General features: G+C 41.6%; 1 pseudogene; it reads right to left on the bottom strand.

The window, feature by feature from the left end:
* Positions 1 to 45,436: 45,436 nt before the first annotated feature.
* Positions 45,437 to 45,623, bottom strand: LOC110591717 (annotated as a pseudogene).
* Between the last annotated feature and the right edge of the window lie 26,466 nt (positions 45,624 to 72,089).

The following is a 72,089-nucleotide window of genomic DNA, read 5'->3' as shown; positions in this document are numbered from 1 at the left end:
ATTTGGGGGCATTTGGGAAGACACTGTATGAAAGAACGGGCTCTGGATTTTAATAGCTTTACGGATGGGGAGCTCTTTCAGTGTAATTGCCTTTCCAAAGCTTCTGCCCTCTGACATGTGTACCATCAGTCTATGGTCAGCCACGTCTTCTTCTGGTCCTCATCACAGTCCCGGAATGTAGACAGAACAGAGTTATTAACTCTATTTTGTAGATAACAAAATTGAACCTAAGCTAGTCTGCACAAGTTGAGAGGCAATGAGGTGGTTCACAGCACTGACCCTGGAAACAGCCTGCCTAGGTTTGAATCCCAGCTCCACACTTCTCATCTGTGATCTCTGACTTGTTTCTTTCTTACTAAAAAATATTTTTCTTGGGGAGCCTGGGTGGCTAAGTCGGTTAAGTGACCAACTCTTGACTTCAACTCAGGTTATGGTTTCAGTATAGTGAGGTTGAGCCCCATGTCAGGCTCTGTGCTGGGCATGGAGCCTGCTTAAGAGTCTCTCTCTCCCTCTTCCTCTGCCCATCCCTGCTCACGCTTGCACTTGTGTGTGTGCACGCACTTTCTCTCTCTAAAAAAAAAATTCTCTATTATAGTTGACATGTAATATTAAATTAGTTTCAGGTGAACAACATAATGATTGAATGATTATGAAATATTCATCATGATAAGTGTATTACAATATTATTGACTACATTCCATATGTTTTATTTTTCATCCCTGTGACTTATTTAATTTTTAATTGGAAGTTCATAGATCTTAATCTTCACCCCTTCACCCATTCTGCTCATTCCTTCACCCCTCTTCTCTTTGGCAACCACTAGTTTGTTCTCTGTATTTATAAATCTGTTTCTATCTTTATTGTTTTTATTGTTTATTTATTTGTTTTGTTTTTTAGATTCACATATAAAGGAAATCATATAGTATTTCTCTTTCTCTGTCTGGCTCATTTTATTTAACATAATACACCCTCTAGGTCCACCCACGTTGTCAGAAATGGCAAGACCTCATTCTTCTTTATGGCTGAGTAGAAGTCCAGTGTGTGTGTGTGTGTGTGTGTGACATCTTCTTTACCCATTCATCTATTGATGGACACTTGGGTTGCTTCCATATCTTGGCTATTGCTATTGTAGATATGGGCTTGTTTCTTAACCTCATCACACCATAGTGTCCTTATGTAGAAATCAGAGCAAATAATAGTTCCCATCTTATAGAATTGTTGTGAGACACTGACACGTGTCAAATACTTAGAATGTTGCCTGAACTATAAAAACTATTGTAGAAGGGTTTGCTACTATTATTATCATTATCAAGGCCATGCAGCAAATTGATGACTGATGTAAAATGATAATTTGGATCTGTAGTCTCTTTATCCAGTGTTTTCTCTATCTCAAAGTCTTCTTGCTATTTGAACAAGAAGAATCAATTATGGATCCACCAGCATTGCTGGAAAAAGCAGAACCCCTGACACCATCCCTTATCTAAACATCACCATCTAATAAAAATATCAGGCAAGCCACAGAAGCGGCAGTAGATTTTCTAGTAATCATATTTTAAAAAGCAAAAGGAAACAGAACTAATTTTGATAATGTATTTTATTTAGTCCAACATATCCAAAATATTAGTATTTCAATTTGTAACCAATAAAAAATTAATGATATATTTACACTTTTTTTCCATGGTAAGTCTGAGAAGTCCAGGGTGTACTCATACAGCACATAGATTAGCCACATTTCAAGTGCTCCATATCCACACCTGATTTGTGTCTACCGTATTGGGAGAGTACAGGTGTTCTAAACACAGCCAAGGGCTTTTTTTTTTTTGGTTGCTGGATACTCCTATTATTTCAGACTGTGTCCTGGAGATGGCAAACCAGAGTAGTGAAAGACTTCCTGAATTTTACTTGCAGGACACTCAATCATCTCCTTGCTTGCTTCTATCCTAACTTCATCAAAATAAGCCAATTATATATTTTTAAAACTGTGAGTTCAGTAATTATCTTTTCATTCTTGATTTAACTTGAGTATGGCTTTCAATAAATCATGCCATAACATTCCAGATGCTACCCTCCGGGCAACTCATGAGAGCACACACAACCTCTGGGAACCCCAAGCTCCCACCCAGAGGAAGCCTTGAGTGGCCTTCTGTGATCAGGCTGCCTTGCCATCTCTTTCCATGGCAAACACAGAGCCGCCTGCCATGACTCTGCTGGAGATGACCTCATATCACCTGCCAATGCCTCTTGAGCAAGCTGGCATCACCCCTCCTCTGCCATCCCCGAACTGGGGAATGGAATGGAGGCTGAGAACAATGAGTGACTTGTTTGAAGCCAGGCAGCAATTTGTCACCGCGGAAGGGACACAAGCTGTCAGACCCCTTGGGTGGCCTCTAAAATGCTCTGCAGTGCAAGCATTGCCTATTCCCAGTGCTTTAATAAGATTAGCATCCAGGAGGATGATAACTAAATTCTCACCATGCTTGGTGCCTTACTTAACTGATTTCACCTTCACAGGGGCTCTCTGAGGCTGTTACTTTTATTACCTCCACTTTGCAGATGAGGAAACTGAGGCACAGAGACTGCATGGCTTGCCCAAGGTCACAGATGTAAGAGGCAGAAAGGAGTCAAACTCAGTCTGACCCTGAGCTCCTCACCTCACCACAGTGCACCTTTTAACTTGGGTTGACCCACCAGCATTTTCAGGGAATAGAGGCTCCTTCTCTGTCCTCAGTACCTAGAAGTGTGCAGGACACTTACTAGGTGCTCAATAATTGTCCGTTGATTGACTGACTGTCACCTATTTGCTGCTGGTAATGTCTCACCGTAGCTCTAGAACACAATTCAGGCCGATGGTTGCTCCACTTGGCACCTTTTATCCTGCACTTGAACTGAATTTGACTTCATGCCTTGCCTCCTGGGTTGCACTTGACTTATCTGTGGCCTCTCTGTAAATGATCTGAGTCCTGCTTTAAAAAGCCAGAGATGCATTCACTTGCAACTCAGGTACAAGATAAGCCTAATCTTGGTGTAAGCACCACTGAGTCCCCTTTTCCTACCTGCTGAATGATGAGACTATGCCAGAGGATCTCAAAGGAGTACTAAGCTTTCCACCCCTTCCCTCTCAGCAGGTGGCAATTGAAAGGCTGAGGGTTGGAAGTGGACATAGGGTATAGGCTGATACCTATATGCCAGGATTTCTGTGTGCAAGAAAATGTGCACTGTGTCAGCCTTCAGTGCAGGGAGGAGAGCAGGCATGAGCTACCCATCCACAGGCCTTTAAAATCAAGCCTGGAAGTAGCAGGTTCCCATTTTCCTTCCTTTTCTCACCCCAGACCTAATACAGGTCTGCTTAACTCCAGGATCTATTCTGTCCATTTTGTTTCCATCCTGGCTGATGGCTACAGGCTATCTTGAGAGAAATCATCTTGTGCTCCCTTTCCACTCACTCACCAGCGCTTCATTTTCTGCATCTGAATGCTGGGCATAGTGATCACCAAGGGCTTCCTTGAATGGAGGAGGGTGTTAAAAGGTGCAGCCTTGGGCGCCTGGGTGGCTCAGTTGGTTAAGCGACTGCCTTCGGCTCAGGTCATGATCCTGGAGTCCCGGGATCGAGTCCCGCATCGGGCTCCCTGCTCGACAGGGAGTCTGCTTCTCCCTCTGGCCCTCCCCCCCTCATGCTCTCTGTCTCTCATTCTCTCTCTCAAATAAATAAATAAAATCTTTAAAAAAAAAAAAAAGGTGCAGCCTTGGGGCACCTTGGTGGCTCAGTTGGTTGAGTGTCTGACTCTTGGTTTTGGCTCAGGTCATGGTCTCATGAGTTGTGGGATTGAGCCCCACTTCAGGTTCCCCAGTCAACGGGCACTCTGCTTGAGATTATCTCCTTCTGCCCCCGCCCCCAACTTGTGCTCATGTGCCTACACGCACTCTCTCTCTCAAATAAATAAATCTTTTTAAAAAATGGTGCAGCCTTGGGAGGGAATGCAGGAAGTCCCTTGTTGTTTGGAAAACTGTAGCCTGGTTGCTCTATATCTCTCCCCATGCAGGTTGAGACTCCTGTCCCAGCAGGTGCACTCCAGGTCTAGCGTATCCTGCTTTTGGTAGGAATAAGGAGACCCGAGAGAGAAGGCCTTGGACTTTGTGGGAAGAAGCCAGAGAGCTGGGCTGTGTGTAGGGAAGGGATGCAGGGCCAGCTAAACGTAGGTCCATGTATAGGTTTTTTCCCTGAAGTTTGATATCTTTGGATTCTTAAATGGGGACGTTTCCGTGATACCACAGGAGAATGTTTGGCCAATTTTCCCTCTCTGTCACTCTGTATTTCTCTCACACACACATACCCATACACACGTATCACATCAAGCCCCAGATCTGAGGTCTTCAAAAAGAACATGAGGAATATTATTCAGCCATGAAAAAGAAGGAAATCCTGCCATGTGCAACAATGCAGATGGATCTTGAGGGCATTATGCTAACTGAGTAAAGTCAGACAAAGAAAGACAAATACTGTATAGGATCACTTATATGTGGAATCTAAAAAAAAAAAAAAAATCAAACTCATAGAAACAGGGAGTAGAAAAATGGTTGCCAGGGGCTGGGGAGTAGGAAGTTAGGGAGAGGTTCTTTAAAAGGTACAAACTTTCAACTATCAGATGAATAAGTTTTGAGGATCCAATATAAAACAGGGTGACTATAGTTGATAATGCTGTATTATATAACTGAAATTTGTTAAGAGAGTAGAACATAAATGTTCTCATAATAAATAAATAAATAAATAAATAAAGTGCTGATATGTTAATTAACCAAGTGGTGGGAATCTTTTCACCATGTATATGTACGTTAAATCTCCACAACAGGGGCACCTGGGTGGCTCAGTCGTTAAGTGTCTGCCTTCAGCTCAGGTCATGAGCCCAGGGTCCTGGGATCGAGCCCCACATCGGGCTCCATGCTCCGCAGGAAGCTTGCTTCTCTCTTTCTCTCTCCCCCTGCTCGTGTTCCTGCTCTCACTATCTCTCTCTCGGTCAAATAAATAAATAAAATCTTTAAAAAAAAAAAATCTCCACAACATACACTTTAAATATCTTACAATTTTATTTGTCAACGATACCTCAATAAGCTGGAAAAAATAAAGGGCATGAGGGAAAACCTCTCAGCGGATTTAATATCACAATTCCAAACTTGATTAAACAAAGCCATCTGGAAACTCTATATCTCTCAAAGGTTGTTATTCTTTAACTTCCTCAAAAGCAGGGGTTAGTGGTGCTAAATGCAGAATGACATTTAGCTAACTGAGTAACAGCAACCCTGGGGATCAAAGGCCTTAGTGGAACAGCCAACTTTTATCCCAAGCATTAGCAGTTCCGTGGTTTGTGGGACATGGAGAGCTTTGGCTTGCCAGGTGCTACCAGCCCTTCTGGGGACATCCTGGTTGATCAGTATACAGACTTCACACAAGTCCCTCCTTCACCACAGCCTGACAGTTCAATCTTTCACAGGGCTTCAGAGCTTTCATCGTCCCCCCACAGAGATAACAGAAATCAGGAGACTCAGTCACATTCCAGACGAGAGAGACAAAGCACAAGTCCCTCTAACAGGTTGTGGTGGGCTGGAGATGGAGGCAGGCCTGCTGAGGGGGTTGGGGTGAGGACCACCTACCACAGGTGGGGAAGCCAGGGCTGGGCTCCTGGAGAAGGTGACCCAGACTGAGTCTGGAAGGATGAGTAGGTATTAGTCAAGGCATCCCTAGCAAAGCAGACAGCCAAGTGTGTGGATGTGGTCAGTGTTGCTGGAGGGTCCAGTAGGACCCCCTTGGCAGGAGATAAGCTGCAACCCTAGGAAGCTGGTCATGGAAAGTCTTGTGTGCTGTGATCGGCTGCTTGAACTCCATCCTGCTGGAAATGAAGCATCAATAGAGCATTTTAACTAAGGCAATAATATGGACAAATAAGAGTAATAGCTAACATTTACTGAATGAATACTTTTTGTCTTGTCAAGTGTTGTCCTAAGTACTTCTCATATATGTATTAACTCATTTAATCCTATAGCAGCCCTCTAGGGCACATACTAATGTTATTCCCTCTTCACACCGAGGAAGTAGAGGTATGGAGTGCCCACACAGTCACATGGCTCCTAAGTTATGGAGCTAGGATTCAAACCTAGGAAGTTTGGTTCTTGAGCCCACTCTCTTAGCCACACTGCTATTACTTATCTTACAGTCATTTCTTTTCAAAAGGGATTTTAGGAGATTTATAATAAAACTACACCTATACAGAGTAAGCAAATTCACAATGAGATTGAAAATGAAAGAGAAAACAGATATTGAAAAGCAAGGACGTGTTTACAAGAGTCAGGCTGGGTAACCACGCAGCTTGAGCCCTAACCTCCATCTGAGCTCTCTGAAGAGAGAAATGCAAAACATGGCAGGACGCAACTCTCTATCTCCTTGCTGGGTGAGGGTGAGCATATATATTCATCTAGAGAGACACACTGCTTCCTTGGACTGAATTCGAGAAGGAAATTTGTTGTTTAATCCCTGACATAAAGTGTGATATAAGATACCAAGTGTCTTAGTTTTCTGGGACTGCTGTAACAAATTCATTGCAAATTTGTGGCTTAAAACAACAGAGATTTATTTTCTCACAGTTCTGGAGGCTAGAAGTCCAAAATCAGGGTGTTGACAGGGTTGGCGCCTTCTGGAGGGTCTGCAGGAGAATCCTCTCTTCTAGCAACTGGTGGCTGCTGCCAATCCTTGGCGTTCCTTGGATGCACCACTCCAATCTCTGCTTCTGTCTTCCATGGCCTTCTCCCTGTGCTTGCAGACTCCCTCTCCTTTCTCTTGTAAGGACACTACTCATCCAGGATGATCTCATCTCGAAACCCTTAACTTAATTACATCCGCAAAGGCCCTATTTCCAAGTAAGGTCACATTCACAGGTACCAGGGATAGGACTTGAACATACCATTTTGGGGGGAAACTCTTTAATTCACTATACAAAGCACTCAACAGCAATTTTGCAAAATAATTAGAAGGTTTTTTTTTTTGTTTTTTTTTAATGGCGGTTTCTCACAGTGATAAAAGCCAAGGATTGAGTTTTGATTGCAATTCAGTCCACTCAAAATAGGTAGCTCCATTTAATTGGGCCACCAAGGGGGTTTATCTGTCTTTCTGAAAGTGTCCCTGAATAGAATGTCTTGTGAGTTACATGTCTTTGGTGCAGAGAACTTCACTGTGGATGAACTCAGGTGATAAACAGGATTCTCAGTGTAAAGCAAAGTTTTGGGCCAGAGCCTATTTGTAGAAAGTAAAGAAGTTCCTAACTAGGAGCATACATGAAGAATCACCAGGAAGATTTTGCAAAATACATGTGCCCCAATCCCACCCAAAGCAAATAATTCAGAATCTCTATCGTCCTTTCTCTTATGCTGACTTTTTAATGGGAATCTCGGTTTGTGATGGAGTAGTTGGGACAACCTGTTCCAGGCTGCAGCTGGTTTACTTTCAGTCTAATGACGTGGGTGGGGGGCATGTGTGCTTTACATACTTTACTTTGTTGTTGTGTTAAAATACACATAACATAAAATTCACCATTTTATAGTGTATAATTCAGTGGCATTTAAAACATTCAATATTGTGCAACCATTGCCACTATCTAGTTCCAGAACATTTTCAACATTCCAAAGGGAAACCCAGTACTCATTAAGAAGTCACTCCTCATTCCTCCCTACTCCCAGGCCCTGGCAACCACTGATCTGCTTTTGGTCCCTGGATTCCCTATCTGGGTCACTTTGTATAAATGGAATCATACAGTATGTGGCCTTTTGTGTTTGATGTCTTTTGCTTAACATGATTTCATTGTTCATCCAAATGATAGCCTGCATCAGTGCTTCATTCCTTTTTATGGCTGAATAATACTCCATTGTATGGAAATACTATATTTTGTTTGTCCATTCAGCGGTTGATAAACTTTCAGGTTGTTTCTACCTTTTGGCTACTGTATATAGTTACAAAGATTTGTTCACAAGTTTTTGTTGGCATGCCTTTTTTAACTCTTTTTTACATACTTTTTAAGGTAGATTTATTAATATCTTATTTTACAGATGAAGAAATTAGGCCTTAGAAACCTTACTTTTTCCGGTCACGTATCTAGTAAGCCACAGAGGTGGAATATAAATGCTGGTTTCTGTCTCCATATTCTGGGCTCGCTCTACTGCACGTGAGCTGATCCTGAGAAGTCAGACCTGTGGTCCCCTGTGGTCACCTTGGAATTACACTTCCTTACTCTCTGCCACCAACTTTGAAGAACTCCTTTTCAGGCACCTGAGACATGTTATGTCTGATGTGTACTTGTTCTCTCTTTGATGTCTCCATCCCAGAAGAGCAGCCAGGTCTTGAATTTATCAAGGGAGGAGATTTGTGTAAACAGCTCCTTGGACATGTTATTAGAAAGGATTACCGGAAGTATAGTTATTCTTTTAAAATGTGTAAATAAACACCCTGAATTGCTATTATGATAGAGTTCCTCCCTCATCATGATAAATGTACCTTATCCTCCTGGAATCAGCTCTTCATTATGCTTGTCAGTGTGGATGTAGGATTTATAGGTGTTCACTTTCATAATCAGTCAAACATTAATGACAAAAGAAGACATTGGAGTTACTGTCATGTTGAGACTTGAGGAAAATGATGGGAAATGATGGGAAAAGGAAGGAAATGTGAAACCTCTCAAGAAAGAGCCAATGGGAAAGGATTTTTGAGGTGCCTAACATTTATTGGAAGCGAAGAGAGAAAACACGGTCCCTGCTGAAAAGTGAGAGTTTCCTTGTGATCTGACAAGGGCCAGCAAAGTTGGGGGCCAAGGCTGGAGTCATCCATGATGCTTCGGTCTTAACTGCAGGAACAGGAGCTTGGGGTTTTGGTATACCTCCAGGAGGAAAGTTCCCAGGTGGATTGAGGGAAGTTGTGTTTGAATCCCTGCCAGAAAAATTCCAATATTCTCAAGAACCAAGTAGCCATTTAAGGCTTGAGAGGGTGTGGACCAGAATAAGTCAGACTTGGTTGTTGTTTGCCAAAGAGTTTGTTCAGCTGCAATATTGCTACAGGAAAAAAAAAAAATCCCAAAACAGTGGCTTAAAATGAGAACATTGATTATTTCTCCTAGTTTCTGTGGGTCAAGAGCTGGGGGACAACTCAGCTAAGTGGTTCTGGCTCAGGGTCTGTCATGCAGGAATGGTCAGTCAGCTCCCATTGGAACTGGAGTGGGAGATAAGGTGCTGGAGCAGCTGTGGCCTTGGCCAGTATCTTTTTCATCAGGTGGTCTCAAGGCTTTTCTATGGGGTCACACCATTTGGACTGGTTTGTGCTTTCCCACTGCATGGCAGCCTTAGACTTCCTACATGGTAGCTCAGGGTCCCAAACTGAGTATTTTAAGAGAGATAGCAAGCCTGGTGGAAGCTGTATCACTTTCTATGACCTAGCTTTGGAAGGTCACATAGCATCACATTCACCACACTCCTGACCCCCTCCCAGAACACCCTCTAGATGCTTTCATTTCTTTGTGTCCCTCCCCCAATCATATTTTGAAAAGAAAGAATTTAATTTTATTATACTGTAAATTGTTTAAGACGCTGCCTCTGAGAAGCCCTGAGTTTCTCATAATCACCAAGTGATTATGAGGCACTCACAAAGGAAAAGCACTGTTTTTGTTTGTTTGTCTGCCTACATATTACTGTAGGCAGAAAATGAGTGCTGTAGAGGAAATCTTACTTAGCTAACTGCTATTTTTTTCCTACAACTTAAATTAAGGATGGTAGGAAAGAAACAGGTAACATGCTTTCCTTAATTAATTGCAGTGAATATTGCTTACCATTTTCAGTATTGTTTTTTAAAATGATAACTTGCCCCAAATTAGCTACTCTTGGCAATACTGTATCAACTGTTATAGCTCATTTTTCCCATATTCAAGTAATTCTTCATTAGAAGAACTTAATTAGAAGTTCAGTAATACATAGTAGAACATATGTGTGTATTATATATATAATGTATATATAAAATATAATTTTTTCCTTCTGACAGTTATATGATACATTATGTTCTTTTTTCATTATTTTTAAAAAAATAAATTAAATTTTTAGAGCAGTTTTAGATTCACAGCAAAACTGAGCAGGGAGGACAGAGGGTTGTCATATACCCCTTGCCTCCACACATGCATAGCCTCTCCACATCAAGATCTCCCACCAAAGTGGTACGTTTGTTACAATCAGTGAATCTACACTGATACATCATTATCACCCGAAGTCCATAGTTTACATTAGAGTTCACTCTTGATGTACATTCATTCTATGGCTTTAAACAAATGTATAATGATATGTACCCACCTTTATAGTATCATACAGAATGGTTTCACTGATCTCGAATTTCTCTGTGCTCTCTGCCATCCTCCCTGGCAACCACTGATTTTTTTAACTATCCCCAAAGTTTTGCCTTTTTCAGAATGTTGTTTAGTTGGAATCATACAGTATGTAGCTTCTTTCAGATTGGCTTTTTATCACTTAATAATACACATTTAAGGCTATTCCATGTCTTTTCATGGCTCGATAGTCCATTTTTTTTTCTAGTGCTAAATAATATCCCTATTGTTTGGATGTACTACAGTCTATTTATCCATTCACCACTGAAGGACATCTTGGATGTTTCCAAGTTTTGTCAATTATGAATAAAGCTGCTATAAACATCAATGTGCAGGTTTTTGTGTGGACATAAGTTTTCAACTCTTTTGGGTAAATACCAAAGTGTCTTCCACCAAACACCAAACTGTCTTCAACGTGGCTGTACCATTTTGCATTCCCACCAGCAGTGAATGAGAGTTCCTGTTGCTCCACATCTTCACCCATATTTGATGTTGTTAATGTTCCAGATTTTGGGCTTTTTTTTTTTTTTGAACATTGAAAGGAATTTTAATTGATTCATCACAAAGCATTGAGCAAGCAAAATAATGTTAATAAAAATTTTTAAATAAAATATTTAAAACAAAAACAGCAGTGCAGAAAACAGCATTAAAATGTTTGCATATTACACACATTTTAACACTTCCACATTCTTTTTGGAATCCAGGCTTTTAAATTTTGGGAACATGTTAACTTACAGGCAAATAAAAGAATGCAGAGGGGCGCCTGGGTGGCTCAGATGGTTAAGCGTCTGCCTTCGGCTCAGGTCATGATCTCAGGGTCCTGGGATCGAGTCCCGCATCGGGCTCCCTGCTCCTTGGGAGCCTGCTTCTCCCTCTGCCTCTCTCTCTGTCTCTAATGAATAAATAAATAAAAAAAAAAATCTTTAAAAAAAGAATGCAGATGAACTCATTCTAGAGTTATAACCCGGAAAACTACTTCCCTAGAGTCCTACAGCCAGATAAGCAGTTACATGAATTTTAGAATCAAAACAATATTCTTTGCTCTTCAAAGTAAGTATCCAAGAATTATACTAGAAAAATGTGTGCATACTGAGGTGTGTTTACATAATGTCATCACATTCTCTGACCCATCCACATTGATTTACTGACCTCAGTTATATATTACTATTCACTTTGTCAGCAGGCAGCCAGACTCCTCAGAACAAGTCAGATGTATTTTAAACATGCAAAAGTTTTAAAAATGTAACCATATGAATCATCTAATCCAACTGGGGGTCCATTCTGTTAATGCCGTCAATCCCCAGCAACAAACGCACTGAAGGTAAGCAGCACAAATTAGCATTTTCACACTCCCAAAGGTCATGAAATGACAATAGTGCAATTACTACGTTTAATTGTATTCGGATCCGATGAGAGGTACATTTTGCTTAATATGATTTTCGAAAGGATTAAAACCTTAAGCTACAGAATTCTGTTCTACATAAAATGATATGGAAATCTTACTCATTCTTTACCATAAAAGAGGGGAAAGACCTCTTACAAATTAGAAATTCAAAATACTTACTAACTCTGTTCAAACTGAATTGCTCCAGCCAATACCTATAAAGTGAGAATTTTGTGTACAGAACTACCTTTAAAGACTGGGCATGGAAATTATTTGCCCGTCTCTAAATTTTGTTGTTTGCTTCTGACTGGGCATGAGGTAATCCTGGTGTAAAAGTGTGCTTTATAAAAGGTAAGTGGTCACATATCTGTTGGAAACCACCTTGCTTTGTCAATGTTTTTATGTAGGAGGCATGTCATTTTCCAGTAATAGCTACAGAGTTTCATAATTAAGGATTCCAGTGCTAGTCAGTATATATTATCCAAAAAAAATTTTTTTTTGAATCCCCAGATAATTTTCAACAAATTTATCCCTCACTTTTCAATTCATAAGGAACAAAACTGATACAGGTTTATGTGTATGTGTGTATCTTAGTATATTTATTTTGATACTTGCTAAATATTATATTATATGATATGGGGCTGTCTGAACTCATCCACACAGTAACCATTCTTTTTTTTTTTTAAAGATTTTATTTATTTATTTGAGAGAGAGAGAATGAGAGACAGAGAGCATGAGAGGGAGGAGGGTCAGAGGGAGAAGCAGACTCCCTGCCGAGCAGAGAGCCCAATGCGGGACTCGATCCCGGGACTCCAGGATCATGACCTGAGCCGAAGGCAGTCGCTTAACCAACTGAGCCACCCAGGCGCCCAACACAGTAACCGTTCTATAGTAGACACTGGCTTCAACAGATTTTGGGCTTTTTAATAGGTGCGTAGTGATTCATTCATTCTTTCAACAAATATTTACTGAGTGTCTACTATGTGCCAGATAATGTTATCAGTAAAAGAAAAAAAAAGATAATGTTAATCAGTACTCACATCGCATCAGTGATCAAAACAGACATAGATCCCTGCTCTCATGTGAGTTCCTATTAAGCATGTTCTGTGTGCCAGGCTAACTCTAAGTACTTTTTGCATATGCAATCTCATTTAGTCCTCACAGCTAGACTATGAAATAAGTACCATTTTTATCCTATTTTATTCTGGCACAGAAAGGATGAGTAATGTGCCCAAGGTCACACAGCTAGCAGGAGGTAGAGCCACAATGTGTATCTAAGCGTTCGGGCTCCAGAGTCTCTGCTCCATGCTTTGCTGCCTCTAGATCTGGAAGGGATCTTGGAAGTCAGTTAGTTCATCCCCTTAATCCACAAATGCGGACTCAGAGGTGCCAGGTGATGAGTTGACTCCCCTAAGATCAAATAGCTGATTAATATCAGGACCAGGACTGGAATCCTCTCTTCTAGAACATGACTCTTTTCACTGTAACCCTAGATTATTTGGGCACAGAATTCTGTGATGGATGGGGACTTAGCCATAGCCTCATTTCCCTACCCCCACTTAAATGATAGTTCTTTGAAAGATTAGCTTCACTATTATTTTTTTCTGTATTATCTACTGACCAGTAGTCCTTGTTCTGTCCTCCACTGGTGGGTAGAAGATGCTCACATTCACAAATGGTGTTTCCCAGCCCAGCACAGCTCCTCCTCATCTGAAGCTGCATCTCCTTCCTCCAGAACTTCTGTGGGACAAATGTGGGTGTCTGAGACCATCATCACTCTTGTCAGTTTTTGTCTCTCTTTTTCTTGGCCATCAGGGAGCCCAGGTTCCCATATGGCAGTGTGTCTACCATGGGTTAGTAAAGAGAGAGATTGCAGGGATTACTTGTTCCTTCTCAAACAGCCATCTCTGAGCATGAGATGCCATGGAGGAAGAGCACAGTAAGGATGGTGCTCTGTGTGTCTCTCGTTTCCCAGTAAGAATCCTCTTGGATTCTTACTTGAATAAGTAAGTAGATGTTATTTAATTTCTATGCCTTTAACAAGACTCTTCATTTAAATAAATCCACTAATCAGAAAAAGAAAAGCCTTTTTCAGTGCCAAGGATACATATTTAGGCTTTGGAAATATATTCCCCTTATTTATGGATCATCTTGACTAGGCTCCAATCAGAAACTTAGGGAGTCAGAATCAGACACCTGCCCTGACCAATGATCATCCTATGTGGTTGTATAAGTTATACACTGTACAAGGTACCACATATAAGGATTCTCTATTCACATTGTAAATGTCATTGATTCGTATATTTATTACAACATCTCATTAAATGGCAGATGGACAGATTTTACTCTAGTATAATCAGTATATAATATTATGACATTTTTAAACAGAATGAAGCAATGTATTCTGAGAGAGGGGTACCTGTTCTAATTTGCACAATGATGTCCTATAGACTGCAGGTGGTCTAGACTGAATATCCAGTCCCCCACAAGTCATAGGCCTGGGATAGACAGACCAGAATGCAGAGCAATAAGGGGAAAGTGGAGCAATTGATTGCAGGACCTTGGTTAAGCTGATGGGTATGTAAATTAACACATCATTTCGGTGGTTCTTGAACTTGGCTACACATTGAAATTTTGGGGGGAGATTTAAAAAATACTGATGTTCAGGTCCTACCCCTAACAGATTCTGATTTAGCTGGTCTGGGATGCAGCTGAAGCACTGGGATATTTACAGTTTCTTCATGTAATTCTAATCAGCTGCCAAGGTTGAAACCACAGCATTATTTCTTGGATGGGAGACAGGTGAATAAATAAATAGATCAATGGGTGCGTGACTGGATGCATGGATGAATGATGGATGAATAAATGAATGAACTAAGGAACTGGTTATAGAAGTTCATGGCTTAATATGGTTGTGATGATATAGCATAAAAATAACAATTTATCTCCTTTGTTTGTTAGACTTGTCTATGGTTTTGTCAATGGCTTGCATGCCCCAAATAATAATAACCCACGTTTGCTAGCAAAATAACTGACTTTTATTTTTAAGGTTAACACTAACTCCTATTCACATTTTAGTCCTCTACTTGAAAGAAATTTCATCCAGAAAGACTTCCAGGACTCCTCTTAACCCTGGGTTGGAGACTGCCCTCTGTGCTCCCATGGCCTCTTCTTCCACATCAGAGCATCCATCACCGGGAATTGCTAACTTGGCTCAGATGGGGAGAAAACGAAAAACCCAGACAGTCATGTTTCTGGGCCTCATGCTGCATGGCCTCACTCTGATTCAAGCATTTGAGGACAAGAACTTACTCTGACAAAATATGTGCATCATTCTCTGGTGACCTCATAAAGAAGATGATGCCTTTGGAGGATGCCCCCCTGCCCTGCAGTTGTCATTTAAATCTGCCATGTGTCGACCCATAGCATTCTCACGGAGAGTGACCTTCTCTATGTCCATTCAGATCAGGATAAGAGAATCTCAACAATAAGGGCCAGAGGTCCATTAGGAATATTCTCATCAGATTTCTGCACTGTCGAGATGAGCAAATGGATATTTAACTGGCAATGACTTGCCCAGGGCCACACAGTGAATAAGTGACAGAACTAGGACTCAAATCCAAGTTTTCTGGCTTCAAGCCCAGACCATATTCAAGTAACTTTGGAAAATTTCCCAACACTCTAGAGCTTGGTCCCTTCTCCCATATGTCTCCAATGCTGAGGCAATCAGTCTGTGAGCAAAGCCCTACATCAAAGTTTATAGTGAGGATGTGGTGGGAGTAATCACAGGAGAGTAGTACTGGTATTATGGGCATAGTAACTCTCTGTGCAGCTCTTAATGATAATGTGTTCAGGGTGGGCTGCAGAAACCTTTTGGGAAAATTTGCCCTGGAGATTCAGAATTAAAAAGTTGTCCTTAAGGACAGTCTAATAAAGTCATGATGGTGTAAGGGGCAGGTCACTGGTAAATGTTCAGGAGGCTGAGAGGACAGGCTACTGCACCGGAAGTTCCCCCTGAGAAAAGAAAGGTAAGGACCTTTGTTTTTGAGCAAGAGATTGAACTGCCTATTTGTCCATGGGAGAACTGCCGGAAGCACATGAAAACACAAGAACAGGGTTCTCAAACTGGTGCTCTGTGGGCAGAATTTGCCCACAGACACATTTTGTTTGAGAAGCTTGGTGGTTTTTTAAAAATACAAGCCACTACATAAAAGTCAAGAGATATTTCGTAAAATAGGAAGACCTGGCAACCCTGGCCCTCATTCCTGTGAGGCATCAGTAGCAGGGAGGGAAGCAGTGGCTGCCCCTTGAAATGGAGCCTGAACTTTCCGGTGCCTTGGGCTCACTGCTCATTCATGGTGCCCCTTGAGTCCTATGACCAATGACCAGGACTCTTTTTTTTTTTTTTAAAGATTTTATTTATTTATTTGAGAGAGAGAGCACATGAGAGGGGGGAGGGTCAGAGGGAGAAGCAGACCCCCTGCTGAGCAAGGAGCCCGACATGGGACTCGATCCCGGGACTCCAGGATCATGACCTGAGCCGAAGGCAGTCGCTTAACCAACTGAGCCACCCAGGCGCCCAATGACCAGGACTCTGAAGGAACAACTCAGCAAGTACCTCCTACCTCTCTGTTCCACACCCTTCCGTATCTGGCTTCTAGTTGGCATCACATTGTGCTTCATATTGCAGATTCTTGTATGCCTGACTGCCTCCCAATAGACTCCATCCAAGCTCTCAGAGGGCTGATGCATGTGTTATTCATTTTTATAATCTGAGGGCCTGTACAGTCGCTGGTACATAATAGGCCCTCAGTAAATGTTCTTGAAATAAATGAATGAGCAGTCAAGTTTCTAACTTAAAGTCACAACATAAATTTATAATATTTTCTCACATAAATTATTCAGGAGCTTGGTTTGCTACAAAACATTAAAAAGAAGCTTTGCTGAATAAAATTTCCTACAAGATATTGGACCAAGAAAATTAAGGTAATTTCTTACTTTTCTTTAGCACTTTATTATAGGTAGGTTTCTTCCAGGTGAGGTTAAAGACAGTCATGCTGAAGATGGGACATGGGCCTTTTCAGATGATGAGGGCTCTGGGTCAGTCCTAAGATCTCATTATGTGAAAAGGTGAGAACAGGACAAAGAGCACACTGGTGGCAGGAAAACCAGTGGATTTAGAATGACACCAACCCAGGGTCACACCTGGCTTCATTGCTTTTAACCTTGTGTGAACTTGGGTTCATGGCTTTACCTCCTTGAGCCTCAACAGAAGATTACAGACTTCCTTCAGATAATTAAAAAAATTGTTTTCATAACTACTTCATGCATATGGTACAAAATTCAAAAGGTAAAAAAAATGAAAATTAAGTCTTTCTTACCCTTCTTTGAAGCCACTTAACTCCCCTCACAGAGGCAGCCCCTACTACCAGGTTTTTGTATATCTTCCCAGAGATAGCCTCTAAATATAGAATACATGTGGTTATAAATAAATATGTGTATGCTTTTCAAATCAACATTAACTATTCTATATCTCCTTTTTTTCACTTAATATACTTTGAAGATCCTTCTGCTTCAGAAAGAGTGGCCTCACTTTTAGGGACTGTATAGCATTCTATTGATAGATGTACCATAAAATGATTTAAGCAGTCTACTGTCAATGAACATTTAGTTTGCTTCTAAGCTTTTGTTATTCCAGCTCAGCTAAAATGAGTACAACGCACAGGCACATTCTGCAGGCGTGCATGCATCTGTAGGATCAATCCCACATCCTGGGATTGTCGTGTCCTAGAATATGTACAGTTACATTTTGATAGATAGTGCCAAGCCACCCTACATAGAAGTATAATTCAAACTAACACAGATTTCTTAAAGCTCTACTGAAAACCTCTCCCATCTCTTTTCCTATGACAGGGATATACTAAATGTTCACAGTCCTTTGTTTTTCTCTCTGTTTTGGTCATTGGCTGGCCATACTAATCTGTGAAATGGAAATAGTTCCAGCTTCCAGAGTTGTTCTGAGGATATATTTAGAGTGTTTGGCACTGCTCATCACTTCTCCCCTTCAGAAAGTTTCTGAGAGAATCCTCTTTGGTCATCCACAATAGGCAAATGCCAGGCTCTGACTGTGGCAGCAAAGTGTCCACGCCAAAGGAAAGACTTCCAGATTAAGCCAGCACATTCTTGAGAATATATTGTTCTGAGCTAAATGAAAGATGTTCTTCTAACACATCTGTCTGAATGTTTTACATTGTTAAATACTAATCAATTAAGAATTTCATTTAGGCGAAAGTAAAAAATGAAAGCGGTCATTCTTCGGAGTAAAAATATTGACTTATCACCAGTGAAGTGGAAAATGACTTGTTTCTCAGCCTCGAGTTAATCAAAGAGCAAATGCCATTGTAAATTGAAAAACAGCTCTTTGGATGGTCTTATATTATGATCACAATGACTCCTGATCTCTTGCTCGTCATCTACTATGCCACCCCCTTTGAATCCTTCAGATTGATTAACTTTCTTTGTTCCCCATGTAAAGGCAGAGACTGTTATCAGTGACATTCTAATTTGTTTTCTTTTTCAAATTCTCTTTTGGGTTAGTTCTCAACATCTTCCCCCAGATAGAAAAAGTATGGTCTGGTGAGGGAGGGCAGGGGACATGAGCCCAGCAGCCAGTCTGAGACGTAAGACAGCATCAGGAAGGAGGTCCTCTGAGAGGTTCTAGAAGGCCCTCTGGGACTTTGCCTTCTTTGGCCTGAGGGCAAATGATCAGGATGAGGATTCTAAAGAGCTCAGTGTGCACTTCAGCTTCCTTTCATCCTTTCTGGAAAAAGAGCTGAGTACCCTCAGATTCATAGGCAGAAGACCTCTAAGTAAATGAAAAGATGATTAATTATTAAGTATTATAATTTTACAATTTAAAATCTTTCCTAAATAATTTTTAGTATTGATTTAAATTGTTGTCAGGCATTGTGTTTTTTTAAATAGTGAAATGGTTTAGGTATTTCAGTTCCAGCTCTCACAGTAAGCTTTTTTTATATTGATTTTTATCTGTGCCAAAATGGTAATAATAGCAAGCAAGGGAAGAGAGAACATATTATGGTGAACTGTATCCAAGTTCACCATTATTTTGTCTACAATAGCAGCACAGACTCACCCAATGCTGCTAAAACAATGCCCAAGGCTATCTTCCCCTGAGTGAGGTCTGGGGGACAGGGCAGTTTGGGATAGGTTGGCCTGAAACTAAAGTGTGTGTGCATGTGTGTGTGTGTGTGTGTGTGTGAGGCGGTGTTGTTGCTGTTAGAGCAGAGATTCTTTTTTTTTTTTTAAAGATTTTATTTATTTATTTGAGAGTGAGAATGAGAGAGCATGAGAGGGGGAGGGTCAGAGGGAGAAGCAGACTCCCTGCCCAGCGGGAAGCCTGATGCGGGACTCGATCCTGGGACTTCAGGATCATGACCTGAGCCGAAGGCAGTCGCTTAACCAACTGAGCCACCCAGGCGCCCCTAGAGCAGAGATTCTTGACCTTGGCTGCACATTGGAATCATGTGGGGACCTTTCAAACTCTCCATGCCTAGACTATCCCCTAACCTAGACCAAGTGAGTCAGAACCCCAGTGGATGAGGTGATAGTTGGGGAAGGTGAGCTGTCAGACCTGGGTGGGAACTACCATGTTAGAAAAGACAGCCATTTCTGAATTTCTCCGTGTTCCCCTTGCTCTGGGATCAGTGGGTAGGAGGAGAATGGGAGAAGTGAAAAGAGGATGAACTGGGGGCTTTCAACCACCTTAGAGAATAAATACCCCTGCTGCACAGGTGTCCACTCTCCCTAGTGGTAGTGTGTGGAGGGAGCTCCAGGCTGGACTCCATGGGTGTTAGGTAGGTCTTCTCCTGGCTTTCTTTGTAAAAAATATATATAAATGGATGAGGATATGTTTACATATATTTTCCATTTATATATTTATTTAAAATTCTACTATATTTATATATTATTTATAATAATATAGATAATATTAATATATAAAAAGGTGTCAGCCACAAAGATCTCTGGCACATTCTGTGTTTCATATTGGCAGGTGAAGGCGAGGCCAAACAATGACCCCAGATGTTTCTCCCTGGATCTCAGAGTGGTGCCCACATAGAGGGGTAAGGCCTGATGCCTTATTCTGAACATGTGAGGCTGAGCGGCCTGGCTTAGAGTGTAGGTCTGACTTCTGGAGATGGATTGGTGGACACACCCATTCCCCACCCCTTTCAACACACACATACGCACACTTGAGTTGCAGCAGAACAAAGATATGCTTGTTCGTTTGTAAAATTTCAGCATTGGTCTTGGTTGTTTTCCTCATACAGACTCCAACTCTGACCATTTTGTGTCTTTCTCTTCATGTTTAAATCCAGCCACACATATTTTGACATGCAGACTTTCTGTACAGAAAGCCATGAAATCCTTCATCCCCACTTAGAGAACATTCCCTGCCCCAGGACATGGAGAGGGCGTAGAGTGATAATGATTTCTATCCTGAGACTGCTTGTGCTTAGCCCATCTTCTGAGGATTAAAGTGAGCTTCCACCCCTTTACTAAGTTATACATACTGCAGAGCAGAGGTGAGAGAGCAGCAAGCCATTAGCACCACCTCTGGTGGGTGCAGGGAGACCATCACAGTGAAAGACCCATGTACTTTCCCACTCAGATACACTCAGGGCTGAGGGTAAGATACCTATGGAGTCGTACACACCTTATGTCTTAATACCTGGCAGTTTTACATGGAGATAAGAGACTCATAAATTGATAGAATTATCCTCATGCTTTCACAATTATGTCTTTATAAAGACCTGGAGGGGAGGAAGGCTCAACATTAGAATCCTTGGACTCCTCTGAGTTTCTCCCTAGAACATGATGGCATGGGGCAGCTAGCCTTGGCTCCTAATCCCTGCTGACAGACCACCCACCTTCCTTTCCCACCCTTTGGCTCTCTTCCACCACATAGGGAGCCTCCTGCATGGAAGCACCCTCACTTACCCACCCAAGCTCTGTCAGCATTACTTGCTGGCAGCCTCACCAGGGCCTAGGTGGGCTTAAATGCTAACATAATCCACCCTTTGGAAGATGGAGCCACAGCAGAGGCCTGCACAGGCTTAGGAACATGTGGGGAAGAAACCACAGGATCTTGAATATCTAGAATGTGGTAAAGAAGGGAAGACATGGGCTCTGTGTGAGCCATTCCTTAGGTCCTGTGAGAAGGGAAATGGCTGGAAGAGACCCCAAGCTGGATCACCTACACCTGGGCCTTGGTGGGGGGGGCCCTCTTCCCTTTGTGTCCCAGCACTACTAACCTCATGAAGGGAATGGGATAGTTTCACTGTTCTTGGTATGTCTCCTGCCACCATTTCCTAAACTCACAAACTCATAGTCATCCCTGTATTTCTTCCAGTTATAAGATTCCTTACCCAAAACTCCTCTAAGCTATGCCAAATTGAGGAATTCTTAAATCCTTTTGTGATCATACCTTTACATACTGAGTCATAGTGTCACATGCGGAAAATTGAGGACAAATCTAGGAGATCTCAGAGCATTGGAGGTCTATGGTTTGTTTCTTGGGCTAAAGGACAATATTCCTTCTTGGTGTAGTTGGAAAGACAGTTATTCTGGTGTGATGCACTGGTGCCCAGGGTAGAAGCAGTCTGGCCTCTGAAGGCAGCAGCAGGCAGGGGAAACCTAAGGAAATGAACTTGTCACTCCTTGAAGACACCACCAGGTCCCAGTTTTCTGAGAGTTCCAGTAGCCCTAGTGTGAGGGAGGGGCCTTGCTTTTGGCAAGGTAGTAGGAGTGAGATGTCTACCAGAAAAATAAGTGGAAATCAGGCAGTTGATATTGGAGTCAGGACATCCTGGCTGGACACTTAAATCTCTGGAGATAGTATGGAGATGATATTTGGTGCTATGGGAAGGGATATGTTCACAAAATTATTCATGGCCAAAACAGGATTCTTTTTTTTTTTTTTTTTTCAAAACAGGATTCTTGATTACCACCTATCTCTTCTTAAAATTTGCTCTTCCTCAAGACTCCCATCTCAGGTAATGCTACTTGATTCAGCTATGGAGGCTAAAAGCCTAGAACTTTGATTCCTGCTTTTTCTTCACTTCTGTATATCAGCTCCATTGGCAAGTTCTTATAGCTCCACCTCCAAAATATGCCCTGAATCTGTGCAGTCCTCACCATCACTTCTGCTTCCAACCTAGCCCAAGTCCCCATCTTCTCTCCTGGGCTCCAGCAAGAGTCTTCAAACTGCTCCTACTTTTCTACCCTTCCCCTCTAAAGTCCAGTCCCCAGTTAGCAGTTAGAGTGATCATTTTATAGAATAAATGGGACCATATAATTTCTCAGTTTCAAAATCTCCATAGCTTCTCTTTGCCCTTAAAATGGAATCTAAATTCCCTACCTTGACTACAAGGCCATACATGATGTGACCCCTAGTATCTTTCTGACTTGATCTGTCTACCACTCTCCTTATTATTTACTCCAATTAAATAAAGTCACCAACAAAAGCATCTGGGCAGCTCAGTCGGTTAAGCATCCAACGCTTGGTTTTGGCTCAGGTCATGATCTCAGTCAGGGTCATTGGGCTCTGAGCTCAGTAGGGAGTTTGCTTCCCCTCTCCCTCTGACCCCCCACTTGAACACACATATACACACACACACACTCTCTCTCTCTCTCAAATAAATAAATAAATCTTTTTTTAAAACCACCAATATATTTTTAAAGATTTTATTTATTTATTTGAGAGAGAAAGAATGAGAGAGACAGAGAGCACATGAGAGGGGGGAGGGCCAGAGGGAGAAGCAGACTCCCTGCCGAGCAGGGAGCCCGATGTGGGACTCGATCCCGGGACTCCAGGATCATGACCTGAGCTGAAGGCAGTTGCTTAACCAACTGAGCCACCCAGGTGCCCCATAAAATCACCAATATTTCTGATGCTCCTTGGATATGCCAAATTCATTACTGCTTCATGGTCTTTGCATTTTCTGTTCCCCTGCCTGGAACACACTTCTTTAAGATGTACACATGGCTAGCTCTTTCTCATCCTTCTGGTCTAATCTCAAGTGCCACATCCTTAGACAGGCCTCACCTACCACCGTCTGATTTTATTATCTCCATAGCCAAGGTGACCATATTTCTTGGTTTGCCTAGTATAGCCTGGTTTATACCTGTTGTCCTAGCATATCTCCTTTCATTTTTTTTTTAAAGTGTCTTAGTGTAGACAATAAAATATAGTCACCATTTTCATAACACTTTCTTTGTCCAAAATTATTTTTCTTATTTATTCATTACCTTATTTCTTCTCATGCTCCATATTGGCCCCTTACTCCCTACTCCCTGACCAGGATTCTCATCCATCACATAAACTGCTGTTTCTATAACAGAATCTGGCATATAATAGGCATTCAATAAATATTTGTTGAATCAATGAGTATGATAACTCAGGATGGTAACTCAAATATTACCCTGTTACTCAACAGAGGAACTAGAGGCTGAGGAACTGCCTATCTAATGGAGCAAAAATGTCTGTAGTAAACCCTGGGATGGCTGCAAGTGACCTCAGGCCTCCTAGAAGGGGGGGAGGTGTTATGACCTCATGAAGTCAGCCAGACCTCATGTGGTGCAAAAATAATTAAAAAACTGCCCTTGTGGCTGTCTTTGTGTTATTATCTCTGCCTGGAATACTTAACTTGTCCCCAAAGGTCCAAGTCAAATACTACCTCTTCCATGAAAGCTTTTTCTGAGCCATTTTCTCTCGGCCTGCCACCCCCAACCCTGTCTACTAAAGACCCTTCTTCTCTGTGACCTGGTGCTCCATTCCCACCACCATGAGGCCCTTTCTACATTATCTTAATGGGTTTGAATGGCAGACAACGTTACAAACAACCAAACATTGAATGGTTCGACACAATAGAAGCTTATTTCTTAGCCATGCAAGACTCAAGGTGGGGATTCTAGGTCAGAGATAGCTCTCCCTTACATCATTAATTTTGAACCTGGGCTGACAACAGCTCTGGTGTCTTCGGTCTTCAGTAAGTGGCTTCCAAGGCTGATGTCATTGTCTCAGTCCTCATCAGCCAAAATGAGGAGAGAATGTGAAGAAGCATAAGCAGGAAGTGTTTGCAAGCTACGCCTGAAGTAGCTCATATTTCACTCATATTTCATTGGTCAGGTTCAGTAAACATGACCACACTTACCAGCAAAGGAAGCTGGGAAATGTGGTCTAGCTGTGTGCTAAGGAAGGGAAGGAATTTTGGTGACTATCCAGCAGTTCCCAATATCACTATGGTTAGTCGTATCTCCCTTAGGCTAAGAACTCCTTGAAGGTACAAATGAGATCTTTTTTCATCACTATATAAAGCAGAATCTTTTTAAATGGAATTTTTATTTTGAAATAATTTTAGATTTATAGAAAAGTTGAAAAATAAGAAACAGTTGCAAATGTAAGCAACAGGGAGTTCCTGTATACCCCTCACCCAATCTCTCCTATTGTTAACAACTTACATTACCAGTGCACATTTGTCACCAGTAAGAAGCCATCATTGGTACATAACTATTAACTAAACTACAGATATTATTCAAATATTACCAGTTTTTTCCATCTCCCACCTCTTTCTGTTCCAGTATCTACTACATTTCATTTAGTTATTGTGTCTCCCCATTTCTTATGATCTCTGACAGTTTCTCAGTCTTTCCTTGTTTTTAATGATGTTGGCAGTCTTGAGACAAACTAACCAGGTACCCTGTGGAATGTTTCCCCATGTGGGTCTGTCTGCTGTTTTTCTCATGGTTAGACTGGGGTTATGGGTTTCTGGAAAGAATATTAGAGAGGTAAAGTGCCCTTCTCGTCATTTCACAGAGTAGTTTGCCAGATTTCTCCATTGTCAAGTTACCATTTTCCCCCTTCCATACTTTACCCTTGGTAGCATGTCACTAAATTCAGCCCACTCTTAGGAGAATGTGGTATAGAGTCCTATTAAATATATATATGTTTCCATTAAAATATATACCTATATATATTTAATGGAACTCTTCTGAAAGAAAGATTTGTCTTTTCTTTCCCGTTTATTTATTCAATCACTTATTTATGGTCAGTATGGACTCATGTATATTTATTTTATACTTTAGTTATAATCCAATACTATGTTATTTATTTTGTTGCTTAAATTATTCCAGTTTTGGCCACTAGGAGTTCTTTCAGTTGGCTCCAAAGTATCTTTGACTTGCTCCCATTCTTCATTTTCTGAACACTCCCTTTCTGATACTACAAGATGCTCCAGGCTGATCTCATATTTTGTCAGCCTTAGACCTAGAATGACTCATTTCCTCAAGGAGCCCTTTTATTGAAGAATGGTATTAGAAACCAAGATTTGGATGTTAGGAACACTCATTGCTACTGGAGCTTAATGGTGAAGTAGGATGTTTGAATTCACTGCTTTGATTCTGGTAACATTTAGAGCCTATGTCCTCTTATCCATTTTCCTATTTAACCATAGCAGAAGAGATAAAGTCATACTGCATATGCTAGCAAGAGCGTAAGATGTTACTTGCTGTTCCCAAATGTGTGACTACACCCTCTATTCTTACCCCACGTCATATGGAAGAAATTCTTCATATACACCTGGTTGGGCTCACCTTGATTAGGGGTTTGGCATCAACTTCGCCTATGGGAGGGCAAAGAGACAGGCCATGCTGGTGGTTGGTGTTGAAGAATGGTGAGAGACAATCTTAGTGAAGTTGGTAACAGGCATGTCTGCTTTTCTGTATGTCACACCGAACACCTAAACATTGGCCTTATGTATTCTTTCCTTCTTAGGCACCATGCCTCTCTGAAGAGGTCCAAACTCAAGTGCCTTTGGGGACCACATAAGTAATGTAGTTGAAGTGAAGAAAGGGAGAAGAATTGGATATAACAAAAGAAAGGACTAGAAGGCAGCGGCAAAACTGAGAGTGCTTGCTTAAACTAAAGGCATGAAAATTATTATTTTTTTCTTTACAATATTCTGCTGGCCATATCAAACATTTTCTAGCTGAATTGGCTCTCAGGTACTCTGGGTGTGGGGTGGGGTGGGGGGGACATGATGCCATATTTTTACACAAAGCCATATAGGGTCATATAAACAAGACTGAGGCTTGTTTTCTGGGCAATACTTGATCTTTGCTAAATGTTAGTTGCTTTCAACCTTAATATAGTTCTCAGCAAGAATTTTCTTGCAATATCTGGAGATCTGGAAGGAGAGTGTTCACTTCGAAGCCAAGAGCTCTGGATCCCAGAAATTTTAATCACTTTTCAGTACCAATATAGCTAACCTCACCTTACCAAACTTGCACAGTTATAGTGAGGTTCACCTGTTGGCATTCATGAAATGGGATATTGTTAGTTGTTTACACATGCCTTGACAAATCAATCAGAATAGGATAGGATTTGTTGCAGTAAAGACAACCCCCAAGTCAGTGGCTATACACCAGTTTAGATCTTGCTAAAATGACCATGCGTTTTGAATTATGTCTGTTGTCTCCTTAATCTGGAATCCTGGTTCTTGATCATGCTACATGTCCAAAGTAGGTCAGAAGAAGGGCTTAGCCCACTGTAAACCCTCAGAGACTCAAGCTGGCAGAGTCACCGTCTAGACACCATCTAGACAGCAGGGGGAAGGGAATGTGGTGAACTGCACATTGACTTGTAAGGCTTCCACTTGAAGATTATTGGCTGAAGATAATCACATGACCACATCAAAATTCAAAGGGGAAATGAAGTGCAATGCTTAGAAAATGAAAGCTAGAAATAATTTGTAAATAGAACTAATGATTACCCCACTAAGGATCAATGTGTTATTTAGAATTTGGAAACCATCAATGAAGGTGAAGTTTATAAATGCTTCATTTGATTTTGTTCTGCATTTTTAACTAAATAGATCTTGTTTATTCTAATCTAATAAATCATGCTTCCTACTTCTAAAACACTCACAGGCCATTGTGAAAAAGGGGTGCTCTGGGAACTCCATCTATTTGAGGGCCTTGAGTTTGGTTGTATTCTTCTCTGCCTATATCTCACTTGTGATCCCACCTTGATTTCAAATTCCTTTACCATAGTTCTTATTACTTTGCAACCCATTTTTGCCTTTCCCTAATCCTTGCAAGTAGTAGCTATCTTACCCAATTCCTCTCTGGCCATGGGTCCTCAGACAGACACATTTCTTCAAATTTATCTCAGCCCCCAAATTCCTGTCTTTCAATTTTCAGATTTGATCCCACATTTAAGAGGATCCTCTTGAGTACATCAGAAGGGGAATGTCTAACATAAAGAAGAGTGTAGGAGCTGTGGATTAAATAGGAATGGGAATATGTAGGAAATAGTAGGGTATATAAAAGTTAGTACAGTGCAGACATGATAGAAGTTACCATGATCCCTGACACAAAATATTTGAAGTGCCCCACTGAGTGTGGTGCTAGTATTCATACTCTGAATGTGGTCCTGGTATTATTGATACTCTGAGTGTGGGCCTGGTATTGATACTCCAAGGTGCTGTTACCACTACTCAATTGTTACTTCCACTTATTTTAATTGTTGTTTCTTTGGAAAGATCCTTCTGATATCATTCAGTTGGCTCATTGTCCAAAGTACAAAAAGAAGGGAATCTTTAAAAGGCACTGGAATCTTTCTTTTATTGCTAATTTCAGAAGCTAATGATAAATGGCTTTTGCAGAAAAAATGGCATGAGCTGTTTATTAAAAAGGCATCATGGAACATGTACCTTGCTTGGCAAAGAACCATAATCTGACCCACAGGATTTGAGTTTCAAAAACTTAGGGAAGATTTTACATCACTAATGAGAGAGGAACTCCTTATCTAAATCATTGATGACCTCCAACAACTATGTTAATTTACAGTTATATCCTTTCACAGCTGCTAGGCATGGCCATCTTAGACATACACTCAGGAGCTTGGAAATTGGCCAAAGCAGTTAGGCGGTGAATGCTATTACAAACACAGACTTATATTTTTCTCAGTAGATTGTTCATTTCCTGCTATGGTTTAAATGCTAAGTGTGTAAATAAAAGGACAACAGGGTGACATAAAAATGGATATCCTATAATGAAAGAACTTTCTAGAGAATAATAAGCAATCTTGCATACCTTGGTCTCCTAAACTTGGAAGTCTGTCACTTTGTTGTTTAGAATCCTAGAGACTATGGAATTATATAAAATTTTAACACATTATTGGATAGCTGAACAAAAATCCATACATGAGAAAATAAAAAATCTTTACTTTGCACCTTAGCCATTCTGCTACTTAGTCAATCCTTTTTATCAGGCCTGGTGCTTGGAAGAAAATGAGATTGAGCCATGTGTTTTCTCAGTCCTAAAGGGAAAATGTTATCAAGAGTGAAATAGAGGAATGGAAACAGAAAAATTGGGAGAAATCATGGACCTGAAAAGTCTACCATGTGCTGACCATTGGAGAGTTAAGATTGTCTGTTGTCCACAAGTTGGTCATCTAAGTCAATCAAATCCCCATCCTTCTCTTCATCTTCTTTCTCTTACCTGAAGGCTTCTTATCCTTTGCCTATTCCTTGTGTGGGATACTACATGTTCTTTTTGGTCCTCTTCTCATACACAATTTTTTTCTTCAGTAATTACATATACTTCCACAACTTCAACTATCATTTCCAGGCAGATAATCCCTCAAAGTCAATGCCTTCAATCTTAATGCTTCTTTGGGCTCCAAACCCACATTCTAACAGCCTTTGGATGCTCCATGTGCTTATTTAATGGATAATCTCATGTCTAGGCAAGGGTGCCTGGCTTCTGGGAGTCTGGAGTGGATACACATCATGAGCTTATGACTCATGTTCATGGGGCTGAGGTGGGAGATCCATGAGACAATGTCTTATAGAGAAGCTGGTTCAAAACATACAGATCATTTTGGAAAGATCTTGGCAGAGAAGGAGAATCTGAATATGACTATGAGAAAAACAGAAAAACCAGATAACCAAGAGAAACCAGGTGACTATGAGAGGCAAAACTTGGAGGCATTTACCCAGGTGAAGAGGGTAGTTGTGAAGTTTTCACTGGAGCTTCTGTGCTCTTATATGAGTCCGCTCTCTTGCCTCAGTGGATTGGTCAGATGTGGGAACATAAGTCAAGATAGATCAATGAGACCCTTTCCAGCACATTCAGAGTTAGAATCAAGAAGAATGCAAATAGCTGAATGTTATTGAATACTTAAGTAGAGAAGCAAGAGGTAGTCTACAGAGAAAGAGAGGGTGGGGGAAGATGCAGTTGCTTGAGATGGAAAAAAAGTTCATAGCAGCATTCAAGTCCTTGATTCCAATTGATTCTGAGACTCCACTGTATCACTGCCCTTTTCAGTGCTTGGTTTTCCATACTATAGCACCGATAAAATCCACCTTCACTTGTAGGTAAGCTCAAGTTAGTCCTTGAAACTGAAAGAGTTTTAATGAACACAGTTGCCAGATCCTGTTGAAATTCTTCAGTGACTGGGTCACATGTTCCTGCTTTTCCATTTCCTCTGCTGGATAATGTGCTCATGGAGCACAGTGGTATTTTGCTTATCTATATGTCCCTTCCAACTAAGCACAATGCTTGACACAGAGAAAGTACCAAGAAATCATGCATTGAGATGATTCTCTGCAGCATACCCAAGTGGCCCATCTGTGTTTCTTCAGCACTCTGATTCAGAGGTGACCCGTGTGTGTCTTATCACCAGTGATTTGTAGTGGAGGCTTGACCAGGATATAGGAGCAAATGTATGACCTTCGAGGCACGAGCTTGATTTTGTTCCACCATCAAACAGCTTTCTATCATCACATTTGGTCCACATTTCTCAGCGCTCCTTCTCCATGCTAAAATGATGAAGCTATTTCTTCTCAATCACCTCTGTGTTTCTCTCCAATAGATTATTTTCTTAGACAAAACAGTGAAAATAACTTAAAACTCAAAACAATAGCCTAACATGTCCTCTCAGCATGCACCTCTTGAAGAAGACAGGAAATATGGGGAAAACAGGAAGAGCAGAATGCTAGTGGCAGGATGGGCTCTTGGGAAAACTGTCAGAAAGACACACATCTTATAGCAAGGTCTTCTGTCAGCCCCCTGCCTTCTGTCAACCAGAGGGCTGAGTTCAGCCTGTGCTCTTCTCTGACACTCCCTCCTCTTCTATTTCATTCCAGGGCATTCAAGCCCACAGATTTGTTTTGGAAATGCTATCATTTGTTAACTTAGCTTTTATCTCGGTTGGATGCCTTTCCTGTTTCATTGCTTTCCTTTCAAGGAGGCAGAGCCAACACTTGACTCTGGGAGTTTTATTCAACACACCCCTGTTGTTAGATGAAGCCAAAGAAATTTTGATTAACAAACCTACCCAGTTCAACGATGGCCTAGGGTGTGTTTCTGCTTCCCTCTGAAAGGGAGATGAAGTGAATGGAGCTTCTGTTTGGAATGCTGGTCTGGTAAATAAACCCCAGCAGGGTGGAGCAAGGGGAGGATCTGCTTGTGTCCGTGTGGGGAAGTACTGCGGTTATCAAAGTTGTTCCAAAGGGTGACGCTAGAGTCCTGAATAGAGTAACAGGATCCTTGTGCTACCCAGGCCTTTTCTGATGATGGTCTTCCCAGGCAATGCAGAATTCCTTGCTGGGATTCTGGGGGCTTGAGAGATGAGGAGGGGAACAAAAGGCAAGTCAGCAATTCAGAGATAAGGATGACTGGAAAGAATTAGTTACAGATTACTGACGAGGAGCAGGGCTGTTGGAAATATTGATCATCATCATCATTATCCTAAAACTTTATATTTAAGTAGTATTTTTTATATTTTTAAACATTATTTTTACAATTTACTTTCATAATTATCAACCTACTTGTTCTTTAAAAACCTTGAGGGCTAGAACTATTCAGGGAGGGGGAGACCATAATATAATGGGATTGGTAATCTATATATGTCCTAAAAGGCTGAAACCATCAGCTCAGGCTCAATACAGATAGGAAGGAGAGAATCGAAGAGTTAAAACTTAAAAACTAAAACATCATAAGAATTAGAGAAGAATATAGAAAACTAATTTCAGCATCTTGATGGGAAAGGGAGGCAGGTTTTGCTTATCAATTCACAAATTCAGAAGCCCTACAGGAGAAGATTAACAGATTTGAAGACGTCAGGTTTTTTAAAAAAAGTATTGTTCTCTTATCTTTCATCATGAGGCTTTCATTAGCTGTTTGGAGATTCTTGTCCATCTGCTCACAATTGTGAGTATGAGAAAGAGCTAATTGGAAATTGAGCGTGCGTATAAGGCTTGTTGACTCAACTTCCCTGTTGGGGGAACTAGATGGGCCATTTATTGAAGAATTCCCAATGTCTTTATATTAGTTTCCCATTGCTGCTGTAACAAATTAGCGCAAATTTAGTGGCTTAAAACAACACGAATTTATTATCTCATAGTCCTGGAGGCCAGAAGTCCTAAATAAGTCTCACTGTGCTAAAATGAAGATGTTGGCAGGGTTGTGTTCCTTTCTGAAGGCTCCAGGAGAGAATTTGTTTTCCCATCATTTCCAGCTTCTAGAGGCTGTTTGCATTCCTTGCTCCTGGCCCCCTTCCATCTGCAAAGCCAACAATGACAGGTCAAGTCTTTCTCACATCTCATTACTGTGAGCTCTTCTGCCTCCCTCTTCCACATTTAAGGACCTTTGTGATTACATGGGTCCACCCAGATAAAGGATAATATATTTTAGAGTCAGATGATTAGCAACCTCAGTTTCCCTTTGCTATATAACCTAACTTATTACAGATTTCAGGGATTAGGATACAGGCATCTTTGGCAGGCCTTTATTCTGCCTACCGCAAGTATGTGTACACTCATATTGATGAGGGATAGAAGGAGAAAAATGCTCACCTTTAGCCTGGAAAGCTCACCTATAGCCTGCATTGTTCAAATACATGCTAGTTGCTACATTCTTAAAAGGTCTCATGACCGCCTGTATATATCACTGATAGTTAAAATATCGAGCTGAGTGATCAGTGATTTTCCACCAGGGAAATCTTGCTAAAGTAGTTTTATGAATAAAAATTCTAAGAAGGCATTTATGATCTAACATTCCCTGCACCTCCTTTCCCCCTTGAGCACTAAGCATATAACCACCAGCTTCATATAGCAAAAGTACAGCTCTTTCTGCCCACAGGCCCTGTCCCTGTGCTGCTTAAATAAAATAAGTTGAACCATAAAACATCTCAAGAATTCTTTCTTGGCCATCACACTCAACAATCCCACAACATTTTGTCTGCAAATGTCCAGAAAGAGACTGGAAGGATATATACCAACTTATACAGTGAATAAAATAACAGTGGTTGCCTCTGAACAGGGGAAAGTAAACTGAGAGAGAAATAAGGGAGAACTGTGATATTTTACCTGCGGATTGTCACATTTACTTTGGAGTAACAAACCTTACTTAAAAAAATTTAAACATATTAATAAAGTATTATCAAATTTTAATTATTTATATTTGTCATTTGAACACAATGTGTGTGATAGTGTGATATAACAAGAAATATATTTTGGGGGCACCTGGGTGGCTCAGTCGTTAAGCATCTGTCTTTGGCTAGGATCATGATCCCAGGATCCTGGGATAGAGCCCCACATCAGGGTCCCTGCTCAATGGGGATTCTGCTTCTCCCTCTGTCCCTCCCCCCACTTGTGCTCTCTCTCTCTCTCAAATAAATAAATAAAATCTTAAAAAAGAAAAAAGAAATATATTTTGGTGTTCATTCCCTGCCTCTGGCCAGAGTTCCTAAAGCTCTTGTAATTTCCTAAGTGATAATGATGTAAGAAAGACATTAGGGTTTGAAGCTGATGGCCAAGAAAGAATTCTGGAGACATCTTTGGTGCCAAAAGGTGGTTTTATTAAAGCACAGGGACAGGACAGAAAGAGCTGCACTGGGGTCATGAGGAGTGTCCCATTATATACTTTCAAGTTGGGAGGGGGTTAGGGATAGCATAAGTCTCTAAGGAATTTGGAAGCAAGGTTTCCAGGACCTTGACGGGGCTAGCTATTGTTAGGAGAATGTCATTTATTACTGTCTAATAAAACCTTAGTCATGAGACCCTTCAGATGTATATCATGTATATCGGTGGGCCACATGCTTGGGGGATGATTGCCAACACATATCTGGGGGGGGGGGGGGGGGTAGAGATAAAGGAAGCTTCCAAAGGAATTTTTATATGTTGAGGTAGACTTACAGGATCCTGGGGTTAGGGTTAAGATTGCCTTTTGCCCTTCGGAAAGTATTAACATTGAGGCAGCTGAGTTCCTAGGGGAATGTCACTCTGCCTGTTTTAAGGACTTGTGAATGGGCTGTAAGTATTAAGGAAATTTAACTTTCTTTTGCCTTTGTTTCCCACATCAATAAGAGCAATAGGAACACCTTTTGATATAGTATTTGGTTTTTGTCCCCTGTTCTGAATAAGCTTCAGATCTATCAGTGTGAGAAGAATGTCTTTTGTTATTCATAACAAGCCCCTTTCAATCACACCTGAGTTTATGTTAAAGAGGTTACTGTTGGGAAGCCCCTAATGATGGGGAGATTTGTTGCCAGAGTAAATCAACCATTTGATTAGAGGGTTGGAGCTTTCAGCCCCACCCCCCAACCTCTGGAGTGGGGAGAGGGGCTGGAGGTTAATCACTAATGAATGACCAGTGATTTAATCAATTATACCTGTGTAATGAAGTCTCCATAAAAATCCTAAACAATCAGGTTTGGAAACCTTCTGGGTTGGTGAACAAGAAGGCATCCACATGCTCTGGGAGATGGTGGAGCTGAAAGTCCACAGAGACAGAAGCTCCAGCGCTCAGGACTCTTCTGGAACTTGACCAGTGTATATCTTCACTGGGCTCTTCACTTGCATTCTTTGAAATATCCTTTGTAATAAATCGGTAATAGTAAGTAAACCATTTTCCCAGGTTCTGTGAGCCATTGTAGCAAATTATTGAACCTGAGGGGTGGGGTCAGGGGAACCCCTGATTTATAGCTGGCCACTCAGAAACACAGATGACAACCTGGGACTTGCAAAGGCGTCTAAAGTGGGAAGTAATCTTGTGGGATTGAGTCCTTAACCTGTGGGGTCTGAGCTTAGTCCAGGTAGTTAGTGTCAGAATTGAGTTAAACCGTAGGACACCTATTCTGCTGAGAACTGGAGAATTGCTTAGTATGGAAAACCCCACACATTTGATGTCAGAAGTGTTGTGAGGTTAGAGGACACCATTTATTTTAATGTACAATCTTAGTTTTACTGTAAATTTGCAGTTTGTAGTAAACAAGACTACACTTAATGGGTTCTACAGCAGAATTATTGAGAGATCAATGTATAACTGAATAAAAACAGACATATAAGTAGAATCTATTAGCAAAATCTGCCCCTTGGATTTGTTAATAGTTACTATAGAGGTGTGCAGTATATAAAGAACTGTCTTATCTGCTCTGGGAAGTACTCTTGAGTCAGATGGAATGGAAGGCGTGTATAGTGTGAGATCAATGTTGAAGTTTACAGAAAGCTGAAATAGCTTTTGTATTACAGTCTTCTACCTTAGTTATATATAGCTTGTTAGTTATCACATTAGGTGCTTCCGTTTTACTAGCCTTATGGCATTTCCCTCCTTTTTGTTTCTGATTCACCATCCTCTTTAGTTTTCTTTGTCTTCATAGTCTTGTACTTTTTCTCTTAGTCTAATTTGCCTCTCATTTAAGCATTTCTTTCTTTTTTCAACTATTTTTATAGTCCTTGAATCATTTAGATTTGATTAAATATTCTAAAATACATGAAAGTTTTTGCAAAAATATATGCTCACAGATGCATATAATTATCAAAAATACTTTTATGTGCTACTTTTAAAGTAAGTGACACTAGCTTAAGGTTACACAAAGCTTAGGTTACACAAAGAAATTCTAAGCTTACTTTAAAAAACAATACTTGAACACATATAATTCTTCTATCTCACATCTATGAAGGTAATTACTTGTAAATTAACAGGTGTGATTTTCACATGATCATAGGATGCCTGAATGTTCATTGGCTAGTGGGAGCATGTGAAAAATCACATCAAGCTATGCCCTAACTCTTTGAAAAACTATCGTTTTTCTTTAATTCAAGAAAGAGAGAGAGAGAGATTTCCAAATTCAGAAGAATTGGAGGTTGGAATGGGTCAGTATGTGGTGCAGTCTAGAAAAATGACTGTCCAACACCAGCAGACCAAGAATTGTGGGAGCAGAGGTGATGGTTAACTCTACTTGTGGTACAGGTAGCCCTTTGCAGCCATCCCACTGAGACACTGAGGAAGACCTGCAGCAGAGAATGGAGAAGCTGTGACTCGGAACTGAGGTTAGAGAACAGTATCCTGCAGGGAGGAGTTTTCATTTCTGCTAAAGCAGAAAGAATAGGAGGGGGAGACTCTCCTGTTTTCAGAGAGTCCAACAGTAGGAACACCATCCTGCAAGGCTCTATCTGCAGGGGCAAGGAAGGATATGTCGGTGGTCCTAATAAGTGGTAACAGCTATGACCACAGCAAAACCCTCAGACTCTCTTGACTTCATGGCCCAAACAACCGACTGGTATACTCAACCCTTGGCCATTCATTCTGTAAATATTTGATCCGATCTACTTATTTACAATCATAACATGCTCTTTGACAGTCTTTGTGTTTTCTCTACATTGTTTGCTGTCTTATGTTGTCTTATTCAGGAATAAGCTTGTGTTTTTATAACTTCTTATGAATATGCAACATGGACCATACACAAAATGAGACAGATTGCTGATGAGGATTGGAATTAGAGAAAGGGGAGCCTTTAGGCTCATGCATTTGGACAAATCTCAGAGAACTGAAATATTTGAAGAGAGTGAAAAGGCTTTTTGTTGTTGATGTTGTTGTTGCTGTTTTCCAACAAGCACAAGATATTTTGTATCCAGTACTCTTGAGTAATTTATTTTACTCAAATAAATAAAAGGAAATGGAGTCAGTATATCCAGAAAAGATAGAAAAAGTCTAGGTAATATTCCAATGAGAGATGCAAAATTGAACATAAGTATTTAGTTCCATTTCCTCTGAAAATCCCACTAAGACATCAATAAAGTGATTTTTAAAGCATAAACTCACAAGGAAAAGAAATGGAGGAGAAGACCATGGCAACAACATTGTGGAAACCAGGATACTAAAGGAGTGAGTGATGGCTGACATTAGCAGACCACAGAAGCCTGAATTCTGAGCTGCAGAAGAAAAGGTAAGAAAAAACCTGAGCAGATCTCTCAATGAGCTCAGGATTCAATGGCATCATGACGTCTAGAGGTAGGAGTGTGGGTGATTAAAGACCAGATTCATTTAAAAAGCAGTTAGATCCTGAGATCCTTTCCCCAAATTCAGATGACTGGCATTTGCCTCTCCTCCATCCTGGATGAAGACTTGAGATTTATTCTCTGGATACTATAACAGAGGGTCTCTGGCCTGAGGGACTTAAAGATACTGACTACTGCAGTTATGGTTGCTGCATAATTATCTCTCTGCCCCTCAAAAAAACCCTAAATGGAATAGAACAACCATTTTGTTATACTTGTAGATTCTGTGAGTCAATTAATTCAGGCAGTGTGTGGCAAGGATAGCTTCTTTTCTGCCCCATGTGTCTGGAGCTTCTCAGTTGGAAACACTTAATGATTTGGTGCTGGAATCATCTGAGGTGTCTCTACCCAACATGTCGGCAGTTGATGCTATTGATTAGGGCCTCAGCTGGGCTCAGTGGCCAGAGTACCTATCCGTGGTTCCCAGTGTGGTCTCTGCCTGGGATGGCTTGGGCTTCCTCATGGCATGGTCGGTGGATTTCTAAAGCAAGTGTCCATGAGAGCAAGAGAAGAGGATATGGCTTTCTTGTTATCTAGCCTCTTTCAAGATATGGTATTCCAAAGAATGAACTCTGCATATGGTTTTGAATTATCCACCTGTATCTCAGAACAACAATAACAAAAAATACATTCTCCATACTGGGGGGATTGACTTTTTTTCAGAGGCTGCTTTGGCTTTCCAACTCTGAAAATTAATCTCCATAGAAGCCCTATTTGACTTCCAAAATTATTTTTGCAGAGACCTCAGTTCATGTTAACTCAGTCATACTGACTGCCTTCAGAGCTCAATGGGAATGGTTTCCCTGCATTAAGTTCAATTGTTGAGATGTTTTGATCACTATAAAACTGACATTATTCAGATAAGCATTTACTGAATATCTTTGGTCACTTTATATTTATCACTTAAGAGTCTGCTAATCCCGGGCGCCTGGGTGGCTCAGTTGGTTAAGCGACTGCCTTCGGCTCAGGTCATGATCCTGGAGTCCCGGGATCGAGTCCCGCATTGGGCTCTCTGCTCGGCAGGGAGTCTGCTTCTCCCTCTGCCCCTCCCCCTCTCATGCTCTCTCTCTCTCATTCTCTCTCTCAAATAAATAAATAAAATCTTTAAAAAAAAAAAAAGAGTCTGCTAATCCCAACTCCCTTATAGAGTGTTCCAGCAATTTAGATATCCTGACTTGAGGTGTCTTAATTTTAGTCAGAAAGTATATAGCAGGCAAGTGAAGTGATAAAGAAGCCCTGCTTTTTACCCAGCCATCATCTTATAAAATATATTATTAAAAAATACATATGGGAGCACCTGGGTGGCTCATTCTGTTAAACGTCCAACTCTTGATTTTGGCTCAGGTCATGATCTCAGGGTTGTGGGATCGAGCCCTGCATTGGACTCTGGGCTCCGTGCAGAGTCTACTTGAGATTCTCTCTCTCCCTCTCCCTTTGTCCCTCCCCCCTGCTTGTGAGCTCTCTCTAAATAGATAAATAAATAAAAATTAAATCTTTAAGTATATATATATATGAACATCAAAGAACACTGTAAATGTGCTATTTTTATAGAGCAAAATTTAAAGAAATAAACACCTATGTATAATTTTAGCATCTTATTGACCTAAGCCTCATTGATACATTTCCTAAAATTTGTTGTATCTTTTTATAGACAAAAACCCTGACTTTTTTCTCTCCCTTTTTTGATTTTTCCATTGAAGTCTCTGAGCTTATATGAAGCTTAACTCTGCAATGGAATAACATAGATGTACTTACAGCAATCTATAGTTGTTCTCTGTCATTTTAGTCTTATTGCCATTCATTAAATTGCAGAAGAACTGTGAGCAGAGAGAGAAAAATACAGCATGACTTCTCTCCTCCTTGGAGGGGTGCCTCTCTTCCTTCCACAGAGTGAAACCAGAAAAACTAACACTGCGGTCACATTATAATCACACAGCAGTATAAAACCCTTTTTCAATTAGGAAAAAAAAAGTTTTCTGAGAAGCTCTCACTCCTTTCCTAAATTCATAAACAACTCTTCCCTAGAACCTGAGGTGATGCTTTCAACAACTCAATATATGTTTATGTAATTTGTAAATGAATTTTCATCCTTAGCAAAAACTTTATAATAAACAACTGTCAGTTTCAAAGTATAGAATAGTTTAAACTTGATTTCTATTTATTTAAAAATCTTATTTAAAAATTTTATATGTTTTTTTTTTTAAATCACTTTTAATCTCACCTTTTATGTAGTGCCTCTGCACGCTGAGTTCTGTTTGATTGATGAGACATCCTTCTAGTTTCTATTTTTGCCCCACAGGCCCACCTCCAGCTGCTGGTCTCCCCCACCTTTCTATTCTGCCACAGGTTATAGGTCCTCTCTTGGGTCTTTTCTTCCAACTCCACTCCCATCCCCAGCACACACAGGTCAGCTTCCTACTTTAGACAGGGCAGTGGTGGAGCCCACAAGAGAGGACATGTCTTATCAATTAGTTCTCCGAGTTGGAATCAGTTGAGAAAGTCTCCTTAGCCCCTCAGTTCACCATTCCCAGTATGAGAATAAACAGGCTCCATGGGCACACCTTTGAAAGGAAGAAATAGAGAGATGAAGACTTCCTACTTGATCTAATCCAGTTTAGGGATGGTGACAAGCAAAGACACAGGGATGAGCACCAATTGTTAGGGGGATACCAATGGACCAAGACTGAAAATACAAGAGGATAAGCTTCCATTCAATGTGGGCAAAAATGGTTCTAAAACCAGACTCTTTAGTGAGTTTCAGTGAGGAGATGTGATAATGCCATTGAGAGTCCTACTATTGCATTTCTTGAGATGTCCTCAGGGACACAGAAAAGAGTCCGGGAGACTGTCAAATGGAGACCAGTTTCTTAATGGGCTTACAGCATTAGCAGAAAGAATGTAAATATTAAAACACACCACTTCGACTTCACTGGGGAGCCAAATCGCAATCAGGAAAAATAATTTCTTATTCTCTGTGTCCAGATCACCACTCTTACAGTAGTGGGGATAAACTTGGCTACAACACACTCTGAGAGAGCGCATTTTACCAGATTGAGACAATCCCCAGTCAGCGTTCTCTGCCATTGCCCTCACTGCACTCTCCTCTGATGCCTGCTGCCTTGCCTTTCTTTTCCACTTGGCCGTGAACTCTTTGAGGGCAGGTACCATGTTGAACTCATCTTAGCCCAGTGCCAATACAGTGGCTGGCCCAAGGCAGGCACCCCAGACGTGTTTATTAAATGAAAGATTTGATGGGCAAAAATGAAAGTAGGTAAGATAATTTGTTTTCTAAAGCCTAAATTTTGAGTTGGCAGCTGTCTTTGCCACATATAAAGTCATTGTGTTTTTTCTTTTTCTTTTTTTTAAGAGTTGTTGATTTTTATTTTTATTTTTATTTTTTTAATTTTTTTTTAAGATTTTATTTATTTATTTGAGAGAGAGCACATGAGAGGGGGGAGGGTCAGAGGGAGAAGCAGACTCCCTGCTGAGCAGGGAGCCCGATGCGGGACTCGATCCAGGGACTCCAGGATCATGACCTGAGCCGAAGGCAGTCGCTCAACCAACTGAGCCACCCAGGTGCCCAAGAGTTGTTGATTTTTAAAATTTTTTTAATTTAAATTCAATTTAGTTAACATATACTGTATTATTAGTTTCAGGAGTAGAATTTAGTGATTTAACAGTTGCATATAACACCCATGCTTATTACATCAAGTGCCCTCCTTAATGCCCATCACCCGGTTACCTCTTCCCCCCACTGCTCTCCCCTCTAGCAACCTTCAGTTTGTTTCCTAGAGTTAAGAGTCTCTTATGGTTTGCCTCCCTTTCTGTTTTCATCTTATTTAATTCCTTTTTAAAGATTTTTTTAAAAAGTAATCTCTATACTCAACATGGGGCTCAAACTCACAACCCGAGATCAAGAATTGCATGTTCTACTGACTGAGCCAGCCAGGTGCCCCTGAATTTAGAGTCATTGCTTTTAAAAAAGTATCCCCTCTTCAATTCAGGAGCAAATTCTCCTTTATTTAGAAAGCCATTTCAAAGAATCTATCAAGCCTAATCCTGGAGCTATTAGTCTTCTGCAGTTTGGAGTTTGAAGGACTTGTGTGAGGCAGGCCTAATTTACAAGAGCTGACCCCATTCATTGGACCAAGTGGCCCGAGGAAGAGGAAAGCCAGCGGGAGCCAGGTAGGAAGATTATTGTATAATGTAACAGGAAACTGTGGAATTAAATCTATACTGGTGAGTGTCAGATGGACAGTCTGTCCAAGGTTTGCATGTCCTTCTCTCCCTCTAGACTATCAGCCTCTTAGGGCAGGAATCGCGTCTTCTCTGCATTTCCAGATCCTGGTGCAGCTGAAGCAGAAACATCTGAAGTTGTTTCATGTTTTGAGGCAGACTAGGAATGGGAAAGCCAATACTCAGGAATGATTAGAAAGTGGAGCTCTTTCTCATTTGGCCCTTGTCAGTGGGGGGAGAAGGGAGAGAAAAACTTTTGCTAAACACAACCTGTATGCCAGACACTGTGTATAATATTTTTACATATATTGCAGAAGGCAATTATTTCCAAAATTTTTGAGACTTGATTTGTCCCATATTAACAATATTTCTGAAGCTTGACTATCTTAACTCCAAAGAGCAAAATAATAGAAAAATAATTTTCCAGGCCATAAGAAGTGGTAAAAATTTTTTTGAAAGCATTGTGTTTTCTTTATTTCATATAAATACATCTTGCAAATCAGTTGAAGGATGCAGCACGTATCCAACATTACTTTGCATAGATTAAAAACATCTGGATGTATCTGAAAAAGGGAAAAAAGGAGCATCTTGTTAAAACCCTAAATCTTTACACATGTAAGCATGTCTACAAAAATGATACATTCTATTTAGTATTTCTCATAATGAAAATCAGAATTCACAGTGCTCACTCATTACCTTGAAACTGGTATGATACACACAGACACACATATACATATAAACAAATATACATATATACGTAAAATTTTTATTCTTTGGAAATGCTTGTTGATTTGTGGCAAATTCTCCCACCCTTGGGAGTTGATATAATTACATCTGCAGAACAGAAGTTGAGAGGATATGACAGCTCCTCTTAGGAGGTGTCTCGGTACTGTGCTTCAACTCTAACAAAACCTTTCCTTACCAAGCTCCCTTCTCAGCCTGAGCTTATGGAATATCTCCATGAAGTCTACGAGGTTCTCACAAAGTCACTCAGCCTGGGTGGAGCTGTGGTCACCCATCCATCAGGGTTCCTTCCCCTCTGTTTTCACATGGCGACGTCACCCTGCAGCACGAGCAGCCAGGGATCACAGCATCACACCCCACCCTGCTGGAAGCCTCCTCTGCTCAGAATCCCCCAGGAATGATCTTCTGTCTTGTCTTCTAATCCTCCCACTAACCACCACTTTACACGTGAGGCACCTGATGCTCAAAAGAGTTTAAATACTGTTAATTTGCCCCTCCTCAAACATCAAATAGGGACTGGAATCTGGAGAGTTAGGACTCAAATCAAAGTCTGTCTGACTGCAAAAACTATACTACTATACTCTTTACTTTACTCTGGGAGATTCATTGATAAGAACAACATGATATTCAGGGAATCACTGGGCAATGGGTAGAGCTTTCAACTCACAAACTGGAGTATACAGATGTCCCTGCTTCATTTGTCCGTAACTCAATAGAATTTATTCGACAAGACCTCATTCTGCCAGAGGTAGAACTCTTAGTCAATCCAGGTTGCCTCCCTCCTGACTTCTCTGGCTCCATCCCAGTCCTGGGATGACTTTGGAGTGCAGGGGGCAGGGGGAGGCACCTGGTTCTTAGTTGTCCACTAGCTTTGGGGCCACTAAGCCATCTATCTTGCCCTCAGGTCATGCCCAGCATTCCTCAATTTCATGACAAACACCCTTCATGCCTAATGGTTCTCTCTGCTGCTTTTTGTGCCCCATCTGGGCAAATGAGTCTCATTGGGCAGCATGTCTGGGGATTGTCTGGGACCAGTCTCCACTTCTGGGCCATGCTACAGCTGGGGGACTCTGTGAGGCTCTCTGAGGCCCTGTCTGCCCAGTTGTACCAAATAGATATCTCTTCTCTGAGGTGTTGCTGCCTCCCAGGTCATGTACCTGGATAGCAGGCCACAGGTCTCCTCTGCCCTCAGATCCCACCTTCTCATCTGAGGGTTCTGTCTCTTCTACCTGGCTGTACAGTAAGCTCTTTACAGGCAGGGATTTTGTTGAATTCACCTTTGTATTCCAGTGCTTATCCTAAAGTCTGGCAGACTAAAAGGCTCTCTATAAATGCTTCTTAAATTAATAATTGTCACCTTCCTAGATGTAAAGCTATGTCTACTTTCTCCGGTTGTGTTATGGTCTGTTTTCATAGCTTAGCCAATATTCAATAGGTATATAATAGGGTGGACAGCATAGACTTTAGATCATGAATGTCCTCTTTTAAGGACTGGCTTGTCATAACTTAAAGCAACAACCACATTCGAGGAAGTCAGCTGAGTGTTCCCTAAGGGTAGATTCTAGCAGATTCTGTTGGCATCTCATCCATTTGCCCTCACTCCTACAACCTCAGTGCATGCTAGCAGAATTCCAACTACCAATACTTGCATTCCTGCAAAGCTTGAGGGCTTTCCCCAGCCACAAAAGTCACATTGCCCACCTGTGCCACAGGAAGTGCCAGGGTATTAATGCCCTCCAACAGGGGCTGTCAATCAGTGACTAACAGGATTTGGTCAATAAATATCCCAGGTCCCCTGTCCCTAGGGTCAGATGTCTCTGAGGCAGATGTCTACACCAGCTCCAAGTGATTTTCCCAGGGTACCCAGTGCCGGTACCCATAGTGGTAAGCACCCTTTAGTGGCTTCCTGCTCTTCCTTATCTCACCTTCCCAGTCCTTTACTTCCAGAAAAACTACTTGCACCTGAATCTTTGTTTCATGGGGCTTCTTGGGCAACCCAACCTAAGAAACAGATTTACTAAGATCCTGAGGTACCTTTATGTTCTGAATATTCTGGATTTTTTAAAGAAGTGATATATAAAAATAATGGGAAGAGTGTTGAGGGAAGATTGCTGTGGGTTGACTATGAAGAAAATTGCCCAACTTTTCTTGGGTAGGGCTTGGAATGGCTTCAGAAGTGTTTCTTGTAGGCATGCATTTCTTGCTGGCTATATGTGAAAATATTGTAATATTTAAATATATATAGTGTATATATATATATTATATATAAAAATACTATATATTTTTTATATATATCCTCTTTTAATGATATAATCTGACTGTAGGCAAGAATTTTTCATATCAATGTTCAATGAAGTATTTTTTATAATAGTGAGATACAGAAAACAACCTAATTGAGGATCTAGTTAAATAATTATGACAAAATATGGTGTGTCTACTAAATGGAATATTATGCATGGCCTTAAAACATGAAATGCTAATCATATAGACCTGCGTGTTAAAGACAATTTCTTTATCCACTGCTTGGAGCGAGGGCCCTTCTGCTTACAGTTCCTGTAGCCCCTTCATAGGGATGACTCCTGAGAAGAAGGCCCAGAAGAAGGTGGAATCGGAAGGAGAACAGATGTACAGTCTGGCCAAGTGGACAGAACTAATATAAACACCACAAACTGAGGGAATGGAATGAAAAGGAACTGCATTTGCCGAGCTCTGCTTGCCGCTCCACCTCCTTGGGCTGTATGTGCACCCTTGCCACCAACAGAGAGGTGATTACATGTCTACTAGGTATTGTGTGCTTGCTACATGCCACATACCACCTTAACTATTTTAGAAACATCATTTATAATATTTCCAACAACCTTCTGGGAAAATATCACTATCTCCATTTTTTTCAAATATGGAAAATAAGGATCAAGATGGTGTAAGCAACTAGCGTATGATCACTCAACTGTTACACAGAATTCAAACTCTAGTGTTTCTGTTACTTAGAAAATGAGGGCTAAGGGAAAATGACCTTTCTTATGTGATGGAGAAGTGATTGCCAAGCTCCAAAATAAGAGTAGGGAGATGTGTAACTGCAGGAACTTAGAAAGAAAGTCCTAATCCATGCTGGGCTGGCTCCTGGTGTGGCCACCTGCAAGGTAACCTTGTTCTCATCTTGTTTCCTTTAATTATGTATTGAGCCGACAGTAGACTTGCCACCGAATATGACACAAAAGCTGGGCCTTTGCCTGCAGTTGAGCCAGTTCTTAGGGCAGCAAATAATCACCAAACAGGAATTCCAGCTCAGAGGTGTGCATCCAGCCATGTGCCAGAGGCATCTGCTCCTGTGGAAGGATGTGTTTTCTGGCTCTAATGAGGTGGAGCAGGTTGGCTGAGTTGGCTCTTCACTGAGTGGAGAGAGTAGATTGTGAACATCTCCTCCCAAGTCTGTTCAGTGATGTCCCAAGTGTAGCTTGATACCATCCATGGTGTGGATATTTGCACCACAGAGATCGGCAAACACTGGAGGAGAAGGCTTCTATCTCAGAGATCCATTGATGACTGGGCCTCTCCCCAAAGGACCAGAGGCCACTCATTAGATACTGCTTTCTGTCTGTCCTGCTGCGGCAAAGATAAGGTGGTAACACCATGTGTAATATCAACTGAGTCGACAAACCGATTGGGATTCTAAGGAGCCCATAAGTATACCCCTTTTCCCCAACCCAGTTCTGAACCAAATGTAGGTTGGTGAATGTGGTTTAGGTGGCAGCAGAATAAGCTTCCTAATACTGTACTCCAGAATCAGGCAGACCTACAGAACTGTCACAAGCCACCAGCCTCCCATATGGAGCTCTCCTTCCGAAGAACTTATAGCACTGAGAATCAGAACAGAATCCTTGCTTTCTGTGAGCAGCTGACTCCCTAGAATAAGGATAGAGGAAAGGACTGAGCTCTCTTTGCCTGGTTTCCCTCCCAAAGTTACCAGTAAGAGTAGTCCCTTCTCTCTGGGGGAGGTTTCAAGGAGGGAGCAGGTAGACAGTAGAAGCATTTCTTGCATTGAGTGCCCACCACATGGAGGGAGATATCAGATTAGGGAATAAGCACTGTTCTACGAAAACCTAGAGACAACCAAGTGGGAAAGTGATGAGAAATGTATACTGAATTCTTTTTTTTCAGGTTCATCATTTGTTGTACAAATTGAGTATCACATTGTGAGTTGACATTAGCTTGTCCAGGCATGGGAACTTAACAGATGAGGTACAGACTGTTTAGAGTTCATATATGGCTTTCACAGCTGGAGATTTTTTAGACCTTAACTAGAAGTATAAAACTATCAAAGCAATGCCTCTGCATGTGGCCAGTACACAATTCATTCTCCTTTTGGGAGTATAAGAGTTGAAATATTTTTTTAATACCAGTAAAATGGAATTGGGCATCAGTTTCTGGACCTGCCATAATTTCAGTCTTGCAGAAGGCACAGATTCTGCAGCCTATGTACCCCTTATCCCAGCCAGAAAAAGCCCTATAAACTGGATTCTGTGAGTCTCAGTCTGGACAGTCTCTGCCTTCCCAGTATTGAGGTTTTAAAAAGTATCAGATTGTCCTGCATCTTGAGGAATATATAGTGGTGTTCTTATCACATGTATACACACACACACACCCTTCTGACTATGACATTGGAGTTGGAGTCTACAAAACAATTATAATCTATACAAGCTTTTTATATTATAGGTCTTCTCCAACCCTGAGACATCCTGTGTAATCTGGCCAAAGGTGAGAAATTCTTATGGGACTCGTCTGAGAGTAAGCTTTGCTTTCCCCTCTGCTCTGTGGGACCTTTTCCCAGAGGCCTCTGGGATACCTGGCCTTTACCCTGATACCACTGACTTCCAGTCTCTCCATCGGTTGTGAGTTAATACAGCTTTACAGTGGCTGGTCAGCATGCTACCTGAGGGCTGGCATTCTGTAGTGTGTCTTTACAAAGTTTTCTTTCGTGCATAGTCCTCTGGTTCTCATTTAGCAAATGTGAAAATATTCTGCCCTTATAAACTTGCTTGTATCCTGCCTGCTAGAGCAGTGTAGGCCAGAGAAGCTTTGGACTGGTTTTTGGCTGGTTTCCAGACTTAGCTCTTAGCTCTAGTTCCATTATAGAGACACTGCCCCAGAACTGCATATCCCCTTGAAACAATGAAAGGGATATAACTCTTTCCATAGACCCTTAGTTTAGTGTGAAAACAATACCTTTTTAATGGTATGCTTTTATATACCCATGCCTATTAGTGCTTTATTATTCAGCATCTTACTAGGTGGTTAAAAAGTCTGTGATAATTTGCTGTTTGGGATATGAATTTGAATCCTGTGGAATTTCTCTAGTACAAGTTGGGTCATTGGTATCAGCCTCCTTCCACTGGCCTCACAAGTCTCCTTCTGTCACAAAATGATCTAGAATATCTTCTGGGTCTAATTATATTTGGATTATCATTTCTAAAGCTTTGGAGTTTAATTAAAACTGAAATGGGAGTATACTTTATATTTCATTGGTTGGATCCTTTCTGATTGATTGCATTAGATTGTTAATACCTCCAGAAGATTTTCTTATTTTATTGAACATAAGCCTGGACTTTATGGTGAAACTCAGTATTTGCCTGTTCATCTATTCGGTAACTTGTTTATTGAATGCCCACCAAGTACCAGGCTCTGGGCACACTCAAGGAGTGGGATGAAGAAAAGGACATGCTGGTGAATCATTATTGTGTAATGAGCATCACAATGGTGGGTTACTAGAGACAGTGGAAGGATGGGAGAGATGTTGAAGACTGCCTGGGTGAGTCGTGAAGCACGTGAGTCAAACTCGAAGAATGAGGTAGGGTTTTCAGGAAGACACAAAGGGCAAGAGCCTTCCAGACAGAGTGGAAGGCTTAGAGAACATGGAATTAAGAGAAGTAAGAGAAGTCCAGTATCGTTGGAGGCCAAGGGCAAAGGAACCAGGGAGCGAGGCCACCCGTGCGCCAGATCCTGTTCCAACTGCTTTATATTGATTATCTTGCCTAATTCTAACAACACTATGGGGGTGGTGTTCTTAGCCCCATTTAATAGAGGAGGAAACTGAGCCTTAGAGTGGTTACATAACTTGCTCAAGATTACTGACTTTGTGGATGTTAGAGCTGAGATTTGACCACAATTTGGAGATGGCATTACTAATCACCATACAAAACTGCCTCCCCGATGTTTATCTTCATGCTTCAGCTCACAGACAAACTTTTGGTTTTCGGTCCCATCAAGTAGCTGCCAAAGTCCCTGTTTTTAATGAAGATACTTTTTCCCACAAGGTCAGCAAAGATAGTTGGTGTGTGGAATGCAGCCATTTTACCACATCATCACTCCTCGACTGAAAGAAATGCAGATCAAACCCCATTCTTTTGAACATGACAATTGTATGGCAAAGGAACTTCAAGCTCAAATCTGAGGTTCAATAATTATCACTAATCAAACTGTAGCACCACCAAACTCAGGCACACCCTTAAAGTAGCTTCCATTTGAGCTGTTTGAGACAGTTTGAGCTGTCGAGGGAGTTCTGGAGAGAGTTGTTTGAAACTAGAGGAATGAGTGTGTTTATTAAAAAGTGTGAGAAAAACGGGTGTTAGGGCATTCACCACTCTGCTTCCCAGGAGTTTCCACTCTCCTGATACCTGCTCCTGTGCATGAAGGGCCAGCCTGGAGGGATGGAAATGTCGGTGAATGTTCCTGCAGTCTTAGATCTTAACTCTGCTCACTTAAGACCCTGTGGGGGCGCCTGGGTGGCTCAGTCAGTTAAGCGTCTGCCTTCGGCTCAGGTCATGATCCCAGGGTCCTGGGATAGAGCCCTGCATCGGGCTCCCTGCTCAGCGGGAAGCCTGCTGCTCCCCCTGCCTGTGTGCCTGCACTCTCTCTCTGTCAAATAGATAAATAATGATAAAAAAAATCTTAAAAAAAAAAAAAGATCCTGTGGGAGTTTGGGCAAGAAACGTTCTTGTTTTGATTTCCTTGCCTGCATAGAAGAGTGGTTAAAACTGCAACTTCTGGGGCCAGACTTCCAGAACGGAATGCTCGGTCTGCCTTTCTCCAACCGTGTGCGCTTGGGCAAGACCCAGGGCTGTGCATCGGTTTTCACTGCTGTATATCGGGGATAGAAATAGTACCGACCTGCGGGTTGTTGGGAGAGTAACTGAGACATGCGCAAGGGATCTCAGAATGGTGCTGACCGAGAGAGCACTATACGTGTTAGCTTTCATTACTGCTGTTTTCTTCTAGTTCTGGGCTTCCCTGCTCCATTCAAGGTAAAGCAATCTTTTCCGGAGAAAATCATTCTTCTTTCTTTTTAAATTTTTCTTTCTACTTAAGGAAGGCCAACTTCTGTGTGTACACTTGTGGCATTGCATTGACCTCCGGTCTGGGCATGGCATGTCCGGCACTTTGCTGAGCTCCTCCAGACCAATGGGAATCCATTTTGTTCCAGACAAACAATGGTGACCTTATTTCCTGTTTGCTCTGTGGTGAGAATTATTGTCTCTTTGCTGAAACCAAACATTATGATCTTTGTATAATGAGAAAACAAATGTCGATGAACTTATTTGTTTCTTTCAATGAGGAGAAACTTATTTTAAGTTGGCAAATTCTGCCGGAAATAAATCCTATCGCTATAGAAACCATACACAATTACCCCTGAAAAGTGGTTGCTATATATGTTCTTTAAATGTACATGCGTGAAGCATTATATTTTAGCACATATTCGACTTTCAATTCTGTTTCCATAGTGTTAGACGAGAACCCGTCTGCTGACTGCTTCTCTTGTTCAGTCTTTTAGAATTCCTTGCTATCTTTGGGATATGACATTATGTGGTTAGGACCACAAAAATCTTGTGATTAGTTCTGGCTATGCTACTTCTGTCCATGTGTCCTGGGGCAGGTTTTCCAATCTTCCTGATCCAATAAAATTAGACATTCTCTGGACTATAAAAATAAAGATAATGTCTCATAAGATTTGCGTGAAGATCTGCATAGGTACTTAATACTTTCTAAAATGTAAAATAGTTTTGGCTTTCAGAACATCTATCCACTGCATAAATTACATATCCCAAGTAATGTCTGGAGTTCCTAGTTCTTCCTTAGCATTCAGTTATGAGAGGTCGAAGACACGTGAATGTATACAAGATGAATTCAGACGTACCGGGATAAAAACCAGCAACACTCCTTGCTATCTATGTAATTGTGGGCAGGTGACATAACCTCTCTAAGCTTCACCGTCTTCATCTTTAAAATGAAAAAAAAAATGTATATCCAGTGTTATCGAATTGATTAGAAAATAAATCGTGTGTCAAACACAGTTCTTGACAGGTAGTAAGCACTTAAAAATGGTACTTGCTGCTGGAAATAATGATTTTGTGCCCAAGCTGACACCATTAAACAAATTCCAAACTACTCAGCAAGAAAAAACTTGGAACTTGCTCTACTAAAGGGAATACCATTTGCCAGCACCTGCAAATTAACCATTCTTGAAGAACCTTTGTTCACAGATAATAACTACTCATGGGTTCTGCCACAAACATTTACTGAGCACTACTATGTGCATGGATCAGCAAGGCAAAATGGCTATTTTCTTTCCTCCCCCTGCCCTCCCCTTCCCTTCCTTTTCCCTCCTTTTTTCCTCCACTCCCTTCCTTCTCTTCTTTTCTGTCCCTGATTTTAAGGACAGTGGAATGCCAGTGGAAGAGCAAATCATTCATTTAGAACTGGCAAATCTCTCAGACTGTTATGCCAGGAGCCTCATTTGGAATTGATAGCACTGAGGTAACAACACGGACCTCTGGATGGTTGCTGGGTCTGAATCCTGCCTTGAACTTCCTTTATGAGAAGCAGCTGAGCATTTCTTAAGCTTTCTCTAAGGAGAAATGTCTTGCAGGATGAGATGATGCAGTAGAATTAATAATGCCCTCCAGAAAGGATATGTGGAGGATATTTTGAATAATGTTCTTCTTCATAAGGAAATTGGATGAGAATAAATTTTTCCCCGAATACGGTGAATGCAGAATCCTAGGAACTCAGATACGATGAAGTATCTGCTAAGGGAATAAATTGGCCAGTGAGGAAAAAAGAGGAAGGGTTTGCGAAAGTAAAAGATGGAGAATGAGAAGGAAAGATTACTTAAAGTTCCTACATACCCCATAGCTGCTTACCTTTTCTTCCTTGAATCACACCTCCTGGCTTTCCGCCCAACACAACCTTCCTGCACTGCACCTGCTTAGTCAGAATAACACACACACACACACACACACACACACACTCTCCAGCTCTTAGTCCTCTATGCCTGGAAGCCCCACCACTGAACCTTGAACGAGGACTCGGACTCAGTAGACCGGAATCCCTATACACATCGCTGGTACCATCTCTCCAACATCAGAGACCCAACAATCAACCACAGAGTTCCAACAGAACTTGACTACCTAAATTTGGTTTGCCAGGTAGTTCTTTTTGTGTCCTGGATGATCCCGTGCAGCTGGATTTATGTGAAGATCAAGGCCTTGTGGGGACATCTAGGAGGCTCATCTTCTCAACTCCCACCCATTTCCCAGAAGCCCTCTTCCAGAGCTGTTTCATGAACTTGGTCTGCTGAACTCAAGGGAAGAGGTGTTCAGGTAGCAGCTCCAGGTATGAAATGTGCCAAAGGAGTAGGTTTTTAAATTGGAGTGAGCCAGGATAGAGCTAAGATATAAGCCAGGGGGTCAAAAATGGTAGAGCTAAGCACCAGACAACCTAGAGCCAGATGGGATGTCAGAGCTGGTGGTCAAAGAGAGCTGAAGAGAAAGGAGGGGGCTGGTATCAAGCCCAGACAATGTCAAACTTGAGCAAACCACCTTAAAAGCAGGAGAAAACACAAAATTCTTGTCCTGGTCTGTTCATTTATTTGTTTTAAAATCTATGAGTCTATGAACTAAAGCAGAATTTACCTCAACCTGAAGACATTTATTTTTTTTCCTGGAGTCGGAACCTTTGATTAGTTACCTTAGGTGTGGTCAGGTCAACTTCCCTTGAGTTCAGCAGATGGTGAGACAGTGTAGCCTAGCAGGTAAAGGGTGGTCTGGGTCTCACTCAGACCTAGATTTGAGTGCTAATTCAGCCATTTGCTGCTGTGTGAACTTTGGCAAGTCACTTAACTAACTGCTCCAGATCTCAGTATCTTTATTTTAAAGATGGGTATTCAGAGGATGGTTGTGAGGCTCAAATGAGATGAGATGAATGACACATCTGAAATATGTGATGTTCTCAATATGTAGTAGCTGCTTATGGGTGTTGTTGAAATCTATGGCATCTCACAGACCCCAGCAGAGACCTCTCTGTGAATTGCTTCTCCTGCCTTTGGAAGGGATTCAAGGAAAGGGTGAGCAACCTTTAGTTCACACTCATTACTCTGAGCCAGGGGCATTTCATGGAGCTGGGAATTAGAGTATCTGCCATGGCTTTGTAGGAGGGGCAGGTGGCCCTGCTTCCTATAACTGTGCCTCAGGAACAACGGGAGCGGCAAAGTGAACTGCATCAAAGGCTCCCAGTTTGTGGAGAGCTGTAGCCCCGTTTTTTGTTTTGTTTTGTTTTTTCTTGCCCTTTGCTTTTTCCTTTTAGACACACAGGTGCCCGGCTGTCTGCTTAGAGTTTGAGGAGCAAGAGTGTAATCTGTAATAATGAAATCCAGCCATTTCTCTCTGCACACAGTGGAAATCTTAATCTCAAGTATAACACTCTGAAATGGCTGTGCTCCCATTTCAAGTCCTTTTTATACTAGATAACTTCCTGGTTCATTATTGTCTATCTGCTGAATGAAATGAAAGGAAAAACTCTTAAATCGTGTCTTTGGGATCTTCTTATAGAATGGAATTCTTTTAGACCCATGGAACCAAATAAACAAACCACTACAACCAAAAACCAGCAAAAAGAAAAGTAAGGGCTTTAGACTCATTAGCAGGCCATGATCAGATCTGTAGCAGGCTGGACAAAATGGTAAGAAATGAATGCAGAAGATAATTGGCATAATGGGACCTTCCTGTGTGATAGGTGATGGGCCCTCAAGAGCTGATGAGACTCCACTCAAGGCTCGGGTATAAGGGGCATCGAGCTGGGGCAGTTTCCTATTCCAAACAGGCAGCATTAACCACCAGACCTCAGACACCAAGGAGCTGCATCTACTTATTCATGTGTGTTCTTGATGCTGGTAGTTTGCTGGTCTGTTAAAGAGTGCTTTCTACGAATATTAGTTGTCCTTCTAGTCCAACCTTCTAATCCCACTCCAACCTTCACAAACTGGCCAAGCTCAGTACAAGAAAGACCTGGGTTGATATTCTGGCTCTGCCATTTCATGATTTGTGATCATGGGCAAGTTATTTAACCTTTTAAGAGTTTTCTCATCTGTAAAGCAACACACATTTCAAAGAGTTTTTCTGATCATTTGAATGACATGACACAAAGAAGTGTGTAGAACACCCAAACAAGTAGATGCTCAGTAAAGGTTAATATTTTCCCACCTCTTCCACAGGAAATCAGCTGGCATGGCCCTGAGCCTCATCTATAAATTGACATACCTGCATTGTTGATTCTAAGATACCCTTTTGCACTTTAACATGTTATAATTGGCAGCATCTACAGTCTTGGATAGCCAGAGGGCAGGTGTGACATGGCCAGCTGTGTCCACAGACCACTTTGGGGAGTGTCTCAAATGTAGGTATCATATAACTCCATCCCTAGGCCACACTGTTAGGAGCAGAGCAAGAGCCAGAGCTCAGCTCTACAGACATGTTCTGTGAACCGTGACTGACCTTCTAGAAGTTTCCCTGGCTTGAGACCCTTGAGACAGGCAGACTCAGCCAACAGTAGAACAGAGAGGAAGCCAGGAGAGCCACAGAAAGAGACAGCAGAAACCACCAGACTGTAGAAGCCAAAAGCAAAGAAACAGAACCTCAGAAACAAAGTAGCAAAGGAATAAGAAAGCAGGAAAGATGCAAAGATGGAGGCCATCTGAAATAGCCCAATTTCCTCCAGTCCAACCTAAAGCTGGGATTCACTGTCATGCATTCCTCAATTTTGCATTACTTACGAGATTTTTTACAAGGAAATATACTTCTTAGCTAGCTCTTTATAATTTTCTTTTCAACTGAATCAGTGGTCTTTCTTCTTAAAGCATCTTTTTTAAAAACCTATAGAGATTAGGCTTATAGCCAATTATAATACCTAGGGCAATTAAATAAAATAATCAAAACATTTTCATATCTGCAATTCACAATAGCCACAAAGACACTGTGCAGATTGCATTTAATTCTCAGCAAATTGTCTTAGGCAATGATTCTCTTGCTTATGAATTTTGGGAAATGGTTATTTCCCTTAATGTATTGCATATTTACTATAATTAAAAGCAGATACATTTTGTTCTCAGTTTAAGTTTCCAAAAGCACAGTCTGTATTATGTTGATGCTACATTTAACGTTTGCAACACATTTATAACTAAATCTATGTATACTTTGTATATATAACTCTACATTTTCAATATAATTATACATGTGTATGCATATGATGCATATGCATCTGAATATAAGAGGGAAGGGAGAAACCCACTGAATAGTACCCTGTGCCAGGCTTTGAGCTAGGTATTTTATATTTATTATTTTAGTATTCACAAAAGTTGTAGGAGATAGATTTACCTTTTATAGCAACTTTGGTCATTTTCTTGATTTCTGGAAAATTGCTTTCCAGGTCTTTTAGAAGCCATTTCTTTTTTTTTTTTTTTTTTTTTTTTTTTTTTTTTAAAGATTTTATTTATTTATTTGAGACAGAGAGAATGAGAGACAGAGAGCATGAGAGGGAGGAGGGTCAGAGGGAGAAGCAGACTCCCCGCCGAGCAGGGAGCCCGACGCGGGACTCGATCCTGGGACTCCAGGATCATGACCTGAGCTGAAGGCAGTCGCTTAACCAACTGAGCCACCCAGGCGCCCCTAGAAGCCATTTCTAAGGGACAAAAAGTTGGTGTCAGATTCTTAAAGTTGGTATCATCCTTTGCAGCTGCCCCCTGACTGGCTAGGAAGTAAGTAAACAGGCCAGTGGAGATGTCTTTGAGTCATTGTAATGATTTGCTTAATTCTAAACAGAACTAAATTGGAACCAATTACCTGGAGAAGGAAGGTACAATATATCGTTATCAACTCCTGGCATCATTCAGTTACCTATTTCCTTTATAATTAGATACTTTCTTTTTTTTTTTTTTTAAAGATTTTATTTATTTATTTGACAGAGAGAGAGACAGTGAGAGAGGGAACACAAGCAGGGGGAGTGGGAGAGGGAGAAGCAGGCCCCCCGCGGAGCAGGGAGCCCGATGCGGGGCTCGATCCCAGGACCCTGGGATCATGACCTGAGCCGAAGGCAGATGCTTAACGACTGAGCCACCCAGGCGCCCCTATAATTAGATACTTTCAATGTGTGTTTTTTGAGACTTTAAGTAGGTCTGCTTTTTCTAATCAATTCAGGTGTTCTTTGCACAGGGACACATAATAATAAAAGATGTGCTAAGTTTTGTCAGGATGGGAGGTAGTTAAGACATACATAGGAGCATAATACATATTTCCTACCTTCAGGAAACTTTAGTCAGGCTGGAAATATATAACCATGAAGGGAAATGGCTATTAAGTTAAGGCAGCCTTTGATATGGTATATGAAGGCTTAAAGCAATAAATAAGTCCTGTGAACATACAGAGGAATGAAAAGGTATCTATCAGGGGCCTGGTAGGAAGCAAATGTCAAATTCAAATTGGGAATTAGAGGAGACTTTAATTTTTTAAAAAGACTATTTACAAAGGTAAGTGTTGGCTGGAAGAAAACCACAAAGAGAGTTTAGTATTTATTTCTTTTAAAGATTTTATTTATTTATCTGAGAGAGAGCAAGCACACAAGCAGGGGGAGGGGCAGAGGTAGAGGGAGAAGCAGATTCCCTGTTATGCAGGGAGCCTGATAAGGGGCTAGGGGCTCCATCCCAGGACCCGGAGATCATGACCTGAGCCGAAGGCAGATGCTTAACAGACTGAGCCACCCAAGCGCTCTGAGAATTCAGTATTTAGAGAGTAAGGGAGCCTATCCACAGCATTCACTTTCTGGGGCTCAAAGCAGGTTGAAAAGTGGATCTGGACAGGCAAACAGAAACCCTGAAAGTCACAGAGGCCTGGAATGATTTGAGGCTGCATGGAGGTAAAAATGGACCTCAGCTTTAAAAGAATAGAAATAGAATATATAGGGGCGCCTGGGTGGCTCAGTCATTAAGTGTCTGCCTTCAGCTCGGGTCATGATCCCAGGGTCCTGGGATTGAGCCCCGCATCGGGCTCCCTGCTTGGCGGGAAGCATGCTTCTCCCTCTCCCACTACCCCTGCTTGTGTTTTTTCTCTCTCTCTGTCAAATAAATAAATAAAATCTTAAAAAAAAAGAAATAAAATATATAGGTGTAAGAGGAGGGAACACAGGACATAAAGGTTCAGGTTTGGGAATGTGCACACTCTGGGGTGACAAGGGGAGGGGGAATAGAGCACAGTATTACAAGATAGTTTGGGGCTAAATTGTGAACACCTTGAACGTCAAGCCAAGGAGCTTGTACGTGATCCTGAGAACAACATCCTGAATGTTTTTATTTTATTTTATTTTATTTATTTATTTATTTATTTTTTATTTATTTGAGACAGAGAGAACGAGAGAGAGAGAGCACATGAGAGGGGGGAGGGTCAGAGGCAGAAGCAGGCTCCCTGCCGAGCAGGGAGCCCGATGCGGGACTCGATCCAGGGACTCCAGGATCATGACCTGAGCCGAAGGCAGCCGCTCAACAACTGAGCCACCCAGGCGCCCTTGAATGTTTTTAAATCAGTAATGAAGCCACCATCTTAGAAAAATTAATCTACACCAGTCAGAAAACTGGTTTGGAAGAAAGAGGCACAGGGGCAGAATGTTCAGCTGAGATACATAACAGCCCCGGGTGAGGTAATGGCAGGCAGTGGGAATGAGAAGGTGAAGAAACAGGAGACAGAATGAAGGAGGACAGAATCCTCTTTAAATCAAGGCTGAAAACCTGCCTCTGGGACTTTCTTTCCTCCCAAATGGTAATCCTGATTGAGATATATCATCAGTAAGCCAGGGCAAATGCTCTGTGCAAGCTGACAAGGTGCCCATCAAGTCAGATTCACAAATGTAGGGCTGGTTTGGGTGTTGGCAAGACTTGACTGGGACCCACAAAATGTGGTTTGAATCACTCTGCTCTGCCATGCATGCGCTGGATGTCATTGAGCAGATTGCTCAACCCCTCTGAGTGTCCAACTCACATCCTCAAAGTGAGACATTAACACCTGTGGCATTAGGGTGGTTGTGAGGACTCAGTCAGTGAGATTTGTGGGTTGCCCACAACCACACCAGGTGAGGACTACTTGGGGTTGGGGTGGAGGGTTACTGTTCTGCCCGGTCCCTCTGAATGCATTGTCTCTTTGGGCAGGACAAGCAGAGAGGAATCAGGCTTTTGCCAAAACACTAATTCACACCCCCGATCTCTTCCTTGCCAAAGCTGCTGTGTGATCAGATTTGATCGATTACTCTAAGCCTCAGCCTCCCAATCATCCCTCCACTGCTGGGTAAGGCAGTACATTTTATCTGACAAGTTGTGTGGCTTTTTTTTGTTTCGTTTTGTTTTTAATCTCGGTTTATTTTCTTCTCTCAGCCCATGGCCCTAAAAGGTTTTTTCTGTTTTTTCCCTGAGCTTGTCACTAATGCAAGTTTTGGCTGAAGATAATTTCTCCCAATGCTTGGTACTTTTTGGCCTGAGTATTTAGCAATATGTTGAAATACAGATTAATGCAGAGAGCCCATTTAAATAAAATGCATGTGAAAATTGGTTATTTTTGCATTTTTGAGGTTTTATGCAGTCATCTCTATGGATTCCCCCAATGAAATTGCAATTTTAGGCAATTTTTATAAGTAATTCATTTTCTTCCCTTCATAGAGTGTGTAAAGATCTGATAATAGCTATAAAATAACATGGCCACACTGAGAGGTAGACACTAAGTAGCAGGCTAGTCTCACTCACCAGCTAAAACTCAAAACTATTAAGTCTGAATTCATGCTTTCACAAATTATAAATGACCTCCTGCCATGGAATTCTATGGTTGGCTTTGAATAATTGAAAGCATTACTTTAATCCCTTTAAAGCAAGGGATCCCCATTAGTTGATCCCAATGGATTGGCAATAATTTTGGGGGGGGGAAGAGCAGAAAGTGGTAGTTTATAGCAGAAAATCTGAGTTTCATGGCCCTGACTATTCTGTATTTCTCAGTGGGTTGAACTTTTCGTTCAACACTTAATTCATAAACTTCAGCAAAGCCCCTGCTAAACCCATAGACTGTGCTAGATGCTTGGGAAGAAAGGCAAGGACTTACGGCTCCTCTCCTGTAAGTACTTACTGGGGACATAAGACCCAGTTGGTAGTGATGAAGGGAGGGCTGTCCTCTGCCTCACCTTAGTCCATAGTCATACCACGGACCTGGCTGTTTCATGCATCCCACTCTCAGACTACTGACCCTACTTTCCATGACACTTCCTCCAATAGTCCAACTCCAATAATTATTCAACCTCACTGGGACCTATAATCCATCCTTTCCCTGTCCCTTGGTCCCCTAAGGTCTTGCCCCTTACTCAGTTTATGTTTCATGACCCAACATTAACAATCACTCACTTGTATTCACTGTCTTTATTCACATTCCCTTTAGTTGCTTTTCCTTTGGTTCTTTCCTTGCATATGCCAGCTAAAACCCTGCTTAACTCCAACCTCTATCCTACTCTTCACCTGCACCCCAGCAGCTGACAGTAGCTGGAGGGAATGTCCACAGCCACACTGTCAAGTCTCATATTCAACTCATGATTCCCAGCCTCAGTGGGTCCTTCAAGCTGCTGGCCATCCTTCTGCATCGTAAAGATCCGTTCATTTCCCATGTTCTTTTCTCTCTTTGAGCCTGTAGTGTCTCCTCCATCCTTGTACCTCCCTTTCCCTCGTTCACTGGAGGGAAAACCAGAAACTCTCAGAAGAGAACCTCCCTATTCTCCCAACTTCCACATCCACCAACTAACTCTATCTACACCTAAATGTCCTGTTTTCTCCCATGTTGCTCTGGATGATACTGTTGGACTCCCATCTAATGCTAAACCCTTCCACTGTGCACTTGATTCCATTCCTTCTTGCCTAGCTATAAACGTATTTCCAGCAATTACCTCTTTTCTTTCTTGATTGACAATAGTTCTTTTCCTGTGGAGTCATTCCCAAAAGTATACAAACCTGTGGAATTACCATTTATCCTACACAAATAAAACAAAATCTCCCTTGACCCCTCTTTGCCCTATAGCTACTGCTCTCTTTCACAGCAAATCTCATATTTCCATTTCCCCTCTCTCCAGTCTTTCTTAAATACACACCAGGCAGTCTTTCATTCTCAACCTTGCTCTCCCAAAAATGTTTTTATCAAGATTTTAATGACCTCCACGTTACCAAATCCAAGAGCCAGTTTGCAGTCTTTTTATTCAACTTAATGGCGGCATTTTATACAGTGGATTGCTTCCCCTTCTTCAAATATTTTCTTCACTTGGCTTCTAGGACATCACTCTCAGTCCCCCACACTGACTGCTCCTTCCCAGTCTCCTTTCCCTGCTCCTTCTCATCTTCCCAAGCCCTGAAAACTCTTTCAGTGACCTCCAACCCCACAACTTTACATTTTATTTATATGCTTTTGACTCCCAAATTCATGTTTCAAGATTAGGTTTCTCCCTTTAACTCCAGATTCACACACCCAGCTGCCTACTGGCTCTCCACTTGGTCCTCTCATAGATATCTCAGACTCAAATGATGCCAAAATGAACACTGTTGTCCCTCTACCCAAAATTACTTCTCCCAATCTCCCCCATCCTCCCATGTGGTCAGACCAAAGAACTTGGAGTCATCCTTGACTCATTTTTTTCTCTCATATCACATTCTCAAACGATCAGAAACCCTTTTTGTTCCTTCTTCAAAATATACCCAGACTCTGAACACTTTTCACCACCTCCATTACTACCATCTTGTCTCTCACCTTTTACTGCAAAAGCCCCTTAACTTAATCTCTCCTTCTGTCCTTATTCCTTTGAAATCTATTTTCAACACAGCATATGGAGTGAGGCTTTACAAAATCTAAATAAAACAATGTAACTTCTCTGCTCAAAACCCTCCCATGGATTCCCAACTCACTCAGACTAAAAATCAAAGACCTTCTCATCACCTTCCAGATGCTACCTCTCTGCCTTAATCTTCTATCATTCTCTCCCTGGCTCACTCTGCTCAGCCACACCAGTGTCCTTTATAGAACATGCTAGTCCTTCTCCGGCCTCAGGGCCTTTACACTGGCTAGATGCTTTATTCTGAAATTCCATCCCACAGGTTCTTCATGGCTCTCTGCCTCTACTCCAGAATCACTCAGTGAGGCCTTTCCTGACCACCTGATATAAAAGGCTTCACACTCCAGCACTCCCTTTTCTACTTGCCCTATTTTTTTCCCTCGCTCTTTTTCCATAGCACTTATTATTTTTCCATAGCACTTATTATTATTTGACTTGGTACATATTTATTAGTTTATTAATTATGTCTCTCCTCCTGCTATAATGTAAGCCCAGTGAGAGCAGAGACTTTGTTCACAGCTATATTTCCAACATTTAGAACAGTGCCTGGTACAAAATAGTTTATCCAGAAATATTTGTTGAAAAAAAAGAATGAGTGAATCAATACATTTGAAAAAAAAAATCTATGGCCTGAAATACTGCTATTTCAGAGAAGGTAGAGTATCATAAACTGAAGTCAGGGAAGGCCTTGATGAGATGGTAAATCCAGATACTGTAGATTTTGATAGGGTTAGAGAAAAGCATTCAGGTGAGAAGTGGGTTAAAAACTAAAAGTTGAAAAAACCTCCAACAACATATATTGAGCACCTACCATATGCCAAGTACTTTACATTTGTTTTATCATATTATCCTCACAATCACTATAGCAAAGAGGTGTTATTACATCTATTTATAAGTGAGAAAACTTTGTTTAAAAAGCAGCTCTCCCTAGAGAGTCTCCCTCTAGAATCTGTAACTAATAAATTGTAAGCCATTCTTGCCATTGAGGTTTAGTAATCTAGACTCCATTCTCTTTTTTTTTATTTCTTTGTTATCATCACTATTACTAGTGTGGCTTAAGCTCATGCACTCTCCACCTATCATGTTCCCTCCCACACTGCATGATGAATGATGACCCTTATTGGTACACAGTGAAGTGATACATAAGAAGTTGAGGTGCTGGGGTGCCTGGGTGGCTCAGTCGGTAGAGGTTCTGACTCTTAATCTCAGTTTAGGTCTTGATCTCAGGGTCGTGAGTGTAAGCCCTGAATTGGGCTCCATGTTGGGTATGGAGCCTACTTAAACAAAAAAAGAAATAGAGGTGCTAACAAATGCACTCTCAGATTCTTCTCATTAAGCCAACAAAGATTAATCCTCTCTGAGCTTACTTACATCGGAGGCACCACAAACTTCCAGCACTGTGCAGGCCATTTCCCTGGTGGTCATCCCAGCATGAAGTGTCTGTCTGTTTATTTCTTTGCAGAGCCTAAATGGAATATTCCATCACTGGAAAATAAAGCTTCAAGTTTAAATTTGAAATCTTTATTCCTATCTGGCAAGTTGGTGATATCCTTAACAATTTGGAAGGAAATGATATTTCTGCTGCCATCAGCTACAAAGTGTTGGAAGCCCACAGTGCTCTTTATCAGATTTACATGGATTCCAGGTGAATCTGATCCAGTGGCTACAAGGAGTGAGTATTAAGCTAATTGTTATTCTATCCCCCCAGAATGTCTCTGATATGGAAAAAGCAACTGAATCTGAATACAGTCAGAAATTAAAATAAGATTTTGTTCACCATTGAAATTCATAGAACTGCCAGGGAGGGGAGAAAGGAAATTTTTTGTTGTCTTTTACAAAATCCATTGCCTTCAGAATAAAGTAAAAAACAAAAAACATAACAAAAAAAGTACTTGCTGGCTGGTTTTGCTATGGCAACAAACAACCCCAACATTTCAGTTACTTACAACAACAAAGGTTTATTTCTTACTCATGTTGTATGTTAGTTATGGATCATTGTGGGGTCAATAGTGGGTTTGCTGCGTGGGCCATCTGCATTCCAGAATTTAGCTGAAGAAGCAGTTTCTCCATGAGATAAGCATTTTGGTGGCAGAGGGAAAAAAGCAAGAGAGCTATTAGAAACAAAGAATGGCTTTTTAGGCTTTTACTCAAACATGGCATATGTGGTCCACATGTCATGGCCAAAGCAGGTCACATGACCAAGTCCAATGTCAATGGGGCAGAAGTGTGTACTTTTCTGAAGGAGACACTGAAAATCCCATGGCAACAACTAGAGGTGTGTACTTCTCTTGCAGGAATGAAGAATGGAGAGTTGAGAACCTTAATAAAATCTTTCACACACTCATTATCCTAATATCCAAAACTTAGAGCAGAGCCAGCCTCATCTCCTACCATAGCCCTTACTTGTCTGTGTGCTGGACTCAGCAGCTGGCCTCCTTTCCCCTAAACACCATGTACTTTCACACTTCCATGTGTGTTTCTCAGCTGGGAATGCAATTCCCTCCATTTTCTGCCAACTGAAATTGCCCTCACCCTGCAAGGTCCAGCTCACATTTCACCTACTTTATGAGGCCTTTCTCAATCCCCCAGTTAAAATTAAACACTCCTCTCTTGGAGTTCATACGGCAGACTGGTTGTATGTCTCTCCAGCTCTAATTTTAATGTTCCTTGGAAAGTCTGGATAAGAAGCTCCTGGAAGGCAGAACCCAGGAATTCTGTTGTGGTAGAGCTGTTCTCCAGCCTCTTTGGGGTCAGAGTCTTGACCATAACAGATGCTTAATAAGTCCCATTAAAACCCTACATATTCATCATCAGGCTTATCCATAATGTGAAGTTACAAGTCTTTTTTTTATAGGAGGTGTATGTGGGCAAACCACATAGAGGACTCTTCGGGAATTTTCTTCAGTTAGAACAGCCATGAAGATTATCCTATTGGTCCCATAATCTAGACTCTACCAGTCATGTGTGTATGTGAGTGTGTGTATGTGTTCCCTACCTTCCCACCAATAAAACATTGTGGGCACTATGTTTACACAGCCACACTGTTTCCCTTGCTAATGATTGGTGCATTGAAAATTGGTGTTTCTTTTCCTTCTTCATCATCATCTTCTCACATTTGGCATTCCACGTGAAGCACTTGTCCATGGGAGGTCAATAGGAGGGGTGGCAGAGAAAGGACAGACCATGGGAGAGGTGCTGTGTTGCAATGGAAAGAGAAGGAGCTTATAGCAGAGAATCTGGGTTAGAGTCTTGTCTTTGCCCCTTACTAGCTTTGTGGCCTTAGGTAGGCCACTTGATTCTACTATCCATTTAGTTTTCTTATTTGTTTAAAAATTAAAACCAAAAAGAAAATGAGACAAAAAGGAAGTTAGGAAGGGATACTGTATTAGCATAAATTAGCATGTGTGAGTGTGTTGTATTAGCATGACTGTGTGAATGAACCTGGAGCCCAATATCGACATGGTATGTTTGATACTTAAAAAAAAAAAATGCTGTAGGACTCCCCATTTCATAATAAATCATTAGCACCCTTGGTGTAATTACCCAAATGGTCTTGATGTATCACCAGTATGAAATGGGCCATTGGCTTCCAACTAGCTTAGCTTCCTTGGCCTCATCCCATTTGTTTACCCTTGGGACTTAATAAATCCATGAGTCAGATGGGTGTGTGGACATGGCAGAGAAAAATAAACCCTAACTTTCTAGTTCCTGGGGAAAAAGCCAGACTTTACTGGGAAGTTAAGAAGAGACTTACAAGCTCCTGACCCTCCAGGTCAGTTATGTGACAGCTACCTGCTCCACTTTATGGTCAAAATATGAAACATCTATGATCAGAGAACAAAACTCTCACTTTCAAACATGCCCTTTTCTTCTTATTACTCAATAAATGTGCTGGATTTTATGAAAGGGGTCTGGAAGGTTCTTTGAATAGGTTGACATTGTATGCAAAACTCTTCTTCTGTCCTGAGTTTGTGCAGAAGATCATAGGTTTTATCAGATTTTAGAGGAGATTTCATATCATATGTATATACATATAATATATATTATATACCTACACACACATATCCTATTGGTACTTTATATATGTTATAATATGTAGAGATAAAGATAGATAGATATAGAAGGAGGGAGGGAGAAAGGGTGAGAGAGAGGGAGAGAAGGAGATTTTAAGGAATTGGTTAACACAATTGTGGATGATTAGTGAGCCCAAAATCTAATGGGTTAGGCTGGCAGGCTGGAGACTCAGGGAAGAGTTGCAGGTCAAGCCCAAAGGCAGTCTGCTGGCAGAATTTCTTCTTGCTTGGGGAAGGTCAGTCTTCTTTAATAAAGCAAAGACTGACCTTCCCCAAGCAAGGGCCTTCAACTGACTAGATAAGGCCCACCTACATTATGGAGAGCAATCTGCTTTACTCAAAGTCTACCAATTTAAATGTTAATCTCATGCAAAACACCTTCACAGAAACATCCAAAATAATATTCGACCAAATATCTGGGCACCATAGCCTTGCCAGGTTGACACATAAAATTAACCATCACAGTAATATAAAACAGGAAATAGCCCACTGACATGAAAAGTAAGAACAGAGAAAAAAAGGGAAACTTTGAAAACATCTAGCAGGTAAGAAAACCAAGACTCAGAGATTAAACACCACTTTAGCCAGAAAACTGGAGCTAGATCACAGGTCTCTGACTCTTTCTATGACTGCCTAATTCAGTATTAGTTATTTAATGCAACATGAAATACAGTTTAATGCCCTTCTATGAAAGTCAGACAGGGTCAAGTTTAGATCTGGGTTATTTGCATGGCAGTTGCAAAGCAAATTACAATTAGACCCACGTTTCCTTCTTTTTCTTTTTCTTTTTTTTTAATTTAATTTTATTATGTTATATTAGTCATCATACATCATTAGTTTTTGATGTAGTGTTCCATGATTCATTGTTTGCATATAACACCCAGTGCTCCATTCAAGAGACCTACGTTTCCTTCTTAACACAATGTAAGAATATATAATTTGTGACAATAACAACACAAGGGGATGGAGCTCATTAGAAAAAGAGTTTCTTGTATACTGTCGAAGCTAAATCAATATTAATTCAGCCCAGATTTTTATAAATTTAAGATGTTATTTGTAGGGGAATCTGGATGGCTCAGTAGTTAAGCGTCTGCCTTTGGCTGAGGTCATGATCCCAGGGTCCTGGGATCGAGCCCCGCGTTGGGCTCCCTGCTCAGTGGGAAGCCTGCTTCGCTTCTCCCTCTCCCACTCTCCCTGCTTGTGTTCCTTCTCTCACAGTGTCTCTCTCTGTCAAATAAATAAAATCTTAAAAAAAAAGATGTTATTTGTAACCTGCTTTTTCTGAGGTCGCCCAAGCCAAGCATTTGATCTAAATGTATAAGAAAAAATTTATGTTTCAATGGGGGACTATGTCTTGCCTAAAGCACAGCCTTCTGGGTTGTCTGATTCTGATTCCATGGGAGCTCTTTTACTCTGAAAATTGTAGATAACTGATAGCAATGCAAAATAATTCTTGTCTATAAACATGCAAATGAATTTTGTCCCCGAGAGAGAGGATATACTTCCCCCATTCCAAGAAAAGGGCAGGTTTTGTTTTTGTTTTTGTTTTTTGTAATTCTAAGTCATCTATTCTTTTTTTTAAAATTTTTTAAATTAACATATATTATTTGTTTCAGGAGTACAGGTCTCTGATTCATCAGTCTTACACAATTCACGGTGCTCACCATAGTACCTACGCTCCCCAATGTCCATCACCCAGCCACCCCATCCCTCCCACTCCCCTCCACTTCAGCAACCCTCAGTTTGTTTCCTGAGATTAAGAGTCTCTTATTGTTTGTCTCCTTCTCTGGTTTCATCTTGTTTCATTTTTCCCTCCCTTCCCTATGATCCTTTGTCTTGTTTCTCAAATTCCTCATATCAGTGAGATCATATGATACTTGTCTTTCTCTGATTGACTTATTTCGCTTAGCATAATACCCTCTAGTTCTATCCACGTCAGTGCAAACAGCAGGATTTCATTTCATTTTTTTGATGACTGCATAATATTCCATTGTATATATATACCACATCTTGAATAGGGCAATTTTGCCTCCATTTGCACTTTTTTTTAAAAAATATTTTATTTATTTATTTGACAGAGAGAGACACAGCGAGAGAGGGAACACAAGCAGGGGGAGTGGGAGAGGGAGAAGCAGCCTTCCCGCGGAGCAGGGAGCCCGATGCGGGGCTCGATCCCAGGACCCTGAGATCATGACCCGAGCCGAAGGCAGACGCTTAACGACTGAGCCACCCAGGCGCCCCAGCCTCCATTTGCACTTTAATTTCAACACTCCTTTATATAAATTTGGAGCATAAATTTGTGCTTCTTTGACTTCTTTAATCCAGTTATAACATCTCCCTGGTTCTCTCAATTAGTAAGTCAAACAAAACCTTTAATACATGTTCATTTTATAGCTCTATGAGAGACATAATTTTGTCCTTTTTGGGGAAAATTATCCTTTAATGAATGTCATGTCTTTTCCAGCACATGAAAAGAATGCTCTGCTGGAGTAAAATCGACCCTCTGCAAAGCGTCCATTCAGCTCCACTCTGCTCTAAATTCTCACATTCAAAAAAAAAAAATTGTTCAATTAGGGTTTCACAGAGTTTACTGCATTAAAATCTGGAAAAAATAGAAGTAGAAATAAAGACTCTAGAAGCAAAAGAAAATAGGTTGGGGAAGAGATGGAAGAGCGCATGAGCCACTTAGTAAAGGATCTGGGAAATTAGGCTGGCCAGGAAGAAGGTGGATAAAGGAAAATAGGATAAATAGTGGCTCAAAGCAATTGCCTCTGAGACCCGCCCAAATCATCAGTTATCCCTCTACTGAGCTGTTTTAATCACCCCCACACTCCACATAAACTTCTAAAATGGGTTATTAGCAAATGTTTGGGGTTCCATTCATCTCGGAATGTTTCAATTGGCACAGAAGCCTGGGCCCCACCTCTCCTAGGAAACGGCTAGGGAGGATCTGGGTGAGAAGTGCTCAAGAAGAGGACAGAAAAAACGGAAAAGGAAAGGACTCGGGCAAATCTCAGTTCTGAGGTCAGTTCTGAGGTCTCTTCAGTCTCCTCTGCTCCCCCTGTAGCTTGAGTCCCCCAAAACCTTATAAGCATGTTGGCACAAGGAGAGCGAGGCAAGGGAAGCACAGGACACTCTCCCCTAGCTAAACCCAGGACCCCCACCTCCGCCTTGCCCAGAGGGTCTGAATTGTTTTCCTGCTGTCTCCACTGCTAAAGTTCTCCTGTTGTGTTTGTCCCTGCCGGGTCACCCTGAGCTCCCAGCTTCTTGATGGCTTTGCTGGATGTCTGTTACCATGGCTACTACTTGTTCTAACAATGCCTCCGCCATTATCTCTGTTATCTGTTTTGGCTACTCGTTTGTGGGTCCAGCTGCTCATTCCTTCCAGACAGTAGAGCTTTTGTTTGACTCCAAAGGACGCATCACTCCTTAACTCCTCACCACCCTCTCTGGTGAAGAATGTGGGAAAAGCTCCTGGGGACTGAACCACAGTTTACCTTTTTTACTGTACCCCTACGGCCACATCTCTAGTCCAGATCCCCATCATTTGTCTTCTGGGGCATGCAACAATCTTCTAAGTACATTGCATTAGCTTGTGGGAATAAACGGATCCCCAAGTTTTAATGGTTTATCACAATAAAAATTTATTTCTTGTTTCAAGGTTGATGTGTCAGCTCTCTCTGACACAATATTTCAGAGATACTGAGTGATGAACACTTGTTTATGTTGGATATGTGGCCTCCGGGGGCTCTGTGGGCGTGAAGACTCCAGTTAGCAGAAAAGGGGAACAAGAATGGAAAAACATGCCTGGGAGTCCTTTCTATGTCAGGTCTGGAAAGGGCACACCTCCTGTCTGCCCTCCTTCCCTCAGAATAAACAGTCATGTGGCCATACCTAAGTTCAAGGGAGTCTGGGAAATGCAGACCACGTGTGTGCCCAGAGAAGGAGAGAATGGCTTGGCGGGAACTGGGGGGCAGTGGAGGTCTCCACTGCAAAGTTTCCTGCCTCCAGTCCTTTGTACCAGCCCCTTTCCAAGAGGTTGAACCTGCGGAGACCCACAACTATTGAGTAGTAAAGCCAGCAGCCAGCCCGGCTTTGTTGGACTCTGAATCCCCGTGCTTCCGCTCTACCTCTCAGCGCCCCATAGTAGATTTCCCCTCCTGTCTTCACCTCTTCCTTGCTCTCTCTTCTTTAAATCTCCCCACATTCTCCAGAGTGGGGAGGGTTTCTCATAAGGGGCATAATCCATTCTTTCTTCACTCAACAGAAACCTAGGTGTTGGTGTGAAAATCTTTTCTCTTTCCCATGGCGTCTCAACCTTCTCCTTCCCAGACCTTTTCCTACTGTTTCACCACTGAGTTCTCAGCTTTGCAAGCTCCCACGCTGCCATTGACCATGTGAGGTGCCATTTAGCTCTACACCGGGTAAATGATAGAAAGGTCTGCCCATCCGCTGTCCCACTGAGGGCTGGGCCTCTCTCTCCTCTGTTACTGCCTATCTCTGCTGTTCCCCAGTCTCTGGTCTGTTGGTCAAAGCAGTCTCAGACCAGCCCCGAATTCATGTGATCATGTAGGAGTCGAAGTAGACTCCACCTCTCGATGGAGGCAATGGCAAAGAATTTGTAGCAATCTTTAATCAGCCATAAATGGAATAAAAATGAATGATAATAAACATTTGCATAGTGCTTTGGAGTTAGGATATATTTACAAATATTGTCTCTTTTAAGAAGGATGGTCTTTATATTTTCCCCCCATTTTTCCAAATGGGAAAAAACCATGACATGGTGGAGTTGAGTGTCTCGCTCAATGTCACTTGTCTAGGAAGTGACAGAACAGGGGCTTGTATTAGTTCTCCTGTCTGTTTATCTCTTGCTTTCCCCCTTACATCCCACTGCCTTGTTCTAGCCTTAAGCAACAGGGAAGGGACTCTTTTTACTTCCCATTTGCATTTATTGTGGCAACCCCAAATAAAAATGCTAGAGAGCTAGCAAGAGAAATTGAAAAGCTCTGAAAAATGGATTGAGCAAACAGATGGGCTGAAACACATATTTTGACTTCCAGTCTTCACCGAAACTACGTTGAATATATTAAGCAAGAGGCAAAGCCCCAAGAAAGCTATTAACCACCATGTGGTATGGACATGGTCTACATTTATCAAGGAAATGATTACAGATATTTTAATGGTGGAATCTCGCAGGAGAGGAAGAGTGGATCTGGGCAAGTTTTCCCTTGAGCTGATGACCCCTAAAATTAGGTACAAGTGTATATATCTCAGTTTGTTATTTTGAAATAGCATCTTAGTGCCAGGATGGGGCCATGCCAACCACTTTAGTTGACAGTGAGAAAAGAAAGAAGAAATAAGCAAGGAAGGACATGAAGGAAGCAGGAAGAGATGGTGGGGCAGCTTAGAGAAGCGCAGACCTCATCTAGCTAGCCAGGTACACTGCCATTCCCTCAGCCATAGTGAGGACATAGCTCTGCAAAAGGCTGCCCTGGACAGTTGGGCAGGTTGTTCAGCAGAAGGGCACCCTACAGAGGGGCAGTGGGAGCTGAAATCCAGCCTGCATTCCACTTGCCAACCATGCACTGTGGGCAGACCGTGCCTACTCAGGGTGGGAAGGGAGAGTTCCCTGATTAACTCACAGGCAGGTTTCCTTCCCAGCATCCATGTACTTAGAGTGGGTGCCTTTTTCTAATTTTCCCCAAATGTGCCTTATATGCTACCAGAGGCCTTGCCCCAGCAGTAGAGGAGCTGCTTCCTGTGGTATAGGCTTTGATTTTATAAATTAAAAAGCCATGCTCAAGTGATGCTCTTCCAGAAGCCTGTCATCCTTGACCTTGACTTTCATGAGGCTCACACAGCAACCTCACAGCATGAAAACCACCCAGGCTGTATGGGCTTGTTCCACTGGCTCTTCCACGGGCCAATGGATAGGACATTTAGCTTTTCTGTTTCTTCCCTTCCCGTCTCTGAAATGAAGATGCTGAACCGAGTGACACTGGTGTCCCTTCCCAGTTATAATAAGCTGTGGCTCATAATTCCGTCAATGGCAATAAGTCTGGGAGTGGGTCAGACTTGAAAGTCCAGTCTGGGTTTTTCTCTGGATCACTTATCTTCTTCTGTCTGGCCATTTGTTAGTCTTGACTAACACTGTGTTCAGCGGACTACAGGTATCCAGAGAAAAAAGATCTCAGCTTGAGATAGAATGAAGACTATTAAATACAAGCAAACAGTAGGTCTTTTCCTCTCCCTCAGTTCTCTTGCTTGTCCAAATGCATGCGTATACATGTATGCACACACACGCAAGCACGTGCATACACATGCTGAACTGGGACAGGCTTCCCTCACTTCAAAGCATAAACAATAAGCTATTGTTTTCCACATATAATCATTTAATGCACTCTAATCTATTCCTCTAAAACCCAAAAGCAACTAAAGTGCAGAGAATTCATACCCAGGGCATTCTATTTGCATATTTCCATGCATGATTTTTGAAGGAAGTAGTTCATATTGATAAACGAGTTGGTTTGCCTCCATCGCTTTCTCCTCACAGTAAGTACTATCAAAAACCTCATAAATCATTCCACACCTTCCAGACTCATCTTTGTAACACAAAAGGGGCCCTGTACCACTCTGAAGCCTTCTATTTATCTCACATACACACTATGCATTTCCTTTATTTATATTTTTCCAAAAAGCAACGATTCCCCAGCTACCCGAGGCAGACAGACGCTTTATTCTTTGTGCTATGAGGAGTGGGAGAGAGAAGAATAGAAGTGGAGAAGCAGGCAGAGAAAGCCAGACTTGTTGGATTCTGAAATGCATGAAAATGAGGGAGAGGGAAATTTGAGGGGGGGGGGCAGGGAGGATAAAGGGATTCGATTAATACTGATTAAATGCTTATCCGGTACCTTGTCTGCCGCTGCCTGTTAGAATGCCTACGTGGGGGGTGTACCACGGGCACCTGATAATCCCTAACTCCCAAATTGAGTTTGCTCCCCGCTGCTGCACAGATGTGCCCTTCCTGCCCTCCCCATTGTGAATGGTACCACCATCCATCCAGGGATTTTCACATCTTATCTCATTCAATCCTCATCTCCTTCCATGAACTAGAAATGATCACTTCTAGTTAACATATGAAGACACTGAGGTTCAGAGAGTAAAAGTGTGATAGGGTGCTAGGGTTGCCATAACTAAATACCACAGACTGGGTGAATTAAACAACAGAAACTATTTTCTCACGGTGCTGGAGGCTGGGAAGTCCAAAATCAACGTGCCAGTAGGATTGGTTTCTCCTGAGCTCGCTCTCCTTGGTTTGCACGTGACCTTTTCTCTATGCACCTGAATCCCTGGTGTCTCCTTTTCTTAAAGGGACACCAGTCCTGTTGGATTATGTCCACCCATATAAATTTATTTGACTTTAATTACCTCTTTAAAGGTTTTATCTCCAAATAGTCATATTGTAAGGTACTGGGGGTAAGGACTTGAACCTAGGAATTTTGGGAGACACAACTCAGTCCATAATGCCAAAGGATACACCCAACACAACGAGGACCCATGCTTGGGTCCTCTCACTCCAATTCCAAAACATCTTTATGTGCTCTCATTTACTAACTTTTCAGAATAGATGGTAGGTGGTAAATTGAGAGGAGGGGGGATTTCAGAGCTCAGAGGATTCAGTGTGATAAGCATGTCATATTCAGGTCTACATTCAGTGGCAACAGTTCATTTGTTCAGCCACTGTTACTCATTAAGTGTCTATTATAGTCCAGGCATTTTTTTCTAGGTGTAGGCAATATAAAAGTGAGCAAAACAAACCATGTCTTTGCACATTTACAGCTCAATACTTACTCAATGTATGAAAGTCACAAGTGAATGAAAAATGTACGATAAAGTAAAAATAAATTACTGCTGTGGTGAGTCGTGTGGAGCTGAAGTTGAGGTCTGTGGTGTCACGGGAGTGCAGCCGAGGGACAAACCTGGTCTGGGAGGATGTCGTGGCTGCTGTGGCACCCTGTGGCTCCCCCGCAGGACACATCACTGGATCCCCAGTCCCATGGCTGGCTCTCTGCTAAGTCTCTCTGCAGGAATTGCCCTCAGTCACAGAAGTCTTCTCACACAGTGTGCCCTGTCCTACATTCAGTGACTGATCCATGTGGGGGGGAGGGGGTTGTTGGGTCTAAAGAACGGGCCTCCTCTCCTTACCTCCTGATGCTCAAATTAGGACAACTCCAAAGGACTGTCCCAGCTCCAGGGTGACCTTCAAATCAGCTGAGCACTCGTTGGCAAATGCTTGGCAGTTCAACTCCTCCCCCTGTCCAGTTTCCTGTCACATCCCACAGGTGTTGATCCCCAAGGCACTCCACAGTGCACTTGTTTAATGCAAACCTTCATTTCAGATTCTGTTTTTCTGGGAAAACAGAAATAGTTTGCCAGGGCTGCCATAACAAAGTACCACTGGGTGGCTTTAACAACAGAAATGTATTGCCTCACAGTTCTGGAGGCAGGAAGTGTGAACTCAAGGTGTCTGCAGGGTTGGTTTCTTCTGAGGGCTGTGAGGGTCTCTCTCCTTGGCTTGTAGATGGTCATCTTCTCCTTATTTCTCTTCATATCA

Source organism: Neomonachus schauinslandi, chromosome 1, assembly GCF_002201575.2.
Source record: "Neomonachus schauinslandi chromosome 1, ASM220157v2, whole genome shotgun sequence".
NCBI lineage: Eukaryota > Metazoa > Chordata > Mammalia > Carnivora > Phocidae > Neomonachus > Neomonachus schauinslandi.
This window is presented reverse-complemented; position numbering and strand designations above follow the sequence as displayed.